The sequence below is a fragment of the Stegostoma tigrinum genome, chromosome 14 (assembly GCF_030684315.1).
Source record: "Stegostoma tigrinum isolate sSteTig4 chromosome 14, sSteTig4.hap1, whole genome shotgun sequence".
Lineage (NCBI taxonomy): Eukaryota > Metazoa > Chordata > Chondrichthyes > Orectolobiformes > Stegostomatidae > Stegostoma > Stegostoma tigrinum.
In genome coordinates, this window is record NC_081367.1 from 62389036 (window position 1) to 62461124 (window position 72089).

General features: G+C 42.7%; 1 protein-coding gene across 1 annotated transcript; it reads left to right on the forward strand.

Annotated features, from left to right (window-relative positions):
* Nucleotides 1-12708: 12708 nt before the first annotated feature.
* LOC125457447 (extracellular calcium-sensing receptor-like) lies at nt 12709-38123 on the forward strand. Its single transcript, XM_048541643.2, has 6 exons — nt 12709-12875; nt 17691-17982; nt 24305-25141; nt 26398-26625; nt 33743-33866; nt 37204-38123. The coding sequence occupies exons 2-6, from the start codon at nt 17725-17727 to the stop codon at nt 38121-38123; spliced, it is 2367 nt and encodes a 788-aa protein (XP_048397600.1). The 5' UTR covers nt 12709-12875; nt 17691-17724.
* The last annotated feature ends 33966 nt before the right edge of the window (nt 38124-72089 follow it).

Below are 72089 nucleotides of genomic sequence, written 5' to 3' on the forward strand. Positions count from 1 at the left end.
TGGTCACCATGCTACATGAAGGTTGCTGTGAAATTTGAAAGGGATCAGAAAAGATTTGCAGGGATATTGCCAGGGTTGGAGCGTTTGACTTACTGGAAGAGGCTGAATAGGCTGGGGCTATTTTCCCTAGAGCATTGGAGGCTGAGGGGTGACCTTACAGAGGTTTTAAAATCAATAAGGGCATGGATAGAGTAAACAGACAAGGGCTTTCCCCTGAGGTGGGGGGAATTAAAAACTGGAGGACATAGGTTTAAGGTGAGAGGGGCAAGATTTAAAAGAGACCTAAGGGGCAACATTTTCATGCAGAGGGTGATGTGTGTGTGTGTGTGGAATGAACTGCCAGAAAATATGATGGGGGCTGGTACAATTACAATATCTAAATGGCATGTGGATGGGTATACAAATAGGAAGGATTTAGAAGGATATGGACCAAATACTGGCAAATGGGACTAGATTTATCTGGAACATCTGGTTGGCATGGACAGGTTGGACCAAAGGGACTTTTTCCCTACTTTACGTCTCTATGACTCTAATTGTGCTCAAGAAAATGGATTACATTTGCTACATGTGCAGAAAATTATTACTGTCATTTGGACTGATGGAATAGTAATAGAATAGAAATAGGCAACCATTCCCTTCCAATTGTTCTCAGCCTATCTGCAGCCTTTGACAAAGTTTACCACAGGCCATTCACCTCACGCTGCTATTGTACATCTGGTTTGGACCACTTTCACTTGGGTTCCATTCCTACATACCTAGCCACAGCCAGAGAACCACTTTCATCTTCAATTCCTCCTCCTATAGCTTTATTGTTGGTGTTTCTCCAAAGATCTGGCTGTTGACCCTGGCTAGGTCTCATCTAGATGCTGCTCCTCAGTGACATAATCCAAAAACACAGCATTTGTTTTAACATATACTCTGTTAACATAGTCTTCTCTACCATCATTGCTCCCAATTCTTTAAATTCAGCTAGAATAACAGTCTGCTTATCGAACATCCAGTACGGGACAATCAAATGTCTTCAATTACTTTTGAGAAGCTTGAAGTTATTTGTTTTGCTCCCTAATTGTTCTGATGGCTATGCCTTTATGCTCTGTAGTTTCCTCTCTGTGTCTCCTCCCTCTCCTTGTTACTTCCCACCTTTCACACATTTCATAAAAGATCATTTCATGATCAATTTAATAGAATAGCTGCATTTGTGCATTAAATATCAAATATGCTTTCTTCAGAAAGTTAGGCTGGCACTCAAAAGCTTAAGGAAAGTTTTAAATATTAGACTTATGTTCATTCAATGATGGTCAATCTCACTGGCCAAGGATAGTATAAAATGCACCTATAAGATCTCATTGCTGCAGGTAGTGAATTATTGCTTGACAATTCTTCATTTTGAAATTTAGCCTTTTCTTCTTCCTTTTCCTTTCTATTTCTTTTTCTCTCTTTTTGAATCCAATTTTTGCTTCCTTAATTATTTTTCTTTCTCTGTCTAATTTAACACTAAATCACTCAATTTATTTCTCCTTAATTCTTCTTATTCTTTCTCAATGCTTTGGATCTTTGATCCTATCGCTCCTAGATACCTCATTGCCATCACTATAATCTGCTCCCATTCTCAGCTATTTGCAACACTGAATAATTTCAAATCGCAGGCTCAGAGAAAACATCTATTCAACAGGACACTCCAATAGATATCCTGCTCCAGTACATTCTGGACTTGGATGCAATTGTGCAGATTATGCATATCATATATGTTCCTACCCTCAGCATAGACCACTAGTGTTCATCAAATAAAGGTGTAGCTATGTGAACTATAGATCAGAACCCGACAGTGAAAAAACGCTTCTGGACTTTATTTGGCTCCTGCCATGTGGGAGGAGAAACCAGGTAAAAACAGGCTGCTAACCAATAAAGGAATCTGTTCAAACTAAGAACAAGATAAGGAATAAACAAAATGCGTAGTTTGATTAGTCAACAGTTCCATTAGTTTACCATGCAACTACCAGCAGAGGAGGAGACAAACACTAGATAGACTCTGTGCTCGTCCAAAAATTTCTCATGTTCCTATTATACCGGTATCATCTTTTCTGATCTGCATGAAACTGAAAGTGTCGCAATAACAACCTGATAAACAGTAATTGTGAACTGACTGTTCAGAGTTAAATTCAGATCGGAGGAAAAAATGGCATTAGAATTGAAAAGAATAACTTGATAGAGCAAGTATGGAACTGATATGTTTATGCATTATACCATCATAGAGACTCTATACTAAATTTATTGAATTAAGAAGATACTAATCCAGCGTAGTGGATTTTAAAAATGCTTTGAGATAGTGCAACCATAAGTAATAATTCATGTATGCAAGTAGGTTTCTCTGCTTTCATAAATTATGCCATGATCAAAAGACTGCTGCTGACAAGCACATCTGCAAATGTGAAATGAAAATTAAAAATCCTGTTGTCAAGTAAAGTGAGTTAATGGAACAAGTTTGTTTAATTTGACAGAGGAATTGTACTACATCCCACTCAGTCAAGCGCACTGGCTCTCGGTACAAATGTCCTGCTATTTCACTTATGTTTAATTTTAATGTAACCTCATCTCCTCCTTGCTGCCAAACAGTTGAGTGAGTACATCAGTGACAATAACGAATCATCAGGTGTCACTGCTGGTAATGTAGAACCTTTAAATAGCGATTGATTATTGCACACAGTCATTTAGCATCTGAGTCATGATGAGAGCAAAAGGGAATTCTAAAAACTGGTTTCCACTTTGATAATTGTCAAGATCTTTTCACTTTAGAAAGCATTTGACTTAAAGTGATGAAATATTTCCAAAAATTTACAGGATCGATCAGAAATGCTTTACATTTCCCAATATATTAAGTACAAATCACCAAGAAAGTAGAGGCAATACATTATTAATAAACACAATTGTTCTTTCTTTCCTAATGATAGAATATTAAAAACACCAGATTCTGAGCCTTTTATACAAATGCTTTCCCCCTTCTCTAATTCCTAGTATAGGTTTTATTTTAACATGGGATACATTTTTAAAATAACTTATTATTAACTGATTTAAAAGATAAATGCGAATCTTTTATTTTCATGTTACCAATTTATTTAAAATAAATTTGTAACCCTGTGAAAATAGTTTAAAAAATTGCAAAGATATACGATAATGGTTTCTACATTTCTTATACAATGATATACACCAAAAAAATTTTTTTGTAAAACTGCTTATATAAAAAAGATCAATCGGTATTTTAAGTATGTTGGTTACGAGAGTTAAAATAAAAACAAAAATATTTCACATTCAATGCATATTCAGTTAAGCATTGACAATTAGATTGATTAAGATTGAATAGTGCATCAGCAAATTAAAGCCAGACCACTGTCGTGAGTGTAATTAAAGTGAAACCTTCGTCCAAAATGAGTAAACAACAAACTTAGTTGATACACATAAATGGCATTTTATCAAAGAGCAGTCAATTCCTCATCTATTGCAAATTTTCAGTTAAGAGCTCAGCATCAGGCAGTTTTATTGTGATGATATGCAAGGAAGGAAGCCCATATGTTTGAAGATCTGCCAGTGGTAACGTTGGTACAAATACGGGATGCTGCTTGCCTGAATCATTCTCCAAACTAGGCAGGTACTGGGAGAATCACCTGCTGTCACCTTACTAAACAGACAATTTCACGACCACCCAAATTCTGCATCTGCTGGAGAAGGACAAACGCTGGATATTCAACAGGATAGAAACATGATGACAGTGAAGAGAAAGTCCAACTTACTTTTTGTATCTATTTAATCCTGCATTAATATACAAAGATGTATACCCAAACATGTTTACCAACGTGCTTATATAAAAATAGCAATATGTTAAATATGTTATGTGAGTTAACATAAAAGCATTACACAAAATTTATGTACAGTTAAGTATTGGTAAGTGGATTGAATAAGATTGAATAGTATATTAACTGGTTAAAACCAGACCACTTTCATGAGTGTAGTGCAAGTTAAAGCTTGATCAAAAAGGAGTAGACAACAATTCAAGCCAGGATGACCAACTACTGGAGAAATAAGGGACATACTGGCATAGTGAAAGTGTACCAGTGGCACTGGGGTTAACAATGCTTGGCCTGGATGCTGGAAAAATTATAAGAGTGGGGTTGTTGCTGACTGAGTTGTAATGACTGATGGGAGTTTTTAAGATCAGAGCGCAAGGAGAAAAATGTCAGTGCATACTGCATGTGCACAGGTTTTAAAGTCCAAAGTACAGAAGAGACTGTCACCTGGCAATAATCAGCCTAGGATGTGGGACAAACATGTTACATATGAAAATGTACATTAGACCTTGGCCTATTTCTACTCAGAAGCTTGAATATGTAGTATCAGCCTGTCCTGTGTCAATGTAATAACTCATCAAATTTATCATGATAAAAGCAGAAAATGCTGGAAATATTCAGCAGGTCATGTGGCATCTTTGGAAATAGGTGCAGAGTTGACATTTTTGGTCTCTGGCCTTGTATCAGGCTGGGCAAAATAGAAAATGTGATACGTTTTGAGCTAATGAAAGAAGGAGGAAAACTATGGAAGGGGCTAGGTGTCGAGATGGATAAAAACAAAAGAACAAGTCTAAGGTAGAGCACAATGTGGAAGGGATAAATTGTCAAAAATATTTGTGGTTTAGCGTTAAAGTGACTGGTAATAGGACAGGTTAAAAAAACAAAATCAACATTTCTTTACAAAATAAGTACTAGTATTAGACTGTTAATGCAGAGACTCAGATAAGGCTCTGGGGACCTGGGTTCGAATCCAAACAAGTGATGTTACCATTTCTGCACAATGTTCAATCCTCTATAACATTTTCAGGACACTTTCAATTACGTCTTTTTCTGGATAGTCTTGCTGCTCTCAGCAAATCACTTCAAGAGGTTCCAAAATGTCAACTTCACCAACATAATTTCTACTTAGCTACTTTACAAACTTTAATATCATGCTGTGGTCATCTCTAGTCAAAACAGAGAAGCTTATTCCCTGTGGCCTTATTGACAACACAGTCCTATACACTATCATGCATTTGTTCTGTGGTGATAACTGTCCCCAGAACTACAAGCATTTGCATCTGTGACAGGAATTGGAGAGAATATTCAAAGGTGGACAATGTCACTGTACAATTGGAGGATATGGGTTGTGAAATTGGATATGGGAAAGGGTTCAAACATTGGGGGAATTGCATTGTAAGCTCATAACATGCCCTTTTTAATATTCAGTCCTATTCACTCAATAGCACCAAACTGTTAGGCAAAATACCATGCAAACAAAAAACAATCACTGTGCTTACTGTCATAGGCCATGTTAAATATCAATGCTTCTTTTAAAATTTGCACTGCACCAGTTTAGAATTTAACCTTCAGTGTTTAATTTATCTTGTTGTTACTCTGCTGTTCATGTTAAATCAACTATTTTCATTGAAATATTTTATTTCACGTCATTCTTTTCATTCCATCTAGTCTGAGATGAAACAAAAATGCATGTTATAGTGCTCGATAGTGCTTTAAATACCGCATGGGCTGATTAATAAGCTTGTACTTACAACTGCCTCAGGCACCATGTAATGAATCATTTGTCTTTCCATTAACTGCAGATTGACAATAGCACTGTTTAATTGCTCAATAAATCAGTAACATTCTGTTTAATTGCCTTTATTACAAGTTTAAAACGTGAGTCTGCAGTTTTAAAAATATATAAACTTGAAAGAAACCAGTAAAATACCTGGTATCACTAGTCAAAAGCAGACCAAACACCATTTATAATTCACGCGGCTAGTCAATCAGCAACAAATAATTTGACAGGCACAGGAGAATCATGTCTGTTCAGCTAACGTTTATGATTAGATTAGATTAGATTCCTTACAGTGTGGAAACAGGACCTTCGGCCCAACAAGTCCACACCACCCCTTGTAGCATCCCACCCTACCCATCCCCCTATAACCCACACACTCCTGAACACTACGGGCAATTTAGCATGGCAGCTCCACCTAGCCTGCACATCTTTGGATTGTGGGAGGAATCCGGAGCGCCTGGAGAAAACCCACGCAGACACGGGGAGAATGTACAAAATCCACACAGACAGTTGCCCAAGGCTAGAATCGAACCCGGGTCCCTGGCACTGTAAGGCTGCAGTGGTAACCACTGAGCCACCATGCCACAGTTTCAGTGTGATTTGATACAGAAATTCGAGTTTTAACATTAAGGTCTTCAATTCTTTAATATGATTATTTTAATATTTAGCATAAGATGCACAGGAATAACATCATTTCACGTTTCACTCTAATTTGTAAACCATCTTGAATTGAAAATAAATTCCTATTCCTTTACAGTGACTAGGTCAAATTCTGGGAATTCTCTTCTGAGCATAAGAGTAGAATACTTCATCCCATGGAATGTAATATGTCACAAAGGCAGTGCATCACTGTCTTTGAGGGCCATCGTTGGCAAGATCAGCATTTGTTGCCCATTCCTACATGACCTTGTAAAGTTACAACTCTAAGCCTGGTGGCTGTGGCTGGCAGAACACCCACAAAAAGCTCAGAATCACCAAAGGATCCAGATCACAAGTGAATGAGAGAGGGATGCTACCCACGGTGAGGAGGTTACTGAGTCAAGAGCAGAAGGGCCATTGGAAGGAAGGTCGCTCAGAAGGCATTCCTTTCCAGTACTGTGTCCTTGATCAGGCAAAGTGGCTTTGAATGAGGGACCACTCCCACACTTCCAACTATAACCAAGCCCCAAAACCTGCCTCTGGGGAAAGGGTGTGTGTGTGTGGACTGTATGGGGAAGGGGCAATAAATTCTACTTAGTATTCATTGTGGTAGCAGTCCATTTGATCCTAACACTGTAAAGCACACATTAATGAGCAAAGGAGGGATTTCAGAGTTCACATGTGTTCACATGCATTCTCAAAGCAGTCAAACAATTTTGGCAGTATGGCAGGATGTATATAATAGTAAATTTAATGATATAGGATGGATTAAATCAAATCATCAACTGTAATGTGGACAGTCTGATTCCCTTCTTCAATTAAGGGAATGTAAAGCAGTATTGAACACATTGCACTCTAAGTCATCAATGTGATGTTGCAACTTTTACACCAGTATCTCCACTTAAATTACAGAGCAAGATTTACATTCTCAAGGCACTTCTATTTTTAAAGAAGTATTCTTAAGTGAAATAACTCCACAGAGGCTGGTGTCCCATCACCAAATCCCCCTCTACTTACACAAGAAATGTCCCTGACACTGATCCATCTTCTTCAGGCCAGCTCTCAGAGTGAGCAGAACCTTTGACACTCCTGTTTACATCTGTCAGACCAGATTAACAACCCCGATCAGGAACTTATACTCTATGAGGCCCATCTGGCTGACCTCGTTACATTCATTAAATGAGATGAAATGGTCTCTGGGTACTTTATCAATCTCGAGCAAAGATGCATCTTTACCACTTGGATAGTTATATGATGGATCAAATCCTCCACCAGTTTTAAACGGTGCCTGAATTTCATTCTATTTTCCTGCAATGTTCTATAGTGGACGGTTAATTTGCTCTGCAATATTCTTGTCTAGGCATTTAAGGTCAAAATGACACTTCTTTTAGAACGGGACCAGGAAGCTGCACATGGTCATGAAGGAGAGATCACATCCGGAGTGAGGTACAACTTGAGTGAATATACAGTTCAAGAAATTTGGTGACAGTGTGGGAATTTGGTGCAGAGGGCAGGAGGTGCTTTTTACTTGCTTTATTGGTTCATAATTTGTATTATTTTTAACAGGAGAAGTTGAAGTTCAGAATCAACATAAGGAAGAAGAAACATGCTGAGGGAGAATGAGATAACCATGGCTGACAAGGGAAGTCAGAGATAGGATAAAACAAAAAAAAGTACAATGTGGTGAAGATGAATGGGTACTGCAGCACAGGGGAGACTTTACAAACCAGCAGAGCAGAATTTAAAAAAGCAAAAGTGAGGAAATGAAATATGAGGGTGAGCTAGCCAATAATATAAAAGAAGATTGTAAGAGTTATTCTGATGGACAATGTAAGAGAGAGGCATGTTTGAATATTCGACTACTGGCAGCTGAGGCTGGAGAAGTAGTAATGGGGAACAAAGAAATAGCAGAGGAACTGAATAAGTACTTTGCATCAGTCTTCACAGTGGAATACACCAGCATACCACAATTTCACAATTTCAAATTGGTACTTTGGCAGTAAATTTATAGCACAGCACAACGTGTAGCTTTTCTGTAATTATGAATATAAACTTGCAGATTGGTGCAGTAATGGATAAGCTTTTGGATGTTAGCACAAATACAAAGCCTCTCTGTATCTAACCATGCCGGATGTCAGAAGTGCTGCAAAGAAAATAGAAAATGTTGCATTGATATGGCATCCCCCTGACCCTATGACAATAAAGCCAACAGTTAAAATAAAAATGCTGGAAACATTCAGGCTGTATCTGTGGAGAAGGGAACAGGCTTAATGTTTGATTGTGGTGATTCTTTGTGATTGGGTGCTTAGAGTTGTTACAGTTTCAATGCAGGACAAGAGGAGAAGAAAGAAGAGTAACAGAAGGAAGACTTGAGATAGAGTTGAAGGCAGGAGAGATTAAAAAGCAAAAAGGCCACAATTTCAAGAGAATCAGGGGCCAGATGTGAGTGTAGTAGCCAACACTAAGGACATGATGCCGTGGAAGCTGAAAAGTCTAAAGGTGGATAAACCATTTGGGCTGGACAGGTCTCCCAATGTTCTGATGCATATTGCTGATGAGATTGTGGAGGAATTCATAGTGATCTTTCAGGTATCTCTGGAGTCAGAGAGGGCACCGGAGGACTGGAAAATGGCTAATGTAAACCCCTTATTTAGAAGGAGGGAGGGAGGAGGTGGGAAACTTTAGCTGGTTAGATTAACCCTAATCATTATTAAGCATAAGATGGGCAGTACTTGGTTGTGCTTCGTAAAGTAGGGTTGAGTCAGCATTGCATCATCAAGAGGAGGTCATGTCTGACAAATCTGTTAGAATTCCTTGAGGAGATATTGATCAAATTAGACAAAGGAGAATCAACAAATGTAGTCTATTTAGATTCCTAGAAGGCATTTGCTGCACAGGAGTCTGTTAAATAAGATAAGGGCCCATGGTGTAGGGGCAAGGTACTGGCATGGATAGAGCTTTAGCTGACTGGAAGATGTCAGACAGTTGGGACAAAGAGGTCTTTTTGAAGCCAGCAGCCAGTGACTAGTGGAGTTTCACAGGGATCTATGTTGGGTAAATTATTTACGTGATACATTAACTTTCTAGACAAAGGAACTGAGGACATTATTGCCATGTTTGCACATAGCACAAAGATAGTGTTGAGGAAGTGGGGAAGTTGTAAGCGGACTTGGACAGGGGTTTTGGACAGTGAGCAACAAGTTGCAGATGGAATGCAATGTGGGAAAATGTGAGGTTATGTAATTTGGTAGGAAGAATAGAGATGTAGAATTTATTTTTCTAAATGGGGAGAGGCTTTGGACCTGTGACAATGGGACTCAGAAGTCCCAGTTCAGGATTATCTTAAGGTTAACATGTAGGTACAATTGGCAGGTAGGAAGGCAAATGCAATGTTAACATTCATTTCAAGAGGTCAAAAATAGAAGAGAGGAAGTGTACTGCTGATATTGTATAGGGCTCAAGTCAGTCTACATTTGAATATTGTGGGCAGTATTGGGCCCCATATTGAAGGAAGGATGTGCTGTCATTAGTGGGAGTCAAGGGGAGGTTCAGAAGAATGATCCAGGGGAAAAAAGCTTGTCATATGAGGAGCAGTTGTGAACTCAGGATCTGTACGCAATGAGGTTAAGGGGAATTTCATTGAACCTTACAGAATGCTGTGAGGCATGGATAGAGTGGACATAGAGAAGGGAATTTGACTAGGAGGAGAGACTAGGACCCAGAGTGAAGGGGCAACTCGTAAGAACTGATACAGGAAGGAATTCCTTTGGCCCGAGGGTGATGAATCGATGAAACCTATTGCCGCAGAAGGATGTGGAGGCCAAGCGATTGAGTATATTTAAGACAGAGATGGCTAGGTTCTTGGTTAGTAAGAGATCAAGAGTTATGGGGAGAAGGCAGGAAAATAGGGTTGAGAAACATATCAGCCATAACTGAATGGTGGAGCACACTTGATGGACTGGATGGCCTAATTCTGCTTCTATATCTTATGGTGTATGGATATCAGGTAATTCAGATTTGGGTGGGCACCTGACTCCAGGACCATAAGTGCCCATTCCCCAAAAACAGAAACCCCACCAAGAAATTTCACATACCTAGGTGCCTCTTCCTGATTACCATCAACATATCCTTTTTGGCAGCAGCTCCAACTATTTTTATTCATTCTCTGGAATTCACTACTTAAAATTTCCTGTCTCTGTATATCTCATAATTTAAGATAACAAAGTGTGGGGTTGGATGAGCACAGCAAGCCAAGCAGCATCTTAGGAGCACAAAAGCTGACTTTTCGGGCCTAGACCCTTCATCAGAAAAGGGGGATGGGGAGAAGGTTCTGAAATAAATAGGGAGAGAGGGGGAGGCAGACCGAAGATGGATAGAGGAGAAGGTAGGTGGAGAGGAGAGTATGGGTGGGGAGGTAGGGAGGGGATAGGTCAGTCCGGGGAGGACAGGCAGGTCAAGGGGGCGGGATGAGGTTAGTAGGTAGGAAATGGAGGTGCGGCTTGAGATGGGAGGAGGTGATAGGTGAGAGGAAGAACAGGTTAGGCAGGCGGGGACGAGCTGGGCTGGTTTTGGGATGCAGTGGCGGGTGGAGAGATTTTGAAGCTGGTGAAATCCACAGTGATACCATTGGGCTGCAGGGTTCCCAAGAGGAATATGAGTTGCTGTTCCTGCAACCTACGGGTGTCATCATTATGGCACTGCAGGAGGCTCAGGATGTGCATGTCGTGTAAGGAATGGGAGGGGGAGTTGAAATGGTTCGCAACTGGGAGATGCAGTTGTTTATTGCGAACCAAGCGTAGGTGTTCTGCAAAGTGGTCCCCAAGCCTCCGCTTGATTTTCCCAATGTAGAGGAAGCCACACCGTGTACAGCGGATGCAGTATACCACGTTGGCGGATGTGCAGGTGAACATCTGCTTGATGTGGAAAGTCATCTCGCGGCCTAGGATGGGGGTGAGGGAGGAGGTGTGGGGGCAAGTGTAGCACTTCTTGCGGTTGCAGGGGAAGGTGCCGGGTGTGGTGGGGTTGGAGGGGAGTGTGGAGCGAACAAGGGAGTCACGGAGAGAGTGGTCTCTCCGAAAGGCAGACAAGGGTGGGGTGGGAAAAAATGTCTTTGGTGGTGGGGTCAGATTGTAGATGGCGGAAGTGTCGGAGGATGATGCATTGTATCCGGAGGTTGGTGGGGTGGTATGTGAGGACTAGGGGGATTCTCTTTTGGCGGTTATTGCGAGGGTGGGATATGAAGGATGAGGTGCGCCAAATGCTGGAGACATGGTCGAGGGTGTTCTCGACCACTGTGAGGGGAGTGTTGTGGCCCTTGAAGAATGACGACATCTGGGTGTGCGGGAGTGGAATGCTTCATCCTGGGATCAGATGCGGCAGAGACATAGGAATTGGGAATAAGGGAGAGAATTTTTGCAGGAAGGTGCGGGGGAGGAGGTGTATTCCAGGTAGCTGTGGGAGTCGGTGGGCTTGAAATGGACATCGGTCTGTAGGTGGTTGCCGGAGATGGAGACAGAAAGGTCCAGGAAGGTAAGGGATGTGTTGGAGATGGTCCAGGTGAACTTGAGGTTGGGGTGGAAGGTGTTGGTGAAGTGGATGAATGGTTTGAGCTCTGATGGGAGCATGAGGCGGAGCCGATACAGTCATCAATGTAACGGAGGAAGTGGTGACGTTTTGGGCCAGTGTAGGTGCAAAAGAGGGACTATTCCACATAACCTACAAAGAGGCAGGCTTAGCTTGGGCCCATGCAGGTACCCATGGCCGCCCCCTTAGTCTGTAGGAAGTGGGAGGAATCAAAAGAGAAGTTGTTGAGGATGAGGACAAGTTCGGCTAGGCGGATGAGGGTGTTGGTGGGGGGGGACTGGTCGGGTCTGCGGGACAGGAAGAAGCGGGCTGTGAGGGATGAGGTGCGGGAAATGTAGGAGACACGGTTGAGGGTGTTCTCGACCACTGCGGGTTGGAAGTTGCGGCCCTTGAAGAATGAGGACATCTGGGATGTCTGGGGCCAAGCTATGCCTGCCTCTTTGTAGGTTATGTGGAACAGGAATGTGGAACATTTCAAAGTAGATACTAATTATCTTAACATTTCCAGTAGTGCTATACAACTTCACTAATGCACAAAAGGCTGCTCCAGGGAACCTCCTGTCCAGAAGGATAAAGTAAAATAAGCATCTAGTTTTTCCACATATATAGTTAATTCTGTCCGTCAATATAGATGACACCACAGCTTGAGATTAAGCCGACTTTAATTGCACTTTCTATACTGGCTGAATATTCTCAAGGGCAGTTAGGGTTATATTTCATTCCCCTGACTTTGGGGAAATGTCATGATTTCATTGTGTTTAGCTCAAATTGTTGCTCTGTATAAATAGGAAAGATCCCATTCTCTTACAGTCAAATGAAGGCAAGATGACTGTGTCTTTGTTTCCAGCCATGTGTTCTATACTGCTGTCAGCTCTTGTAGCAGAACCCAGCTGCAAACTTAGAGCAAACTTTAATGTCTCGACCACCTTTGAGGATGGTGATGTGATCCTGGCCGGTTTGTTTCCAATTCATTACCGAATAGTTCAACCAGATTCTTCCTTTCGACTGAAGGCAGTAACACCACAGTGTAAGGGGTAAGTCTGCATTTGACTGAACTGCCTGTGAACCAAAACATTTCCTAGGATTAGACAATTAATATCATTCCAAGTTCCTTTCCACTGCTCACAAGATTCAACAGTTAAATATGTTGAATAATTTTGTAAAATAATAATTTTTGCAAAAAGAAATTCCTCAGCAATGTGCTTTGAACTGATTATCCGATAAGTTTCGTTTGACATTTGCTATCATTTCATTTATTCTGAATGAAATGAATTTTAAAAATCCCATTGATACGGTTCTAAGTTCATTTATTACAACAGAATCCCTCAGTGAAGCTGTTTGACAGAACTTGTCTGTGTAAAACTTGCACGGGCTACATCTACATCAAATTAACAGTGAAAAAGTGAAGGAACATGTTAATCATTCCTCGACAGAAAAGGCTAACGGGATGTTTTCCTCTTAGGATAGTTTACTATGCTTCTCCCTGAAGCTACTTGTGTGTGTAATTGAATTGTTTACTAATAGTGACTGTTAGATAAAGCAGTACCTGATCAATAGTTAGAGATCACAGATTTAAAATGATTGACAAAAGGCTAGGAACGACATGAGAGAGCTATTTTTTAACACAGAAACCTGATTCGATCTGAGTGAGCAGAGGAAACAGATTGAATAATAGCATTGAAAGGAGAATTGGGATAAATTTGAAGGGAAATAATTATATTTCCAACAGAAAAAGTTAGGTATAAACTAAATTCCTTGCTTCTATATGCAGTATTATTCTGTGATGCTATGATTTTATGTCTGATAATACAATACCTATTGTTAGTGGAGATATGTACTGAATAATGGAAGGATTGATACACAACAGAATATCTGTTACAGTATTGAGCCACACACAGTGAGAAACTGTGAATCCTTATGACTTCACCACAGACAGCAATAAAATTGCTACCCTTGTCCTCATTGCTCTTAAGCAAGGGAAGCAAAAATAAACCAAGGCTGCTGGAAAGTGCGTATGTTACCATTGGCTGAGCCCAGATCTGGAGTAGGTCCTATACACATTCAGAATGCGTTGGCTCACACATGAAGGAATTTATTGTGTCAAGGTCAAGCAAGATTCAGCCAGTAGCTTGATCATTTCTGAGCAAGCAGTTGTTGAATCAGCACTCAGCCCAAATACATGAGCAGTTCTCAGCTGACTTTCAGGACCAGTATGAAAAGCGTGCTGCACTTCTGGAAGTATTAACTTAGGATATAAAACCCATGGCAACTTTTAAAAAAACAATGCCCTACAGTATCACAGCAAATAATTGCCCTCCCTCAAGCTCACTTCACCAAAAAATCAGATCAGTTGGTGATGCCATTCATGGGACTTAGCTGTGTGAAAATTATTATTTGTGGTCATACAACAATGATCATATTTTAAGAACACTTCCGGGAAATAAAGTGCTTTTTAAAAATATATTTGTTCATGGGATATGGGCTTTGCTGGTAATGACCGCACCTATTGCCCCAGCTTAACTGCCCTGGAGAAGGTAATGATCAGTCGCCTTCTTTAACTGAGGCAGCCCTTAGGGCCTGCATATACCTGTAGTACTGTTGTGATGAATATTTTAGGGTTTTGACCCATTGGCAGTGAACAAGCATTTTGATATAGTTCTGACATGGGATGGTCTTGTTGTTCAGAGCGGAAATTGCTTTGGATATCCTGAGATGGAAAATTTTCAGTGAGCTAGCAAAGGGAATCTTGACATATGCAATTATTAACTAAGAGTCAGAGCTTTATGGAATGGAAAGGATTTAATTAGGAGTGGAGTAATAAATTGGTACTTTGGCAGGAAGTTTATAGCACAGCACAACGTGTAGCTTTTCTGTAATTGTGAATATAAACTTGCAGATTGGTGCAGAAATGGATAAGCTTTTGGATGTTAGCAAAAGTACAAAGCTTCCCCGTATCTAACCATGCCGGATCTCAGAAGTGCTGCAAAGAAAGATAGAAAATGTTGCACTGATGTGGCAAACCCCTGATCCCATGACAATAAAGCCTACAGTTAAAATAAAAATGCTGGAAATATTCAAGCAGTATCTATGGAGAGAGGAACAGGCTTAATGTTTGATTGTGGTGATTCTTTGTGATTGGGTGCTTAGAGTTGTTACAGTTTCAATGCAGAACAAGAGGAGAAGAAAGAAGAGTACCAGAAGGAAGACTTGAGATAGAGTTGAAGGCAGGAGAGATTAAAAAGCAAAAAGGATGACAATGCACAGTAGAAAGCAACAGTAACACAACAATATGTAAAATAAATGTCTGAGGATGTACAAATGGGCAAAAAATGGAATTACCATGAACACCCGCTGCTCTGAAAGAAGGGAGCAGGGTCTATGATTTGTAAACTGTTAAACTCAATGCGATGTTTCAAAAGCTATAAAATTCCTGGTTGAAAAAAAGACTCAATGTGCCATCAGATTCTATTTTCGTTCTATTAGAAAGGTTACAGAGGCTGAGGACAGAGTGCAGTTAAGTCACAGCAAAAGACATTTGAAATGTAGCCATTGTTATAATGTAGAAAAATTAGCAGCAGATTTGTAAACACTAATCTCACTCAAACAGCAATGCGATATTTATCTAATAATTTTTTCTTGAATGATGATCTGTTGAGGGACAAATACCACATTATTTCGTGTTGGCTGTTTTATTCTTCTGTCAAGTTCATGGTTTATTGAATCTTTGTCTGATTTGCCAGGCTTCTCTAGTCACCCATCCCCCAATCCACTCTAGCTGTACAGAAGCTGGGAGAGAGATTTCAAGCAAAGTGAGCAAAGATTTGGTTTGGCTTTGGGTGTGGGTTGGTGGCTTAAAGCCCTAAAAATCAAACTTTTGACACAAATCTATGACTAAATAGCTAACTTCCAGATTTAGGCGAAGTGACAATATGATTGGAAAACTAACCAAATTCAAGGAGATGGGCTGGTATTTTAAATTTGATAAAGAAAATGTAAGCCTCATTAAAGTGTAGCTCTTTGAATTTAGCTTTGTCAATGAAGTTTACCAAGGCTCGAATACAAGACCACTCACCGACCGACAAGGCCCCAGATACCCTTCAGGCCTTTCATCCGACCTGAGGAAGCCTCTGCAATCCCATAGGCCAGGCGCCAACTCACAACGCATTTTATACTCCCCAGTTCTTGACAAAAAACTCGGAAGGTCTCTAATCTCTTTCTCTTCAGGCCTCTAAGCTCCCCCGCTGCTTCTAATTCATGCCTAAGCCTCAAATCACATAACCCAGATCACAATTAGCCCTCTATCTTGGTCTTTTATTTATTCTCTCATGCAACATGAGTTGTTGGTGGCTAACGGGTATTGCCTGTCCCTGGCTGTCTTTGAGAAGGTGGTAGTGAGCTGCCTTCCTGAAATGCTTGAAATCATACGCTGTCAGTGCACCTCTAATGCTCTTAGGGAGAGAATTCCAGGATGTGGATTTAGTGACAGTGATTGAACATCCAAATCAAGATGATGGGTGAAAAACAAATCCCTGCCTACCCAACCTCTCCTCAAAATTCAAATCTTCCAGTCCAGGTAGCATTCTAGTAATGTGTTTTTTTTGCACTGTTAGCTGTATGCTGAGCCTCGTTGAGTTTCTGGGCAATGGTAATCCCCAGGATGTTGATAGCTGGGGATTCAATGAAGGAATGCCATTGAATGTCAAGGGGCAGTGGTTAGATCGTGTCTTATTGCAAGTAGAATCTGTTAATTTAACTACCAGTCTTCAAGGCCCTGAGTAATCAGCACATCTGCACTCCTCCACTTTAGAGCACCCACCTCATTCACTGATTGACATGCTATGCCCTCACCAGAAATTGATACCCCAGCCTACAGCCTGAGATTATCATTCTTGACAAGGACTTTGCTGATCCTGCAGCATTCCTGATTCCCATTCCAACTGCAAACCAAGACAATCAATCAACTGCCTTCTGGGAAACGGACTGATTATTGATGAACCATGGACAGCATAAGAGGAAATGCCACCTTCTGTGTTCCCTGTGTTTTACTGACCCAACCACACTTGGTGGGCCAGCTGACTAAAAATCTAAGTCTGTATCTCATAGACGACTTTACCTTTTCCACTTTCTCTCATTCTGATTGGGTAGCTTGTGTGATTTGACCATTTTTCTTCACTTCAGCTTCTTGTAATGTATGTTATGGTGTACTCCCGCTGTTAATTCACTTCCACTGTTCTTTTATTCCTCAAATACTGTTCTTCTATAACACTCAGATTTTGATGTGGTGCCCACAGCCTATAACATTCTGTTGGCTTTCTTCACAGACATTGCATAACCTATTGTGTGCTTCTCCTGTTTTCTCTTTTTATTTCATTTCCAGCATTTTGCATTCTCTTATGTGGACCACATTTCCTATAGCATTAACTAAACACTTCAAAAGTACAACATTTACTATTGAGTATATTAAAACATCTGATAGTTGTAAAAAGTGCAATAAAAATATAATTCTTTCTGAATGGCCTCCTTCTGAACAATAACAATGGGATTCTGTGATTTTATTTAATTCTTCCATTTTGCAATGAATCTCAAAGTAAGTTAACTCTGCAGTGGATTTTCAGCTTGGAATAGAAATGAACTCAAGCAATTCTGATTTTTCTTTCTTCTTTTCATTACTGGCTGGCCAGTATTCCTCACCCTTCCCTAGTTGCCCTTGAGAAGGTGGTGGTGAGTTGCCTTCTTGAGCCATTGCAGTCCTATCCATGCTTTGAAAGAACATTAGAAACCCAACTCTTAATCTCAATTTGTTTAGCTAAACTTGGAATGCAAGTTAATCATTGAACCTTGATTCTCAGTTTTGATTTCAGATCTTTTCGTTGGGCCCAGACAATGATTTTTGCCATTCAAGAAATAAACAGGGATGAGATGCTTCTTCCGAATATAAAACTGGGTTTTCAGATTTACGACACCTGTGCAACACACACCCAGTCCCTCAGGTCAGCGTTAGCACTTACCAGCGGCAAGAATGAACAAATATCCGACCAAGACTGCAAGGGATTCTCTCCTATTCCTGTAATTGTTGGAGACTCGGGATCAACACAGTCCATGATTATACAAAGAACATTGGGCGCTTTCAGAATTCCGCTGGTATGTTTTGAGTTCAATGACTGCAGTTGGACATTCCCCCAGTAGTGAACAGAGTCTTTATCCAATTATATGAGGCCAAACCATACCGTACACAACCCTAATCATGCATCTGCACCATCACCAAGGCTACACCTCAGCTCAACTATTCCTAAGATCCTCTTCTAAGCTCTCACTTTTAAAATTGACAATTTTGATGATTGGCCCCCATCTTTTAACCTGCATAGCTTGAACTCATCTTACATTACAATGCCTGCATCCTGAATTGCACCTAATTTTCATTCACTCATCACCCTTGTACTCATTGCCCTACATTGGCTCCAAGTTAACAATACCATGATTTTTAAAATTTTCATCCTTGCTTCCAAATCCCTCTATATCTGGCCCTTCAACCCTGTGAAATATCTGCAAGCCTTAATTCAAGCACATCAAAATTCATCGTTCCATAGCTGCCATGGTCTTAGGTTTTGTCCTTCTCTTTCTACATGTCTCTGCCACATGACCTCTTTCATGTTCTTGCAGAGAAACTCCTCAAAACTTCCCTCTTTGACTGAGTTTTTCTAGTCCATTCCTGTCCCCTTAATTTAAGTTCACTTTCCTTTACTTTAAATATGTAGCTACAAACCCCTTAAGGTATCTTATTATTTTAAAAGATTTGTGTAAAAGGAGGCTGTGGTCACTGTTGCAAGCACTAATTTGACAGAAAGCATAACATTGGTACTGGATATGTGAGAGGGTGGCTGGCTGTCAATTTGCCTCACATGCCCAAATGATGAGTTGGCCAGGTTAGTAATAATGGAGAATGAGGACTGCTCCATAAGTTTGAATGTAAATTCAATACCAAGTCACTGTCTATTGTCTATTGTCTATTGGTTTTCCTTTTGTTTTCTTTTTATCTTCCTACCGATATTTGAGAAAGCACCTCCACTGTAATTGGTGATATTAACATAGCTGTAAGAACAGGAGTAGGCCAGTTTGCTTTCTGAGCCTGCTCCACCATTCAGTAAGATTATGGATGATCTAGTTGTTTCTCAGGCCCATTTTCCCTTTCAGTTAACTCAGCTGACTGGATGGCTGGTTTGCAATGCCGAGAGATGCCGAAGCACAGGTTGAATTCCTGCACTGGCTGAGGTTGTTATGAAGGACACTTCTTTTCAACATCTTACTCCACCTGATCATAGTGATCTGTGGGTTAAACCACCACCAATTACCTCTTTCTAATGAGAGAGCAGGACTATGATGACATTATGTTTATCTAGTATCTTGATAATCTTATGCACACTAATCAGATCATTCCTCAACCTAAACTTTAACTCTGGCATTATTCCTGATTTACTTTATACCTCCTCCAAGTCTCCTTCATTATAGAACATAGAACTGAGAACAATACAGAGCAGAACAGGCCCTTCAGCCCTTGATGTTGCGCCGACCTGTGAGCTGATCTAAGCCCTTCCCCCTACACTATCCCATCATCATCCATATTCTTATCCAAGGACTGTTTAAATGCCCCTATTGTGCCTGAGTTAACTACATTGGCAAGCAGGGCATTTCACACCCTTACCACTCTCTGAGTAAAGAACCTGTCTCTGACATCTGTCTTAAATCTATCACCCCTCAAATTGCAGCTATGCCCCCTTGTACAAGGCGACATCATCATCCAAGGAAAAAGGCTCTTACTGTCTACTCTATCTAATCCTCTAATCATCTTGTATGTCTCTATTAAAACCCCTCTTAGCCTTCTTCTCTCCAATGAGAGCAACCCAAGTCCCTCAGGCTTTCCGCATAAGACCTTTTCCCCATACCAGGCAACATCCTGGTAAATCTCCCCTGCACCATTTCCAATGCTTCCACATCCTTCCTATGATGGGGCAACCAGAACTGCACTCAATATTCCAAGTGAGGCTGCACTCACGTTTTGTACAGTTGCAGCATGACATCACGGCTCCGGAACTCAATCCCTCTACCAATAAAACCTAACACACCGTAAGCCTTCTTAACAGCACAAATCAACCTGGGTGGCAACTTTCAGGGATTTATGTACATGGACACCAAGATCCCTCTGCACATCTACACTACCAAGAATCTTTCCATTGACCTCATATTCTGCCTTCCTATTATTCTTCTCAAAGTGAATCACCTCACATTTACCTGCATTGAACTCCATTTGCCACCCTTCAGCCCAATTCTGCAGTTTATCCAAGTTTCCCTGCAACCTGCAACATTCTTCCACACTGTCCACCACTCCACCGACTTTAGTATCATCTCCAAACTTACTAACCCATCCACCTATGCCTGCGTCCAAGTCATTTATAAAAATGACAAATAGCAGTGGTCCCAAAACAGATCCTTGTGGCACACCACTAGTAACCGGACTCCAGGCTGAACATTTCCCATCAACCACCACTCGTTGACTTCTTACAGAAGGCCAGTTTCTAATCCAAACTGCTAAATCTCCCTCAATCCCATGCCTTCACATTTTCTCCAATAGCCTACCATGTGGAACCTTATCAAAGGCTTTACTGAAGTCCAAGTACACCACATCAACTGCCCTACACTCATCTACATGTTTGGTGACCTTCTCAAAAAACTCAATGAGGTTTGTGAGACACGACCTGCCCTTGACGAATCCATGTTGACTATCTCCAATCAAGTTGTTGCTTGCTAGATGATTATAAAACCTATCTCTTATAATCCTTTCCAAAACTTTTCCCACAACAGACGTAAGGCTCATGGGTTTATACTTACCTGGGTCATCTTTATTGCCCTTCTTGAACAAGGGCACAATATTTGCAATCCTCCAGTCCTCTATTACTAAACCTATAGACAATGAGGACTCAAAGTTCGAGGCCAAAGACTCCGCTATCTCCTCCTTAGCTTCCCAGAGAATCCTCAGAAAAATCCCAACCGGCCCAGGGGATTTATCTGCCTTCAAACTTTCTAGAATTGAGAACACCTCCTCCTTACTTACGTCATTCATTTCAAGTCTAATGGTCTGTGTCTCAGTCTTCTCCTCTGCAATATTCTCCTTTTCCTGAGTGAAAACAAATGAGAAATATTCATTTAGCTCCTCTCCAATCTCTATCGGGTCCACACACGACTTCCCACTTCTGTCTTTGACAGGCCCTATTCCTACCCTAGTCATCCTTTTATTCCTCAGATACCTATAGAAAGCTTTAGGGTTCTCCTTTATTCTACCTGCTAATGTCTGCTCACGTCTCCTCCTTGCTCTTCTAAACTTTCTCTTTAAATCCTTCCCAGCTAATCTGTAACTCTCCATCGCCTCATCTGAACCATCTCATCTCAATGTCACATAAGCCTCCCTCTTCTGCTTAACAGGAGATACAATTTCTTTAGTAAACCATGGTTCCCTTACCTTATCGCTTCCTCCCTGCCTGACAGGGACATACCTATCAAGGACATGCAATATCTGTTCCTTAAACCGGCTCCACATTTCGATTGTCCCCATCCCCTGCATTTTGCTACCCCATTCTATGCTTCCTAAGTCTTGCCTAATCGCATTAAAATTTTCCTTCCCCCATCTATAATTCTTGCCCTGTGGCATATTCCTATCCCTTTCTATTGCTAAAGTAAACGTAACCGAATTATGGTTAATTATGTGCGGGCTCAGGATTGAACACATTTGTCAATCTTTACGAAGCCTCTTACAACTGTAGAATAAAATTTTGTCCCAAGTCAATTTTATATACAGTGCAGAAACAAACAATTCCACCTAAACAGTCCACACCATTGCTTATGCCCCACTCAAGTTTCAACCTCACATTTTTTCATGTTCAAATTTCCATCATAACAAACATCACACTTTTTCACAGATGCTTATCTTATTTCCTCTCGAATACTTCTATAAGATTTGCTTCAATCACTCCCTGTGGTAGTGAGTTCCACATTCTTACTACTCGTTACCTAAACAAGCATCTTCTGAATTCCCTGTTGAATTTTGTTGCTGACTCTCTTATATTGATGATCTCTAGTTATGCTCTTTCCTGTGAAGAGGAATCATTTTCTCTTTATGCACTCTATCGAAAACTTCTATCATTTAAAAAACTTCAGTTACTTCATTCTGAACATATTACTAACGCCAACTACTTTTCATCTGTGAATAAATCCCTCATTATGTTACAAAACTTGTAGAATTTTGAGGAATGAAAGGTGATGTCACTGAAATATCTCAAATTCAGTTAGGACTGGACAGACTGGATGCAGAAATAATGCTCCATAATGTTCACATAACAAATGATGTTCATCCAGCTCCACACCTTGTTATCCCGGATTCTCCAGCATCTGCAGTTCCTATTATCACTGAAATAATGCTACTTGTCTGGGATTAGTTGTTGGAGGGGAGTGATGTGGTGGTGGTGTTAGTGGGGGGAGGGAGGTGGGAAGGGAGTTGCAGTGCTTCTCGAACATGGGGTCATGGTCCCTGGATAGGGATATACCATTTCGGGCTAAGTTAAAGAAAACTTTCTTCACTGGGGAGGGTGGTAGCAGCTTAATGGTATTATCCAGAAGCTATTCTGTGGTCCTGTGTCCAAATCCTACAATAGTGGATGGTGGATTTTGAATTCAACAAAAATCTGGGATTAAGAGTCTAATGGTGACCATGAATCCATTGTCAGGAAAAAAAACCTGGTTTACTAATACCCTTGAGGAAAGGGAACTGCCACCCTAACCTGGCCTGACCTACAAGTGACACCAGACCCACAACTATAAATAAATTTTGGCCGAGCCCTAATCCTGTGAAGGAATAAAAAAAATTCAGAGTGTGGTGAACATGTACTCTTTTGCCACATAAGTCTGTGGAGGCCAAGTTACTGAATATAATCATGAAAGAAATAGTCAGATTTCTAGAAACTACGGGATATGTGGAGAAAGTGGGTGTATGGCATTGATATAGAGGATCAACCGTCATAAAATTAAATGGTGGGAAAGGTTCAATAAACTGAATGGCCTTTTTGTGCTCCTATTTTCAATGTTTCTAAATCAGACAGACATAACTTGATCCCAAATTCATTCCTTAGTCTGTGGTTTGCCAATTCAGTTCAGGGAGGATAGTGACATTGTGGTAATGTTACTGGTATTAAATCCAGACCCTCGCATTAATGTCTGGGGGCCATAGTCTGGATTCCAAAATGACAGATGATGAAATTTGAATTTGATGAAGGCCTGGAATAAAACACTCACTTAATGGTAACTGCGTAGCCACTGTCAATTGTCATAAAAGCACATCTGGTTCACTAATATTCTCAAGGAAAACTTTAGCTGGTATGGCCTATACTTGACTCCAGACCCACAGGAATGTGGTTGTCTCTTAACTGCCCTCTGGGCAGTCAGAGTTGGGTAATAAATGTTAGCCTGGGTAGTAATGTGGAACTGGTTTCGCTCCTTTGGACTTTAGGTATGAAGGTACCTCTGCGAGAAAGTAAGTTTGTCAATATTGGGCGAGGATTGGGATTTGATTTGTTTGTAACTGCCCCTTGACTGAAAAGAATCTCAACAATGCACATGAAGAGGAAGTATTTGGGGGCATCAAAGATTTAGCTTTCAGGAAATGAAAGATGGTTGCATTGTTTTGCTGATCCTTAATAAAATAATGTTTCGTGGACAGCTGGAGTATTATGTCCAAATCTGGGCATTATGTTTTTGGGAGGATAGCTAGGAGATATTTTAGAACAAGAAAACATTTAACGGCAATGAGACTCTTCAGTTTTTTGGAATGGCTCAGAGCAAAAAGATTCAGGAGAAGACAATTTAGGAGGGGCATGCAAAATGAAGAGGGGTTTTAGTAAAATAAAAATGGAGAAACTGTTTCCACTGGCAATGTGGTCATTAATCAGAAGGCACAGATTTAAGATAGTGACAAAAAACTGCAGATGCCAGAATCCAAGGTAGACAAACAGGAGGCTGGAAGAATACAGCAATCCAGGCAGCATCTGGAGTAAAGGAGCAGTCAATGATTCAGATGTTACCATTCTTCAGTAGTCCAGATTTAAGATAATTGACAAAAGGACCAGAGATAACATGAGGAAATAAAATAAGCAGTGAGTTGTAAGGATCTGGGTTACATTGCCCAAAAAAGGTATTGGAAGCTGATTCAATAATAATATCCAAAATGACATTGGAAACTGGAAAAAGAAGAGCAAAGTTACGACTATGGGGAAATAGCAGAGAAACAGGGTCAACTGAATTATTTTATCATGGAGCAACACAGACATTATGTGCTAAATGGTCTTTCAATTGTAGTACACAGTGATTCTATGAATAGGTTAATCTATGCTGCATTGCTAAATCCATTCTTGGTTTCCTCTAGGTCAGCTATTTCGCATCCTGTGCCTGTCTGAGTCACAGAAATGAGTTCCCAGCCTTTTTCAGAACGATGCCAAGTGATGCACATCAGGCTCAAGGTGTTGCTCAACTGGTGAAGCGATTTGGCTGGACTTGGGTTGGATCGATCGCAGGTGATGATGACTATGGCCATAATGGAATTCAAGCATTCAGTGATGCAGTCAGAAGGCTTGGTGTTTGCATTGCTTTCACTGAAGTAATTCCAAAAGTATTGTCGAGACAAAAGATACTTCAAATAACGGAGACCATTAAGACATCTACTGCAAAGGTCATTGTCATGTTTGCCATTGAGGGAGATGCATACCCGTTAATCAGAGAAGTTGTGAGGCAAAATCTCACTGGTCGACAATGGATAGCGAGTGAGGCCTGGGTTACATCTGCTTTGATTGCAACAAAAGAAAATTTCCTGACTTTGAGTGGCACAATTGGGTTTGCAATTCACAAAGCTGAAATTCCAGGCCTGAGGAATTTCCTTCTACAAGTCCATCCTTTCAAATCCCCAAATAATCTCTTTGTGCGAGAATTATGGGAGACATTATTTAAATGTTCCTTTGAAACATCAGGTACCAGCAAAGGAATTGACACATCAAAGGTCCCTCATGGACAGTGTACAGGCTTAGAGGATTTAAACAATACCTACAGCATCTATTCAGATGTGTCTGAGCTGAGGGTTTCTTACAATGTGTATAAGGCAATATATACAATAGCACATGCTCTCCATAATCTGAACTCTTGTAAAAATGGCACAGGTCCCCTGCCAAATAACACCTGCGCCAATATTTTTAACTTCAAACCATGGCAGGTAAGAGCTATAGGACTCTGAAAAAATTGACATTTTAATGTGAGGATATTAATATCCATCTGATATTTTCTTGACTCCCCGTTATGTTGTTGTTTTTCTCACAACTATGTTTTACTGATGATTTACTGCATCCCTTTTGGTAAGCCTGCGTCACAGAGCAAGTCAAGCCCAATATTATCTAAGTTGGCTAAGTTGGTCTCTCCTGAGTAGTAGCGATGTTAAAACAAGTCACTGGTCTTTTGGGTTGGTGAGGTGAAAAATAATGAACCAGGATTTCTTACTGCATTTCTCAAGGGAAATAAACTTCATCTGTGAACATTAGATGAGATTAGAATAGCCTTATCCTTAAGGATTCACACCTCCAGCTGAAAATATCCAGTGGGTTCAAAAGTGACATATGGAGGTCAATTTTTAGCCATATTTTTAAAAGACAAAGGGAGAAAAAGCAACAAATGACCCATCTGTGATTTCTATCTGGTAAAAGCAAAATATTGCAGATGCTGGAAATCTAAAATAAACACAGAACATGCTGGGTAAACTCAGCTGGCCTGGCAGTGTTTGTGGGGAGAGGAATAGAGTTAACCTTTCAAGTCCAATATGATTCTTCTTCAGAACTGCTGACTATCTGCTTGCTGCTAGTCAGCCAATCTTCTATCCATTCAAGTATATCACTTGATACACTGTGAGCCATTATTTTTATCAATAACTTTTGGTATGGCCTCTTAATAAATGCCTTCTGGAAATCTAATACATCCTCTTTCATTCACAATACATAATACTTCCTCAAATAACTCTAATAGATTGTCAAAATATGATTTTCCTTTCATAAAACCGTGTTGATTCCTCCTGATTATGCTGAACTTTTCAAAGTGCCTGGCTATACTGCTATGACAGATGTTAAGCTAAATGGCCTGTAGTTTCCTGCTTTCTATCTCTCTCTCCTTTCTAGATAAAGGTGTTAAATTTGCTACTTGCCAATCTATTTGAATCGTCCCCCATTCTAAGGAATTTTGGATAAGAATGGGAGAGATTTTCATTTTTACCACTTGGGCAGAGAAAGTCAAGCTACAGGATGAAATTCTTAACATACCTTTGGCTTTGTCAATGTATAACAGCTGATTTATATTTTGATCAGGTACAGTATCTTAGACATGGTGCTTCTTCTATTAATGTTACTGTATTTGTGAATATATCATAAATGCTGATGCCTAAATACTGAAACATGGCTGTTAATCTGTTCTCTAATCTTTCCATAGCTCCTCCATTACCTGAAAGAGGTGAGATACACCACTAAGCTAGGGGAAGAAATCTATTTTGATGAGAATGGGGATCCACTTGCATCATATGATATAATCAACTGGCACAAAAATGCAGATGGTTCTGTTAAGTATGTTCAAGTTGGCAGCTTTCATGCCACTCCAAGTTTGGGACATGAGCTTTTGATAAATGAAGAAAATATTATTTGGCACAACAATCAAATTACAGTAAGTTGAGACAATTGTTGTTTGGCTGTACAGTAACCAGTATGATTAATTGATGGATATTGCTTTCATTACCTGTGATAGCCATCTGAATCTTCCCAACCTTGACTGCTTCATTAATGCCTTTAGCTGGTATGGCCTTTACATAATTCCAGTATCCCTTTGAATAAAAAAAGACACAGAAGAACAGTGGATGCTGGAAATCAGAAACAAAAGCAAATCTTACTGGAAAATCTCAACAGGCCTGGCAACATCTCTCCACATATGCTGCCAGACATGCTAAGCTTTCCCAGCAATTTTTTGTTTTCATTCCAGTGTAACATCAATGTGATTGGTCCCCATTTATTACCTTGAAATGGTCCAACCAGATCCTTATCGAATTTTTAAAGCAACTAAAGATGGAAAATAATTATAACATTAACCTGCATGTGAACACCACCTGAAACACAAGCATGACCAAAGAAGACCATAAGACCAGAAGATACAGGATCAGAATTAGGCCATTCAGACCACCAGCTCTGCTTCACTATTCATTCATAGCTAACACGTTTCCCTCAATCTCATTTTCTGCCTTCTTCCTATAAGCCTTAATCCTTTGACTAGTTGAGAACTTATCCATCTCTATTTTAAATGTACTTAATGACTTGGCCTCCACAGCCCTCTTAGGCAATGAGTTCCACAGCCTCACCACCCTTTGGCTGAATTCAACCTCATGTCAGTTCCAAATGAGCATCCCTTCACTCTGAGGATTTACCCTCAGGTCTTAGACTCCCCCACTAGTGGAAGCAACTTCTCCACATCCACTCTATTTGGGCCTCTCATCATCTTTCTAAACTCCATCAAGTGCCGACGCAGAGTGCACAACCGTTCTTCATATGACAAGCTCTTTGTCCCCAAAATCATTCTTGTAAACTTCCTCGGGATGTCGTCTACAGCCAGCACATCTTTCCTTAGATGCAGGACCCAAAACTATGAACAATATTCCAAATGCAGTCTGATCAGAGCCTTAGACAGCCTCTGCAATACACCCCTGTTCTTGTGACCTGAACCTCCTGAAGTGAATTCTAATATTATATTTGTCTTCCAAATTTTCAACTGAACCTGCATATTAATCTTAAGAGAACCCTGAACCAGGACTACCAAGATTGTTTGTGCTTCAGATTTAGAGGCTTTCTTCTATCACAGTCTATGGCCCTATTCTTCCAACCAAAGTGCTGAATGAGGTTGTTGACTTGCTTGCCGAGCTGGCTGGTTATCATACAGATGTGTCAGCACCATGCTAGGTAACATCATCCATGTGGCAATGATGAAGCAATGTTGTTCTACTCCAATTGATATGTACATGATCCGGTCTGTTAAGTTTCTGGTTCTGTTCTGCATGAGTTTGTATTGGGGTCAAATTCCACAAGTTTGTTGATTGCATTTTGGGGTGAAAACCCAGGCCTCTAAGAATTCCTGTGTGTGTGTCTGTGGTTGGTTTGAGCTAAGATAGTCATGTTGTCCAAGCTAATTGTGGCCTTGATTCTCTGAGCACACTGAGATAAGGGAAAGTTTGTTGTGCCATTTTGTTGCTAGCTGGTGCTCATGTATCCAGATAACTAGTTTCCTTCTGTTCTGGCTGATGTAATGTTTGCTACAGTCATTGCAAGGTAATTTGTAAACTATGTTGGCCCTGCATGTCATGGTAATGGGGTCTTTGGTCTTTGTGAATGTACATTGTAGTTTGGCTGTGGATTTATGTGCGACCGTGATTCCGAGTGGTTGCAGGGGTCTTGTTGTCAGTTCTGATATGTTCTTGATATGGGGTAGTGTGGCCAGTGTATCATCATAGAATCTTTACAGTGTGGAAACAGGCCCTTAAGCCCAAAAAGTCCACAACGACCTTCCAAGCATCCCACCCAGACCCATCCCCCTATAAGCTACCTAATTTATACATTCCTGGACGCTACAGGCAATTTAGCATGGTCAACCCACCCAGCGTGCACATCTTTGGACTGTGGGAGGAAACCGGAGCACCCAGAGGAAACCCACGCAGATACGGGGAGAATGTGCAAACTCCACACAGGCAGTTATCTGAGAGTGGAATCAAACCCAGGTTCCTGGCAATGTGAGGCAGCAGTGTTAACGAATGAGCCACCGTGATGCTCTTATTGGGGCGCACTGTGTCCTCTTGACATTGTCTATCCAGTTGGCACCTGTAGATGAAGTTGTTGGGCTATCTGTTGTTATCAAAGATCTTGTATAAGTGTTCTTCCTTCTTGCTGCATAGTTCCAGCTTCTTTGCAAGAACCTCAAAGAGCATAGCCTCACGCCTTCCCACATTGTATTCCACCTGCCACTGTGTTGCTCACTCTCTAAGCCTACCCAAGTCCTCCAGCAGCCTCCCAGCTTCCTCAACACTACCTGTCCCTCCACCTATCTTTATGTCATCTGCAAACTTATTGGCAATGCCATTAGTTCCTTTATCCAGATAATGAATGTCAAATGTGAATAGCAGGGGCCTCAACATGGACCCTTGCCGGACCCCACTAGTCACTGGCTGCTATCCCAAAAAGCCCCCTTTTTTCTCTACTCTGTGCTTTCTGTCAATCAATCAACACTCTATCCATGTCTGTACCTTGCCCTGAACACCTTGGACTCTTATATTTAGTAGCTTCCTGTGCGGCCGTTTTGTCAAAGCTGCTACGGGAAGCCAAACAGATCATGCTCGCTGGCTCACCTTTGTCTATAATGCTTATTAACTCCTCAATGAATTCTAACAGATTTGTCAAGCATGACCTCCACTTGACAAAGCTATGCTGACTTAGCCCTATTTTGCCATATGTTTACAAGATATCTGCAAATTCATCCTCAATAATGGACTCTTGAATCTTATAAACAGCCAAGGTCAGGTTAAACAGCCTATAGTTTCTTGCCTTCTGTCTCCTGCTCTTCTTAAACAGGGATGTGTTTTCCATTCCTCTGGGGCCTTCCCTGACTCCAGTGTTTCCTGAAACATCACCACCATTTGAAATGTCCTGAGCTATCTCCTTCGGAACTTTGAAGGGTAGTCCATCTTGCCTGGGTGATTTATTCACCTTCACAACTTTCAGCTTTCCCAGAGCCTTCTCCTTAGTGATAGCTATTGCACTCACCTTTGCTCCTACTCTCTTGAAGTCCTGGTATTCTGCTGGTGCCTTCCATCATGAAAACTGATACAAAGTGCCTATTCAGTTCCTCCACTATTTCTTTGTTAGCCATTACTACTTCTTTACACTCAGCTGCTAACGGTCCAAAGTTTGTCATTGCCTCAATCTTACCTTTTAATATATAAAAACACTGTTGCAGTCTTCCCTTGTATTATTAATTAGCTTACACTCATAGTTCATCCTCTGCTCCTTTATTGTTTTTTTTTAAGTTACCCTCTGCTGGTTTGGAAAGGCTGCCCAATCCTTTAGCTTCTAGAACATAGAACATAGAACATAGAACATTACAGCAGAGTACAGGCCCTTCGGCCCTCGATGTTGTGCCGATCTGTCATACTGATCTCAAGCCCATCTAACCTACACTATTACATGTATGTCCATATGCTTATCCAATGACGACTTAAATGTTCCTAAAGTTGGCGAATCTACTACCGTTGCAGGCAAAGCGTTCCATTCCCTTACTACTCTCTGAGTAAAGAAACTATCTCTGGCATCTGTCCTATATCTTTCACCCCTCAATTTAAAGCTATGCCCCCTCGTGCTCGCCGTCACCATCCTAGGAAAAAGGCTCTCCCTATCCACCCTATCTAACCCTCTGATTATTTTATATGTTTCAATAAAGTCACCTTTCAACCTTCTTCTCTCTAATGAAAACAGCCTCAAGTCCTTCAGCCTTTCCTCGTATGACCTTCCCTCCATACCAGGCAACATCCTAGTAAATCTCCTCTGCGCCCTTTCCAAAGCCTCCACATCCTTCTTATAATGCGGTGACCAGAACTGTACGCAATACTCCAAGTGCAGCCGCACCAGAGTTTTGTACAGCTTCACCATAACATTTTGGTTCGGGAACTTGATCCCTCTATTAATAAAAGCTAAAACATTGTATGCCTTCTTAACAGCCCTGTCAACCTGGGTGGCAACTTTCAAGGATCTGTGTACATAGACACCGAGATCTCTCTGCTCATCTCATTAATCTTCACCATATCGTGTGCTTTTTTTGTTTTGTTTTTATGCTGTCACTGACTTTCCTTGTCAGCCATGGATACGTCAGCCTCCCCTTGTACCTTTCTTCTTCCTTGGGATGAATTTCTACTGTGCCTCCTGAATTACTCCCAGAAACTCCTACTACTGCTTCTCCACTGTCTTCCCCGCTAGGCTCCCCTTCCAATCAACTTTGGCCAGTGACTCCCTCATGTTTTTATAGTTACGGTTACTCAACTGTTACAACTTTATATTAGTTTCTAGCTTCTCCCTCTGAGACTACATGGTGAATTCCATCATTTTATGGTCATTGCCCTGAAGGGTTCCTTCACCTTAAACTCTGTCATCAAACCTGCCTCATCACATATCACCAATCCAGAATTTTCTGTTCCCTAGTGGGCCATACTGCAAGCTGCTCCAAAAGGCTATCTCATGGATATTTTATGAATTCCTTTTCTTAAGATCCATCACCAATCTGATTTTCCCAGTCCACCTGCATATTGAAGTTCCACACTTTTCACTTTACCTTGGTGCACATGGCAGTAATAAATCAAATGAAATTGAATTAAACCAAGGAGGTTTTTGTAATAACGCTTTTCTTACATGCATTTTCTATCTCCCTACTTACTTTCTTTCCATCATCCTGAATACCTCTAGGAGACCAATACATAACTTCCAGCCGAGTTTTTTTTCCCTTGTGCTCCATCAACTCAATCCACACAGATTCTGACTTTATATCACTTCTTGCTTTTGATTTAACTGCATTTCTTACCAACAAGGCAGTACCATTCCCCCTGCCCATCTGCCTGTCCTTTTGACAGGATGTGTATGGGATATTTAGTTCCCAGCCCTGATTCCTCTTGCAGCTATGTCTCTGTGATACCCACAGCATTGCACCTGCCAGTTTGAATCTGTGCTACAAGTTTATTTACCTTTTTCATATATTGTGTGCATTTAAGTAAAACACCCTCAATCCTGCATTTACGGCCCCTTTTCTCATAGTTGTCTCTTTATCTGCTGCGCCTGAAGTTAGATTCCTGACTGTCTCCATGTTGTCCATCCTTTAACTTGCTCTGGAAGCTTTAATAACCACTGCTGAGCCTTCCTACCCTTTACCTTTTGCTCTAATACGCCATGCAACTGAACCTACGCTCCCACCATTTAGTTTAAAGTCCTATCTATAGTCATAGTTTTACATTTCACCAAGTCTCTGGCTCCAGCATGGTTCAGATCCAGCTTGTTCCATCAGAACAGTTCCCTCTTTACCCAGTCTTGGTGCCAATGTCCCATGAATTTGAACCTGTTTCTCCCGTATCAATCTTTAAGCCACATGATTGCCTCTTTAATCTTGTTGACCCAGTGCCAATTTGTTCGTGGCTCAGATTATTACCATTATGGTTCTGCTTTGCAATTTAGCCCCTAGCTGCTCATATTCCCTCAGCAGAATGTTTTTTCCTCTTTCTACCTGTATTGTTGGTACTTCTGTGGGTCATGACAACTGATTTTTTTCCTTCCCACTGCAAATTCTTCTACAGCCAAATGAAGTATCCTAAGCCTCAGCACCAGGCAGACGCCACAGCCTTCAGGACTTTCAATCCTGGCCATAGAGTAGTGTCTCTTCCTCTGACTCTACTATCCCTGATTTCAACAACATTTCTCTTTTCTCCTCCCATCTTGAATGGTTCCCTGTACCATGGGGCTATGGTCAGTTTGCTCATCCTCACTACAGCCCCCACTCTAATCCACACAGAGATCAGGAATCTTAAACTTGTTGGATAGGCTGAAGGGCTGAGTCTCCTTCAGCACTACCTCCTGGGTCCCTCTACGTGCCTCAGTCCTGGTCACAGCCTCCTGTTAGTGAACACTGACCAAATTCAAGGGTTTTAATCTAAGGGCTGCGACTGCCTCATGAAACATAGTATCCAGGTAACTCTCACCCTCCCTGATGTATCATAGTGTTTGGAGCTCAGACTCCAGCTCATCAACTCTGAGTCAAAGTTCCTTAAGCAACCAACAGTTGATACAGATATGGTCACTATGAATCACAATAGGTTCCACTTCATGCAGTTGCAACACATCATCTGGCTCTGAATCTCTCTTTTAATTACTTAGTTCTTAATTTGATTTTAAACAAAAAAAAATTGTACTGGTCTTTTTTCTATGTCATCTTATATTTCCCCTATTTTCCTACAATTTGAAAGTTACCTAAAACAAATAGTAAAACTACTGGCCATCACCAACGAATGAACTTACGGCTTACCTATGATGTCTCTCTTTTGTGCTGGGCCCCTGATCCTGAGCTTTAATTATCCTGTTGAAAAAAACTTTGTAAATTTGGAGCAAAAAACATCGAGCAAAATGCATCTCTTGGCCTCTACACTATATTCCTACTTTACCTCAAAATTCTTCAAATGATATACTCAATCAGGCTCTGTCTCACTTTCGGTGTGATCTCTCCTTCCTGATCATGGTAAGCTTAAAGATTTAACATTTACTGATACTCACATGTGATATTGAGATTCATAATCAGATTATAGGCCAAAACAGCTGGTGAAAGGCATAGGCTATAAGGAGCAACTTAAAGGCGGAGAGAGAGAGATGGGAAAAGTTCATGGATGAAATTCCAAAGATTTCTGTCTTGACAATTGAAGATATAGCAACCAATATTTGGGGGAATAAAAGTTAGGAATAAGGAAATGACCATAAATGAGCTGTGACAAGATCTCACAGGGTTGAGCGGCTGAAACAGGTTACAAAAGGAGCAAAGACATGTGTTAGTGCATACATTTGAACAAAAGGGTGGGAAATTCAACATCTAAGGGTAGCTGGACCGATAACCATTGTAAGTTAGTGAGCAGATAGGGTATGGGTGAATGGGTATTATTTATTCACATTATGTAAAAATGGATTAAAGACCTAGTTTGTGTGCATGTTTCTTGTTTTTTATCATTTAGTCGCCCCCGTCAGTATGCGCAGATAGTTGCCCTCGTGGCACAAGGAAAGCAATTCGACGCGGACAGCCACTTTGCTGTTTTGATTGTTTGCCTTGCTCTGATGGTGAAATCAGTAATGACACAGGTAAATATAATACCTCTCCATAAAGCCTTCCCATATCCATCAGTGATGTGAATTCTCCTCCAAGCCCATTATTGATCTTACATTCAGGAGAAGAATGGAAATCTGAGATTGATAAAAAGCATCTTTGGCCTGTATCCTGCAGTCTCTTTATCTTCATATTTTCATCTGTTTTGGTACACTTTGTTCAATATTCCTCTGAAATTTCTTCTGTCAATCTTTCCAAAAACCAAGATGACTTCATAGTCATTCTTTCTCTTCCCTATATTTGCCACTGGCTAATTAAAATATGCAGCACTTGTTCCCAATATTAACCCATTGATAGAACAACCCAGTTAGCTCCACTCCAAAGCTCCTTTTCCAACCTTGTAAATGTATCTTTTTCTGAATGCACCTCCAATCCCCTTTTTGAAAATCATTTTTGGAGTTATTTCATCTTCCTTTCATACAATGCAATCAAAATCACAACAAATCACTCTTTGTATAAGTTCATCCGTTTAGTCTTTGGTTCTTGTACCAATTAGCTCAGAGTATACTCATTAGTGGATGCAATTTACCCCTCTCTATATTGTTAAGACATCATTTTATGTTGAACATTTCAATTAAATCTTATTTTTCACTGTTGATTGTAAGTAGAACAATCACACATTCACTGGTGTCTCAATGTAACTTACGTAATTTCTCAACTGTTTTCCGTTACTGTTTGGTTTCCTTTGTAATAGGTTCGGCCTTTTACTTCTCTAGAAAAGTTGTGTGGAAGATGCTGTATTCAAGATTCACACCCCTTTGAGTTGCCAGAATTTGGCACAAAGAAACACATTATTGTAGGAATATATATCTGAATGTTCAAAAGGTTTAACTGTCGTATTATTTTTTGTTGAATAATGATCTGCCAATGAATAAACTTTGAGACGATTGGTTATACCATAGGACTATACAGTCAAAGAGCACAGAGGAAGAGCATTCTGCCGATCAAATGTGTCCTTATTCTTTTGAGTTGCTATCCAAATTAGTTCTACTGAGCTGCTCTTTCCAAGTCAACCAAAAAAAAATTTTTGCCTTCAATTAATCATCCAATTTCTTTGGTTGTTTATTGTTGAATCTGCTTCTACCATCCTTACAGGCAGCACTGTTTAAATTGAAGTAACATTGTCTGTGCATTTTCATGAGTCACCCTCCTTGAACACTGCTGTATTTGGCTTGGCCTATGTTCATACATCATCCACCAACTCCTTTACTCCATTGTCGAACTCAGCACGATTCCTCTCACTTGGTTCAAATTTTTCCAGCGGATCTACATCAAATGTAGCACTTCTTGCCAGTACATCATTATTCCTCAATTCTTCAGGAATCCATTCTTGACAGTCTCCTCTTCTATGCCAGTGCAGCATTCCTTGGTGACATTATCTCTAGATAAGGCATCAGCTTCCATTAGTGCGTAAATGACAATGAATTCTGGTTGGGATTTTCTTATCCTGAGAAGTGGTGGCAAATGAGACAGTGAGGGCAGTTAATGGGGTGGAATACAAATGGAAAGAATTACAGATGCTGTAAATCAGGAATGAAAACAAAAGTTTCTGGAAAAGCTCAGCAGGTCTGGCAGCATCTGTGAAGAAAAAAATCAGTGGTAACGTTTTGGGCCCAGTGACTTCCTGAGGAAAGGTCACGAGACCTGAAGCATTAACTCTGATTTTTCACTTACAGACGCTGCCAGACCTGCTGAGCTTTTCCAGTTAATGGGGTGGCCTGGCAGTGATAAGGTACCATATCCTTACTGCCACCAATAAATTAAGTTGCGGTCAGAAACCCCACAATTGACCTTGCAGACACCCTACTCTTTAAGGCCTTTAAGCTATCAAGCAATGGCTGATTTAAGAACCTCTTCACCCCAGCACCTGGATTAAATGTATTCCTGAGCAGCGAGAAAATTGGCAGCCCTCTTGGCAAGGACATGGATGGGGTTGAAAGGAGTGACCATTGAAAGCCACATGCAAGTCCATGCTTTCGATCTTCCTGACCCCCTTCTCTTTATGACAGACACTCTGTGAAAATGCCCCAATCTTACCATCTTGGTTGTTGATTGAGGACTTTGTTCTTCAGAAGCAGTGCTGCTACTTGCCTTATCTGCCACTCTCTGAATGGCTGGCAGCTTCAACAGTACAGACTTTGCTGAAATTCTCTGAGAAGCCACATGAGTCACCATTTCAAAGCCTGATAGGTATTGATCCAACGAGCTTTCCAACTGATGGTGTCCCATACAATATGACACATGCCCTCACTTTTTAACTCAAAAATGGAACATCCAAGCCTCCAACCCTCCAAAGCTCTCCCAGTTCATCCATCCAGTTAACATTTAGTTGTGCTAATATCTAATTGTGCTGAGCTGTGATCTCCTTTGGCTGAACAATAGGAAGAGCTCAGCCAATGTCTTACCCCATTACCACAAACTCTGATTCCAATTCTAATTTTAGTCACTCTTTCAAGCTAAAGTAGATAGTTCACCAAAACAACAAAAAGAGCAGTTGCTGGATAAGCTCAACAGGTCTGGTAGCATCTGTGGACAGAAATTGGAGTTAATGTTTTGAGTTGAGTGACTCTTCCTCAGGCCGGACTGTTCACCATGCTATTGATGCACAACTACTCTTGACCAAATACACTCTCCAAAGTAGAGATCCATTTTGCCAGCCTCCATCTGTACCTCAATCCCTCTACTGCTAAAGCACATTACATGCTTTTTATCACTTCAAAAATTTACTGCTCCAATGAAACCCCAAGCAGTATCCACTCTAAGCTGCAGCTCATTCAAATCTTTTACGCTCATTCTGACCAAGTCTAAATTCAAGAAATCCCTTTCCTCTCCAAGATACATTTGCTCTAGACCTCCTAAAACCTTCAATGTAATGCTGTGATTCTTAAGTTTAGATCTTTTTGTCATCTTAGCCTTCCTTTTGTTCCTCTGAAATATTTTCCCACTATTGTCCCTTACAGCACACATTCCCAGTCACAATACTCTTATGCTCTAACCTCTTGTGCAAACAACTCCATTACTTTTTCCACCAAAGGAAGACTGGCCACAAAGAGTATAAGCTTCACTTTGAGGAATTCCCTTCTTCAAACCCTTCTGGCTCTTTTGCTCTCTCACTTTTCTTTAAGAACTGCCAGAAGGAACGTGTGTGTGTGTGTGTGTGTGTGTGTGTGTGTGTGTGTGTGTGTGTGTGTGTGTGTGTGTTTCTGTGTGTGTGTGTGTGTGTGTGTGTGTGTGTGTGTGTGTGTGTGTGTGTGTGTGTGCACTTGTGTGTTATATCAACTACATCAATGTAAGTACTTGTATTGTTTTCAGATTCACTGAACTGTATTCCTTGTGCATTGGAAGACTGGTCCAACCTACACAGAAATCAATGCATCTCAAAAGACATTGAGTTCCTCTCATTTGAAGAGGCAATGGGAATCACGCTGACAAGCATGTCCATGCTTGGAACAGCCAGCACAGTGTCCGTTGCAGGCGTCCTTTGGTATTACAGGAAAACTCCCATCGTTCGAGCAAACAACTCTGAACTTAGTTTCCTTCTCCTTTTCTCATTGATGTTGTGTTTCCTGTGCTCACTGAATTTTATTGGCCAACCATCAGTCTGGTCCTGCAAGCTGAGGCACACACTGTTTGGGGTCAGTTTTGTTCTCTGCATTTCATGTGTACTGGCCAAAACCCTGGTTGTACTGATGGCTTTTAGAGCTACCCTTCCCAACAATAACATACTGAAATGGTTTGGAACTGTGCAGCAACTCCTCAGTGTCCTGGCCTGCACAATTGTCCAAGGTGTAATCTGTGTTGCGTGGCTCCTCATGTCCTCACCATTTCCTGTAAAGCAGACCAAATATTACAATGAGAAGATTATTTTTGAGTGTGATTTAGGCTCAGTGACAGCATTTTGCTGTGTGCTGGGTTACATCGGTTTGTTATCCTTTGTGAGTTTCGTCCTTGCATTCTTAGCTCGAAGGCTGCCAGATAACTTCAACGAGGCTAAATTCATCACCTTCAGCATGCTGATTTTCTGTGCGGTTTGGTTGACTTTTATCCCAGCCTATATCAGTTCTCCTGGAAAATACTCTGTCGCTGTTGAAATCTTTGCTATTTTGGCATCGAGCTTTGGTCTGCTTATCTGCATTTTTGCTCCAAAATGTTACATAATCCTGTTTAAACCAGAAACAAATACAAAAAAGCATCTCATGAATAAATCAGGCCAGTTCAAAACATATCAGTGATCTTAATACAATTTTGATTCCAAAATTAGCATTAGGTCTCTTTCAATGTCAAGATCACATTTGCATTCACTTAAAAGCAAAATATTGTGCACTCTGGAAATCTGAAATAAAAATATTGAAGCGTTGGAGAAACTTTGCAGGCCTGGCAATGTCTGTGGAAAGAGAAACAGAATTAATGTTTCATGCCCAGTATCACTTTTCTTTGGCAGAGTTCCTAAGAAGTGCCAAATTGGTTGCAAAACACTAACACTGTTTGTCTTTCCACAGATATTACCAGACTCCTGAGGTTCTAAAGCACCCTCTACTCTTAGACCAAATTTGAATATTGAGAGCAGTTGGTAATCTGATCACATATGGCATTCCAAAGCTTGTTAATTTTCTTCATTGGACTCTGAGCAAACTACTGCTCAAATTTGCAAATTGCCACACATAAATTTTTTAACTGAACCAATGCAATGAGCAATGTTTTTTGAAATGTACATTGCTTCTTTATTTCAAAATATCCCTTGATATAATTAAGAATGGTAATCCGGTGCAGTTTTATTCATAAATGAAAATAGGAAGAGTTGGAAAATTCAACAAGTCTGGCAGCATCTGTGGAGAGAGAAACAGAGTTAACGTTTCGAGTCTGAAATGACTTCTTCAGCAGTTTTATTCTTCTTGAGTTCTCTGCTCGACTGCAGGCCCCAAACACAGCAGCATGACTTCCACCATTAGGAGGCAGATCCTGAATCCATCCCAGCTGGAATTGGGATCAAATGCCATGCTTTTGGCATCAATCTGATCTAGTACAGCCAACCAGCCAAGTGAGCAACATGGTCCTCAAAAGAGGCTTTGTTGTAGTGGCATCACACACATGTTGCATCTGCGAGATAGCAATGGTAATTGCGGAGTCTCTGAAGTGCTTCCCACCACACAGCTGACCGGGAATCTTTCCTGTTCATTACGCCTGCCATTGGAGTGTGTTGAAAGGGTAATCACACAGTATGACTGCATTGTAAATGTACCTTCCATGGCCATCCAGTGGGATTTAAGCCCAATAAGGCAGGCAGCCATCCAATACTCCAGAAAAACTAATGCAGTTTTATTAACGGGACTGAAAACAAGCTTATTACAAAAATTAAGTTGTCATTTCAGAATGCCTAGTCTGTTGCCTGTCAGCTACCTGATTTGACCGTAACAGCTACAGAAGATGGTTTTCCACTTTTATTGCTATGCTTGTGTCAGTTTTTTAGTAATGTAATCAAAAGAAGTTTCCAAGGGGCCAATTGGTATCTTTGTGCTGGGGGTAAATTCATTTGAAGAGCTCAAAGAAGGGCCAGACAGAGGGGCAATTAATGAAAGAAAAATCATACTAGTGAGTGGTTCACTTTGGATGCCTGAACACTAGGAAAAACCACCTGGGTATGTTGTAAAGCAGTGATACATTACATACAAAACCTGGAAGAACAGCGGATGCTGTAAATCAGGGGCAGAAACAGAAGTTGCTGAAAAGGCTCAGCACATCTGTCAGCATCTGTGAAGTAAAAGACCAGAGTTAAAGTTTCACGTATGGTGACCCTTCCTCCACATAACAGATAGGCTGGAGTACATTTTGAACTTCTCACTTCAGTGTATAGTAAGGTAATGGAGATGCTGCTTGCTACAGATATCAAACAATTTTCAATTGTTGTCATAGCAGCAAAAGACCATTCGGCCTGTTGACCCCACTGTGACATTTAATAAGAATAAGATCTGATGTTACCTTAATTCCACTTTGCTGCCATCGTTCTTGACTCCCATGACAATTAAAGTCTAACTCAGCATTGAATGTATTCAAAGACAAGTCTCCACTCCTTGCTGGTGACAGCTCCAAAGAGTCTTGATCCACGGAGAGAAGAAATCCTTCATCTCCATCTTAAATGTCTTACTGTTAAACTGTCCCCGAGTTCTAGATTTACCCCCATGGCAAAATCACCTCTCAGTGCCCATCCTACAAAGTTTATGTAGTAGCTACATGTTTCAATAAGATTACCTCTTAATCTTCTAAACTCAAATAGAATGATTTTCAATCAGGAAGGGAATCAAGGGTTACATGGAACATGAAGTTGAGGATTATCAGATCCACCATTATCCCATTGAAGGGTGGAGTGCACATCTTTGGCTGAATCACCTACTTCTGCTCCCATGCCTTATGATCTAATGAGTATAGGTCCAATTTGCTCAGCTTTTCCTCATAAGACAGCTGGACTTCAAGCATCAGAGGGTTCTATATCCGAAGGTTATCTACCACATACCTCGGAGGGAATTTAAAACCTCCAGTCATGCAGCCCTTGGGCTGGATCCTACCGGGAAAAATAAAATTGGTTTGTATTTACGTAGTGTTTTCCATGACCAACAAACTCTCCAAATTTCTTTCAGCCAATATTGTACTATACCTTCTTAAAAGAACATGAATGAGTCAAAATATTATTTTTTTCACAAAGTTCAACCAGTTTCCTGGTCACCATTACTGATATGTGTCTTTTATTCTTGGTTTTATTTTAGTCCAGCTTCATTAATTTAATTTAAATTCTCCACCTTCTATGGTGATGTTGCTGTATCATTAGTTCCTATCTCTAAATCACTGACATTCTCAAATGCATTCTGATCATTTCCTGTTTGGGAACAGGAGAATGTTTTGGAACTGACAGAGTTCATTTTACCCAACATGTCCAACACAGATCAATCTCAGATCATCCCTCAATTCCTTCTGTTATCCATAATCACATTTGATCGTACCTTGGAACTATTCATGTTACCTGTTAATATTAACTTTAATGTATTGTCTCAATCTGTATATTCGACATACTCATTATAGAGTATTCACAGCAATATTGAAGTGCAAGCCATTGTACTCAATAAATACTATCCTGCTGAGGTAACTTTGTCTTATGTTTCAATTGTCAGGAAAATCTCATTCAGAATCATAGGCAAACAGTAGGCTCATTATTCTGTTAGATAATATATTCTGATCTGTACATATGTAAATGATGTTTCCCATAGTAGACCAGTTTCATTACTGAAATACTTTTAGAATTGCTCATGGGTTCAAACTGAAGTTTTTTATTTCACTGTTTGAATTGGAAATATTTCTGGTCCCTTTGGCGTGGTGAAATCTCCATTTTTACTACTGCCTGCAACGATAGCATCTGGAAACCTGCCAACTTGTGTTGCAACATAAGATGGAAGTGTGAAAAACAGATGCATAGAAAGATCATGATACACTAGGTGACAGTTGTACAAAACTTTGGTGAGGTTAATTTAGAGTATTGTGTTCAGTTCTGATTTCCATACTATAAGAAGGATGTGGAGGTTTTAGAGAGGATGCAAAAGGTGTTAACCGGGATATTATGTGGATCGGAGTGCATTGCATATAAAGAGAGGTTGAACAAAGTTGGATTGTTTTTGCTAGCGCATTGGAAGCTGAAGGGCGACCTTCTGGGAGTACATAAAATTATGAGAGGCGTGGATAGTTGGAGCCTTTTTTCACAGAGTAGAAATGTCAAATAGTGGGGGACATAGGTTGAAGGTGAGAGGAGAAAATTTGAAAGGAGGTGCTCGAGGTGGGTTGTTATGCAAAGGGTAGCAATTGCCAAGGGAGATGGTAGAAGCAATAACAATAGCAATGTTTAAGATGCATTTAGAAAGACATGTGAACAGGGAGGGAATAGAGAGATGAGGACTATGTGCAGATAGATGAGATTTAATTACAATGACATCATTGTCAGATCAGATGGGGTGGGCCAAAGGGCCTGTTTCTGTGCTGTACTGTTGCATGTATTAAGGAGGTTGAGCAGCCTATTGTGTCAGTGCTGGCTCCTTGGAGGAGAAATTTACCAGTCCCTGGCCCTCTCCCAGTAATCCTGCAGTTTCTTCCTTTTCAAATAATAATCCATTTCCCTCATTAATGCCTCAACTGAATGCTGTCTGCCACATTTAGAGGAAGTGCATTCCAAATCCCAACCACTTGCTGCATTAAAAAAAATTCAGTATCCCTGTGTAGAACAGATGCTACATCAACCGTCCCTTGGGTAGGTCAGGCAGTGGGCGAAACAGATGATATATAAATTAAGTGGAATGTAAAACAATCAGTATGTACTGCACCATGTTTAAAGTGAACGCCCACCACCCCTTGTTTCAGTAAAACAGATTGTTCTCTTCACTATCGACCTCTCAGTGGATTGACGGCGAGAGAGCGTCATCTTCCTCAGTGATAGAAACTGGAACTCATCCAGCTACCAGTTTCTTAACAGCTCTGCACTCAACTCAGTGCAAAAACTGAGGAATAGGTCCTGGATGTTTCTCACATTATTGTCTGTAACTATTCTGGATTAACTACCCGATAATATGTAGGGTTTTATTAACATTATTTACGTACATAAAGTATATACATAAATATGTCGATTTGTATGAGGAGGTAAATCCCTGCGCTGTAGTAATATTGTTTTATTGACGTTCCTGTGCCAATGCAAAGTGGTTTGGACTGTGCCAGAGAAATCCAGAGTCATATCACACATGAAGCATTCACCCATTCCACCACTGACATGTGGTAACTGTTTCATCGACATGGCGTAGAGAAAGCAACTCACCGAAACTCCTTCAACAGCACCTTCCAAATGCACAACCTCAATTGCCTTGAAGGACAAGGGCAGTAGATGCACAGACATACTACCACTTGGGGTGGCACGGTGGCTCCGTGGTTAGCACTGCTGCCTCACAGCGCCAGGGACCTGGGTTTCACCCTTGGGCGATTGTCTGTGTGGGGTTTTCACATTCTCCCCGTGTTGACCTGGATACCCTCTGGGTGCTCCTGAGTTCTAAAGTCTATCTTTGGCAATAGTCTCGACTCCTTTACAGGATGTAAATATCACTGGCTGAGCCAGGATTGATTACCCTTGAGAAGGTAGTGGTAAGCCACCACAGCCTATTGGATGCAGTGCTGTGGGGAAGGAAGTTCCAGGAGTTTGAACCCAGTGACACTGTATTTCCAAGTCAGGATGGTGAGCAGCTTTGGGGGCAACTTGCAAGATCATAGAATCCCTACAGTGTGGAAAAATGGCCTTTGGCCCAACAAGTCCATACTGACCCTCAGCGCAAACCCATTCCCCTATAATCCACCTAATCTATACATTCCTGAGCGCTGCATGCAATTTAGAATGGCCAATTCACCCTGCACATCTTTGGACTTGGGAGGAGGCCATAGCACCCAGAGGGTACCCAGGTCAACACAGGGAGAATGTGCAAACCCCACACAGACAATCGCCCAAGGGTGGAATCAAACCCGGATCCCTGGCACTGTGTGGCAGCAGTGCTAACCACGGAGCCACCGTGCCACCCCAAGTGGTAGTATGTCTGTGCATCTACTGCCCTTGTCCTTCAAGGCAATTGAGGTTGTGTATTTAGAAGATGCTGTTGAAGGAGTCTCGGTGAGTTGCTTCCTCTGCGCCTTGTCGATGAAACAGTTACCACATGTCAGTGGTGGAATGGGTGAATGCTTCATGTGTGATATGACTCTGGATTTCTCTGGCACAGTCCAAACCACTTTGCATTGGCACAGGAATGTCAATAAAACTATATTACTACAGCGCAGGGATTTACTTCCTCATATGAATTGATATATTTACGTACATACTGCAGGTGGGACTGGATTTTCCCACGATTTCTCTGGGACCCTGGTGTCAGTATTCTGTACTCTCCAGGATGAGGCAGCCTCACAATGTTGCTGGAGGCGGCCTCTTATTTGACTGCTTTTGAACTTGTTGTCTCATTAAGGACAGAGGAATGGATGTAGACAACTGACAGCCCCAAGGTGCAGAGAAGGATGCTGCTAGAGTGACTCACACAATGTTACGGTGATCTCAAAGGAGTCAGGATATTTAAAAGAGATGGCCATTGGTGGGCCTTTCGATCAGAGGAGAATGCCTGCCAAGGCCATAGGGCTGATGTTCCCTTGTGCAGTCATCCCCAACCCCATCCCAACTCCTCAATTTTGCTATGTAACCACTGGTCTCAGTAGTTCCCATTCCCCTCTGCACTGCTGCTAGGAGGTGTCCATCCATGAAACTGACATCCAAAGGCATCATCCTTGATAGGGGCCTTCATGATTTAAATTGGCTGTCTTCCCCTGTACCAGTGGAAGCTGATCTACGTGCGCTCTTGCCACTGGTAAACAACTCCCATCCCACTTCCCCAGCCCAAAGTGACTGCTACATCTCAGTCCCCTCTTACTTCCCAGCCCACATTCCCAGGTCAAGGAAAATCCTGCCCTCAAATATCTGAAGCTGACTTCAGGCACACACAAATGCTGCTCTATAGGATGTAATGATTGGTATTAAGTACCTCTACATTGTTAGGTCATGGGAACATGCAATTACACTGAGAGTAACTGTTGGTAATAATGGTGATCTTTTCTGGCATGCTAAGTAATTGTTAAGCAAGTGTGGGACTGCATTGGCAAACCATGCTATTGGGCCCCAGGCTCTGGAATACACTCCTTAAACATCTGCACTTTTTCACATTTAAGAAGCTCCTTGGTACTTAACTTTTTGAGAAGGCTTTTGGTCAATTGTCCTAATTTCTCCTTATGAGCTCAGTGTGAATTTTTGCTGGAAAACATTCCCGTCCATTGATTTGTGATTTTTGAATGCATTAAATGTGTACACAATTGGAAATTGTCGCCTACAAACATATGAATTAGAGGTAGAGATAGGCCATTTAGCCCTATGGGACTGTTCCACCATATAATAAGATCATGGCTGAGCTTCTTTTGATCTCAACTCCACTTTCTCACCAACTCTAATAGCCTTTGACTCCCTTGTTCATCAAAGACTTATGACCACTGTTCTTTTTTTTACTTTGAGAAGCATGGTACTTTACTCAGTTCGTGCTTATTGTCTTTAAAAAAAAGACTGAAGCACAAATGTTTAAAAATGTGTGATAACATCGACATTATGAGGCAAAAGTGGATTTCAGGGTTTGCTTTGCCATCTAGTGGCTGACTTGAGAAATAACGCCTTCCATGTCACCATATAAACAGTGCAACTTGCAGATGGAATTACTATATTGTGGGTCTGTTCTGCTGTCTACTGTCAATGTAAAGTGCCTTTGTTTAGCAGGCTGTTAAAAGGTCCCACATATGCAAAATTGAAGTACGTAGGATTAAGAGTACTGTGCTAACAGGGATAGAGTACAGGTTGGCAGACCAGAAATGAGCAGTAGGAATAAACTGCCAATTGGGGTATTGCAGGGATCAGTGCTTGGACAACAGGTTTTCACAACACATATTAGAGGTTTAGGTGAGCGAATTAAATGTAATCTTCGACATCTGTAGACAACACAAACGTGGGTCAGAGGGTGAACTGAGAGGAGGGTAAAGAGATGCTTCAGTATGATTTGGACAAGTTGAGTGAAAGGGTAAATGCATTGTAGATGAAACATAAGGTGGATATATGCAAGGTTATTTATTTTGGTAGCAAAAACTAGAAGGCAGATTATTATTTGAATGGCAATTAGTTGGCAAGTAGGGAGGTGCAATGAGACCTAGGTGGCCTCATGCACCAGCCACTGAAAGTAAGAATGTAAGTGCAGCAGGCATTGTAGAAGGCAAATAGCAAACCTGTTCTGATGAAGGGTCTAGGCCCGAAACGTCAGCTTTTGTGCTCCTAAGATGCTGCTCGGCCTGCTGTGTTCATCCAGCTTCACACTTTGTTATCAAGGCAAATGGTATGTTGGCTGTCAGAGTGAGAGAATTCAAGGACATGAGCATGGATGTCCTTCTGCAAAGAACAGGGCCTTATCAGCCACAATTGAATGGTGAAGTAGGTGTGATGAGCTGAATGACCTAATTTTGCCCTGATATCTCACGGATCTTATGGTCTTAGTGAGACTACAACTGAAGCATTTGTGGCATTTTTGATCTCCTTTTCTGAGAAAGGATGTTCATACCATGGAAGGAGTGCAACAAAGGTCTACCAGCCAGATTCCTGGTGGACAGGCCTGATGAGAGACTGGATCAGAATTAGAGTTAGACTTAGAATCAGCTTTACTGTCACATGTACTCAAACCACTTAGAGTGCCATTTTAGGTGCAAAGGAACTAAGGTGCAGATTCTTAAGTCCAAATTCTTACGGAAAAAGACAATTAGAAAAATAAAGAAATAAAAAGTTTAGAATAACAGTTCTTCCACTAGTCCACTCTGGGTCTTGACTCTAGACCATACCGAGATTCACCTCAGGGACCTTGAGGCCAGGGGACTGCTCTGCAATCATCTTGTGGCATGAGATCCATGCTGAGGCCACAATGGATTATTAAGAGATTGTCATGCCAGGCAGGGAGACTGCAATGCCAGTTCACGGAGTGACCACCACACCAGGCAGGGAGATAACCACGATGAGCTGAGAGATCACTACACTACGCTGAGGGTAAGAATTCAGGACATCACCTAGAAAAAAGAAAGGGAAACAAAGAAAAGAAATGGAAGAAGTGGACCAGTTCCAGCTGAGGACTCCTACTCCAGTGCCATCTTGGATCGAATGGGAATATATTTACTGGAGTTTGGAAGAGTTAGAAGGGGGGCATGGGGAGTCCCATAGAAATGGGCGGCACGGTGGCTCAGTGGTTAGCACTGCAGACTGACAGCGCCAGGGACTCGTGTTCGATTCTAGCCTCGGACAACTGTCTGTACAGAGTTTGCACATTCTCTCCGTGTCTGCGTAGGTTTCCTTCGGGTGCTCCGGTTTCCTCCCATAGTCCAAAGATGTGCAGGCTAGGTGGATTGGCCAAGCTAAATTGCCTGTAGTGTGCAGGGGTGTGTGGGTTATGGGGGATGGGTGTGGGTGGAATGCTCCAAGAGGCGGTGTGGACTTGTTGGGCCAAAGGGCCTGTTTCCACACTGTAGGGAATCTAATCTAATCATAGAAATTTATAAAGTTCTAACAGGATTCAACAGACTAAATGCATAAATGGTGCTTCCAAAGACCAGAACGCCCAACCAGGTCGCAGAGTTTAAGAATACAATTTCAAGGTAGGGAATTTAAATCTGATGTGAGGAGAAATTTCTTCACCATGAGAGTGGTGAATCTATGACATTCTCTGCCATAGAAATCAGTTGAGCCAAAACATTGAATCTTTTCAAGAAGGGGTGTGATATAGTTCTTAAGGTGAAGAGAATCAAAGGATATGGGGTGAAAGTGTGAACAGGATACTGAGTTGGATGATCAACCATAATCACGTTGAATAGTGGAGCAGACTAGAACGGCCAAATAGCCTTTTCCTGTTCCTGTTTTCTATGTTTCCAGGCTTCATTAATTAACTTTCATAGCTAAACAATTATATCTCACCCAACAACTCTAATAATTATAACTCAAATATTGCTGCTGTTGAAAATCTGAAATAAAAACAGAAAATACTGGCTCAGCATGTCTAGCAGTATCTGTAGCAGGAAACAGAATTAAAATTCTTGTTGAATATGGCTCTATGAGGAAGTACTTTGTATCTCTATGTGTTATTCCAGCATTTTGGTCTATAAAATTATGTGATTTAAACTAATACCTAATTATTTCTTCTTAAGTTAATAATTCAAAGAAACAACTTGCATTGATATTGTGGCTTTTGGATGGTACTATGCCTCAAAGCACTTTACTGCCGCTGATGTACCTTTGAGGTATAGCCACTGATGTAATGTAGCAAACATTCCGTCAATGATACAAGTGCTTGGGAAGTAATTTGTTCACAGCAAGATCCCACAAACAGCCATATAATACACTTGAAAACCCTGTTACTTGATCAACCAGCATCCCCTGTCTGATTGTATCCGAACTCACATTCAGGGATGGCTTTAAATTTCCATCTACCCTATCTAAACCATTAAATCCTTTAAAAGTGAAGCATTGAGCTGCAAGAGAAGGAAAATTTGTACAGGTGTGGGCCATTCACCTTTTTGAATGTCTTTATCCAGTTAACTAGGTTTTGGGAAATCCACATATTTCCTCTGATTAAGTGCTATCATTCCATTTCCTTGATATAAAAGCCTATAAATCCAAAATTGACTGGCAGTCTCAACACCATTTTGGGTGAGTGCTCTGTTTTATGCGAAGGAGTGTTTCTGTACATCATTGTTGAATGGCTTGGGTCAAATCTTAACATTTTGTTTCCATTTTTTGGACTCCCCCAGAAACTCCTTTAATTATTTCGCAGATAGTAGGAAATGCAGATGCTGGAGAATCTGAGACAACAAGGTGTAGAGTTGGATGAACACAGCAGGCCAAACATTATCAGAGAAACAGGAAAGCCGATGTTTCAGGTCCACACCCTCCTTTTCACTCAATACTCAAGGGAATGGGAGACTGGTTAATTCATAAATTCACCATCTAATCACAGGTGGCATTCTTTGAGTCTTACTGCTGAAATTGAGAACTGCAATGAGTTGTTAGCAGTGTTTCAAAGCATATAGGGTCCCAACTGGTCCATGCTGTTGTTTATGCTTCACATAACCTTTTACCTATCTTTAACACCTAACATGACAATAAAGACAGCAACCTCTCAAAGGTGGCAGGGGCATAGGGGAAGCTGTCCTTCAACAACAATCGGGTGAATGGTGAATTGATTCGGGAATGGCGAAAGGTAAGATAGGCCTAGTATCGATGTGAAATGCCACAGGAGTGAGCTTGGTTGTCAATCTTTGGTCAGATGTGGTAAGAAATTTTGTTGGGCCCTGAGGTGAGAATCCCTCCAAAAAAGCTTGATGCAATGCACACTTAACCAAACAAAAAGTAAGATTCAGCCCCATAATTCTGTGTTGGACTGAGCAAGATCCCACAGAATGCAACTCTCTGTTTACAGGGAAGAGGCCATCTGACATTTTTTTGCAGAGAAAGTTGGCATTGATTTGGAAGGGCCAGAAATACAAGAAAATAAATGGAGAAAGGGCCCACTGTTTACAAAGTGGATGTTTGACACACACAGATCATTGTATTTTTAGAAGTCAATTATCTTCTGATTAGCTAAACTTCATGCAGATATTCACTCATTTCTAATTTATCACTGTACATAAAAGAAATCAACTCAGGATATATTTGGCTCAAAGAAATATTAATGCACCAGATGTCTCTGTGAACCCACTCTATTATTTTCAATCATGTGGAATCATCAGCAGGCAAGTAGCGTTGTCACATTTTGGCCTAGCCTAAAGGGACTTGCGGAAATTGAGAGGGACATGGCTTTGTGGAAGCTATGAATCATAATAATACTCTTCAGCAAATCTCAGGAGCTGCCAACTCGGCCACCTGTTCCCTTTGATATGGATCCAAATTGTTGATCCACTAACACTTTCTTAACAAAGTATGGCAATAGCTAGCATGGGCTGTTGGGCAAATATTCACCCTGAAAGACAGCTTCAGTACCTGGAGAGATATTTCATCAGTCCTGCAAAAATGCTGCTTGGGAGCAAGTGTTGAAACAGCTCCAAAGTTATTACTTTCATTGTTAGGATGTGACTATCAGTTACAAACCTGACATTTATTCCACCTATCTTTGTGATATAACTGAGTGACTTTGATAGATCACTTATAGGGCAGTTGAGAAGCAACAACATTTAACTTACCGTAAAGTGTCTACTTTCCCTAAAGGGCAATAGTAAACCAGTTGATGATTTTATTATCATAAAGAATTTCATTATCAGAGAAGAGTTTTACTGAGACTTTAAAAATCCATAAATGATTCATTGGGAATTTGAAATCAAAATGATTAGATTATCAAGCTTGATCCCTGCAATTTTAGTCAAAACATAATAATCATACTCAAATTAAAACAAAGAATTGTGGGTGTTGGAGATCTAAAATAAAAGCAGAAAATTCTAGAAAGCTGAGCAATCTCTCAGCATCTGTGAAGGGAGAAACAGAATTTGTGTCCTGAAGGCGAGTTATATTGGGCTTCAAACACTAACTCTATTTTTCTTCTCACAGATGCTGCCAGATCTGCTGGGATTCTGCCACATCTGATCCCAGGATGAGGCATTCCACGTCCCTACATCTCAGATGCCCTCAGCTTTCAAGGACCGCAACTTCCCCCCTTCAGTGGTCGAGAACGCTCTCAACGATGTCTCCTGCATTTCCCCCAACTCATCCATCACACCCCCTTTCCACAATAACAACCAAAACAGAATCCCCCTCGTCCTGACATCCCACCCCACCAACCTCCGGATCCAACGCATCATCCTCTGACACTTCTGCCACCTGCAATCCGACCCCACTACTAAAGACAGTTTCCCTCCCCACCCTTATCTACCTTCCGGAGGGACCATTCTCTCCATGACTCGCTTGTCCCTCCGCACTCCCCTCCAGCCCCACCACACCTGGCACTTTTCCCTGCAACTGCAGAAAGTGCTACACCTGCCCCTACACCTCGTCCCTCACACCCATCCCCGGTCACAAGAAGACGTTCCACATCAAGCAGATGTTCACCTGCACAATAGCTAATGTAGTATACTGCATCCACTGTGCCCGTTGTGGCCTCCTCTACATCGGGGAAACCAAGCGGAGGCTTGGGAACCTACTTTCCATGATTGTTTTCAACTAATGATATTTGAATCCGTTTAAAAATTCAGTGTAAAAATCTTGTATGGATCTCGTTTCCTGCATAATCATTATTTCAGCTAAATAAAACAGATGTGGCATTGATATTAATGACAGTAAAGCATCGTAGAATGACACAAAGACTGACATTATAACCTGGCATTACAGCAAAAGAACAGCAGATCCTGGGATTGTATTTATTAGAGTTTAGAACGTTGAGGGGAGATCCAATAGAAACTTACAAGATAATGATCAGAGATAATGGGAACTGCAGATGCTGGAGAAACCAAGATAACAAATTGTGGGATAATAAAATGTGAGGCTGGATGAACACAGCAGGCCAAGCAGCATCTCAGGAGCACAAAAGCTGACGTTTCGGGCCTAGACCCTTCATCAGAGAGGGGGATGGGGGGAGGGAACTGGAATAAATAGGGAGAGAGGGGGAGGCGGACCGAAGATGGAGAGTAAAGAAGATAGGTGGAGAGAGTGTAGGTGGGGAGGTAGGGAGGGGATAGGTCAGTCCAGGGAAGACGGACAGGTCAAGGAGGTGGGATGAGGTTAGTAGGTAGCGGGGGGTGCGGCTTGGCGTGGGAGGAAGGGATGGGTGAGAGGAAGAACAGGTTAGGGAGGCAGAGACAGGTTGGACTGGTTTTGGGATGCAGTGGGTGGGGGGGAAGAGCTGGGCTGGTTGTGTGGTGCAGTGGGGGGAGGGGATGAACTGGGCTGGTTTAGGGATGCAGTAGGGGAAGGGGAGATTTTGAAACTGGTGAAGTCCACATTGATACCATATGGCTGCAGGGTTCCCAGGCGGAATATGAGTTGCTGTTCCTGCAACCTTCGGGTGGCATCATTGTGGCAATGCAGGAGGCCCATGATGGACATGTCATCAAAAGAATGGGAGGGGGAGTGGAAATGGTTTGCGACTGGGAGGTGCAGTTGTTTGTTGCGAACTGAGCGGAGGTGTTCTGCAAAGCGGTCCCCAAGCCTCCGCTTGGTTTCCCCAATGTAGAGGAAGCCACACCGGGTACAGTGGATGCAGTATACCACATTGGCGGATGTGCAGGTGAACCTCTGCTTGATGTGGAATGTCATCTTGGGGCCTGGGATGGGGGTGAGGGAGGAGGTGTGGGGACAAGTGTAGCATTTCCTGCGGTTGCAGGGGAAGGTGCCGGGTGTGGTGGGGTTGGAGGGCAGTGTGGAGCGAACAAGGGAGTCACGGAGAGAGTGGTCTCTCCGGAAAGCAGACAGGGGAGGGGATGGAAAAATGTCTTGGGTGGTGGGGTCGGATTGTAAATGGCGGAAGTGTCCGAGGATAATGCGTTGTATCCGGAGGTTGGTAGGGTGCTGTGTGAGAACGAGGGGGATCCTCTTTGGGTGGTTGTGGCGGGGGCGGGGTGTGAGGGATGTGTCGCGGGAAATGCGGGAGACGCGGTCAAGGGCGTTCTCGATCACCGTGGGGGGAAAGTTGCGGTCCTTAAAGAACTTGGACATCTGGGATGTGTGGGAGTGGAATGTCTTATCGTGGGAGCAGATGCGGCGGAGGCGGAGGAATTGGGAATAGGGGATGGAATTTTAGCAGGAGGGTGGGTGGGAGGAGGTGTATTCTAGGTAGCTGTGGGAGTCGGTGGGTTTGAAATGGACATCAGTTACAAGCTGGTTGCCTGAGATGGAGACTGAGAGGTCCAGGAAGGTGAGGGATGTGCTGGAGATGGTCCAGGAAGGTGAGGGATGTGCTGGAGATGGTCCAGGAAGGTGAGGGATCCGCCGCATCTGCTATATGGAAAGTCATCTTGGGGCCTGGGATAGGGGTGAGGGAGGAGGTGTGGGGGCAAGTGTAGCATTTCCTACGGTTGCAGGGGAAGGTGTCGGGTGTGGTGGGGCTGGAGGGCAGCGTGGAGCGAACAAGGGAGTCACGGAGAGAGTGCTCTCTCCGGAAAGCAGACAGGGGTGGGGATGGAAAAATGTCTTGCGTGGTGGGGTCGGATTGTAGATGGCGGAAGTGTCGGAGGATGATGCATTGTATCCGGAGGTTGGTGAGGTGGTATGCAAGGACGAGGGGGATTCTCTTTGGGCGGTTATTGCGAGTGTGGGGTGTGAGGGATGAGGTGTAGGGAATGCAGGAGACATGGTCAAGGGCGTTCCCGACCACTGCGGGGGGGGGAGCTGCGGCCCTTGAAGAACTTGGACATCTGGGATGTGCGGGAGTGGAATGCCTCATCCTGGGAGCGGATGTGGCGGAGGCGAAGGAATTGGGAAAAGGGGATGGAATTTTGGCAGGGAAGTGGGTGGGAGGAGGTGTATTCCAGGTAGCTGAGGGAGTCAGTGGGCTTGAAATGGACATCGGTTTGTAGGTGGCTGCCTGAGATGGAGACAGAAAGATCCAGGAAGGTAAGGGATGTGTTGGAGATGGTCCAGGTGAACTTGAGATTGGGGTGGAAGGTGAATTGGATGAACTGTTCAAGCTCCTCTTGGGAGCATGAGGCAGCGTCGATACAACCATCAATGTAACGGAGGAACCTCGCAACTCAAACCGCACCTCCATTTCCGAACTACAAACTCATCCCGCCCCCTTGACCTGTCTGTCCTCCCCAGACTGACCTATCCCCTCCCTACCTCCCCACCCATACTCTCCTCTGCATCTATCTTCTCTTCGATCTATCTTCAGTCCGCCTCCCCCTCTTTTCCTATTTATTTCAGAATCGTCTCCCCATCCCCCTTTTCTGATGAAGGTCGAGGTACGAAACGTCAGCTTTTGTGCTCCTAAGATGCTGCCTGGCCTGCTGTGTTCATCCAGCCCCACACTTTGTTATCTTACAAGATAATGTATGGCTTAGAAAGGGTGGATGCTGGGAGGTTATTTCCGTTAGGCGGGGAGACTGGGACCCGATGAGACAGCCTTAGAATTAGAGGGGGTAATTTTAGAACAGAAATGAGGAGACATTTCTTCAGCCAGAGAGTGGTGGGCCTGTGGAATTCATTGCCATAGAGCGCAGTGGAGGCCGGGACTTTAAATGTCTTCAAGGCAGAGATTGATAAATTCTTGATCTCACAAGGAATTAATGGCTATGGGGAGAGTGTGGGTAAGTGGAGTTGAAATGCTCATCGGCCATGATTAAATGGCGGAGTGGATTTGATGGGCTGAATGGCCTTATTTCCACTCCTGCGTCTTATAGTCTTATGGCCTTATGGGACCCAAAATAGACAAACAGAAGGTTGGAAGAACACAGCAGGCCAGGCAGCATCTGGAGGAAAGGGGCAGTCAACATTTTGGATTTTGCCTTTCTTCAGGACTGGATGTGAGGGTAAAGGGAGCTGCAGATAAAGAGGTGGGGGTTAGGGTTGGAGGCGGAATGGTGGTGTAAGGTGGACACTGGTGGTAGGTATGACCTGGTCGGTCAACGGGAGGGATGAATCTGGTTGGTGGCAGAAAGAGAGGGTCAGAAGGGAAGGTAAGAGGTGTATCTAGAAGGGAAGCTGGGGAAAGGGTAGGAAAGTAATTTGAAATTGGAGAACTCAACATTGAGTACTCCAGTTGTAGTGTGCCCAGCTGGAAGATAAGGTGTTGTTCTTCAAATTTGTGTTGCAAGTCGCTGCAACACTGGAGGAGGCCAAGGACAGTCTTGTCAGAGGGGGAATGGGGCGTGGAGTTGAAATGGGCAGTGACCAAGAGGTTTGCCTCGCGGAGATGATCGGTGAAACGGTCACATACTCTATGTTTGTTCTCACCGACGTCTCTGAGATTAAATGTAGGCTAGGTCACTGTTTCACTGAGATTTAAAGGGGACCTGAGTGGCAACACCATCACACAGAGGGTGATGCATATATAGAACAGGCGTCCAGAGGAAGTGGTAAAGTTAGGTACAATTAAATCATTTAAAAGGCATACTTCGGCAAGGTATATGGATAGGAGGGGTTTAGAGGGACATGGGCCAAATGCAGGCAAATGTTTCAATTTAGGAAACCTCATCAGCACGGAGGAGTTGGGTTGAAGAGTCTGATTTTGTGCTGTATGACTCTATGATTCAGCGGGGTCTGTAATTCTCCAATTCAGGTTTCTTTGTGGCCCTAATTTCCTTTAGTTCCACATTGGCAGCCGTGCATTCAGCTAAACCTCTGCATCGTCTCTGTCTTAATTCTTTCATGACACTCCTTAAAGCCTGTCTATCTTTCTGTGGCCTGATGTTGAATTTTGTTCACTAACTACTTAAAATACCTTCAGATATTTTATTAGTTTATAGGTGCTATTAGATGCAAGCTGTTGTAACTGGAATCTGTGAATTTGCAAAGATTAACAGAGCTACATTAAATGGCCCTGACAAACATAGTGTTCTCTGAGGAGATACCAGCTGCAAGTCTGTCACCAGAAAAGTCTCTGGTGAAATGAGCAGAAATTTCAGCTAACAGTAACACCTGTGTCCATATCGTGACCCAGACCTCAAATCATCAGCACAGTTTACAGGAGTTTACAGCTATGGACTGGATTAATTTCATGATGAGGTATTGATTTAAGTTTTAATTTGAGTTCTGCTGAAAATAGCAATATCCAATTAATTAGCAAGGCTCAAGCTTTGTGCCACCAAATGACTGTAGGTATTAATTATGCAAATAATCCTAGTAATATCAGTGCTTACCAAAAGGGATTATAACAATCCTAGCTGTAATGTTCTGCTACATTTAACTCTGATTTTATTGTGCTTTCTGTGGCATGAGATGTGGATTAATGGAATAAACTGGAACTGAAGGCAATTAACAATTAAAGTATCCATCATTGAAAGAAAAGCTACTCACCTGAGTGAACTATAGCACCATCATTTGGAACAATCCGTAGAATCTTAGAATATTTCAGGACACAGTAGGAAATTGCCCCATCAGGCCATGCTGGCTCTTTGAAAGTGCAATCAATTAGCCCCATTCCTCTGCCCTCTCACCTAAGCACAGCAATATTTTTTCTGTGTGGAATTTGCTCACAGAAGCTTTTTCAAAAACATGTTTCAGATTGTGATGACTCACTCTGAAAAAAAACTTTTCCTTGTGTTGCTTTTGGTGATGATTTTGCTTTTTTTGCTGGGATGTCAGTGTCACCGTCAAGTCTGATAGTTGTTTCCCGTCCCAAATTGACCTTGAACTGAATGGCTTGCTCAGCCATCTGAGAGTGCAGTTAACAGTCAGCCACATTGCTGTGGGTCTGGAGTCACATACAGGCCAGATCATTACTGGGGTTGTTGATTTGTTTGCTGAGCTGGTGGGTTAGTTTGCAGACATATGGTCACCATATTAGGTAAAATTTTCAGTCAGCCTCCAATGATGCGTTTTTGGTCTGTCCTGCTTGTTATTTTTGTGATCCGGTCTAATGTGATGGTAGGCCTCATTTCTGGTTCTGCTTCTTAGTGGTTGCTTTATGGAGTCTATTTCAACATGTTTATTGATGGGGTTCCAGGCCTCTAGGAATTTCTGTGCCTGTCTAAATAACAAAAGGGATAGGCCAATAAGGCTTCATCAGAGGTACACTGATGATGTTCCCTAGTATCGTGACAAAACGCCTGCAAATCAACCCACTGGCTGGCCAAACAAATAAACAACCCTATCCACAACCCAAGCTACAAGCCTTCTCAATAATGTAAAGATTACTGTCAGTATTTCACCTTTCAGCCATCTTCTTGAAGCAATTATGTTGCAATTAAATATCTTCAGAATGGCATCAAGTGCTAACCTGAACCTGGAGAAACAATCATGCTACATTGGACAGTCGAAGGTATTAATGAATCAAAATGTGTGACGTGTTAACTCTGTTTCTCTGGTCATTGAGGCTGCTTGACCTTCTGAAATGTTCATCTCCCTCCTGTTTTGCTTCAGAATTCTAGCAACTGCAATATTTTAATTTGTGCCGGTTTGGGTTTTTTGCAACAATAGATCTGTTTGTGAAAAAACGATCTGCCAATTAAATTGTACAAAAATAATTAGTTATGGAATGCTAAGTCCTTTCATTTTTTAACTGATCTTTGTGGATTTTGAATTTATGCATTGCTCACTCAGTACCATAGTTACAATGCCATGACTAGAGTGATGTTGTGCTCATATGGTATTGGTTCCAACATGAGACCCTAACAGTAAGAATTCAAATGTTCATTTTAAGTGTCTGTATTACCAACAGTGAGGATTTGTGATCCATCAATTCTGATCTTAGTCCACGGGCAGTGTATGAGAATTTCAGATATGTCTTTCTGGTGGGTATAGTTCCAAGTGGTAAGACATGCTTGTAAAATGATCAGTTCAGCTCCTTTGTTACATCAGGATTTTTTGGAACAATGCCCTTCTGTTCTAACCAGCCACAGTTATGCAAAACTAGGCCAGACACAAAGACACAGTCAGATATTGGGAAATGCGACTCACCGTCCAAGATCATGCAGATTCAAGGAGTTGAATCAATTCCAGTTCCTAATGTTTCTAAACCCTAGTATTAATTCCAGATAACTTCACTGCCTCTGGAACTATAACTTAATTGACACCAAACAGGCAGGACAATGGAAAATGAAATGTCTTCCATACTGCTGACCCTAAGAAAAAGTGTCTGTGTCTTGTAATCACTCATGGGATTTGAGCAACGTTGGTAAGACCAGTACTTAATGTCTATCCCTAATTCAGAAAACAATGGAGCCATTTCCTGCTGTAGTCATCTTTTATTTTTATTCAAAAAACCTATACTTATTCTCCAGTCTTAAATGTGATGAAATACTCTTTGACTGCATCAGAGTGTTTTTGTTATGATGTTGGCCCAGTGGTGAACTCTGGAACTTAGTCTGAGTTCAAGTTTTGGTGGGGGTTGTCTCCCAGTGGAACAAAGGTATTATGCACCATGAACACTTACATTGCTTTATTCTTATTTGAGTGGAATAGCCGCACATACAAAATTTGCTGAGCAGAAGCTATGAACTGGTCAACAATCCCGAGGTGTAGTTTCAAGGCTTTGCCTCCACGCCTACTTCTTCAACCGGGAGCCTAACCCTCCCTCCACTGACCCCTTCACCCGCTTCCAACACAAGTCCTCCTCCTGGACACCACCCCCAGGCCTCCTACCCTCCCTCGACCTCTTCATCTCTAACTGCCGTCGAGACATTAACCGCCTCAACCTCTCCCCCCTCTCACCCACTCCAACCTCTCCCCCGCAGAACGGGCAGCCCTCCGCTCCCTCCGCTCCAACCCCAAACTCACCATCAAACCCGCAGACAAGGGTGGCGCAGTGGTAGTATGGCGCACTGACCTCTACATCGCCGAGGCCAAACGCCAACTCTCTGACACCACCTCCTACCGCCCCCTCGATCATGACCCCACCCCCGAGCAGCAAACCATCATCTCCAACACCATTCATGACCTCATCACCTCAGGGGACCTCCCACCCACAGCCTCCAACCTCATTGTTCCCCAACCCCGCACGGCCCGTTTCTATCTCCTTCCCAAAATCCACAAACCTGCCTGCCCTGGTCGACCCATCGCCTCAGCTTGCTCCTGCCCCACCAAACTCATCTCCACCTATCTGGACTCCATTTTCTCCCCTTTGGTCCAGGAACTCCCTACCTACGTCGGTGACTCCACCCACGCCCTCCACCTCCTCCAGGACTTCCAATTCCCTGGCCCCCAACACCTCATTTTCACCATGGACGTCCAGCCCCTATACACATGTATTCCGCATGCAGATAGCCTCAAGGCCCTCCGCTTCTTCCTGTCCCGCAGGCCAGACCAGTCCCCCTCCACCGACACCCTCATCCGCCTAGCCAAACTCGTCCTCACCCTCAACAACTTCTCTTTCGATTCCTCCCACTTCCTACAGACTAAGGGGGTGGCCATGGGCACCCGCATGGGTCCCAGCTATGCCTGCCTCTTTGTAGGTTACATGGAACAGTCCGTCTTCCGCACCTACACAGGCCCCAAACCCCACCTCTTCCTCCGTTACATTGATGACTGTATCGGCGCCGCCTCTTGCTCCCCAGAGGAGCTCGAATAGTTCATCCACTTCACCAACACCTTCCACCCCAACCTTCAGTTCACCTGGGCCATCTCCAGTACATCCCTCACCTTCCTGGACCACTCAGTCTCCATCTCAGGCAACCAGCTTGTAACTGATGTCCATTTCAAGCCCACCGACTCCCACATCTACCTAGAATACACCTCCTCCCACCCACCCTCCTGCTAAAATTCCATCCCCTATTCCCAATTCCTCCGCCTCCGCCGCATCTGCTCCCATGATGAGGCATTCCACTCCCGCACATCCCAGATGTCCAAGTTCTTCAAGGACCGCAACTTTCCCCCCACAGTGTTCGAGAACGCCCTTGACCGCGTCTCCCGCATTTCCCGTAACATATTCCTCACACCCCGCCCCTGCCACAACCGCCTAAAGAGGATCCCCCTCGTTCTCACACACCACCCCACCGACCTCCGGATACAACGCATCATCCTCCGACACTTCCGCCATCTACAATCCGACCCCACCACGCAAGACATTTTTCCATCCCCACCCCTGTCTGCTTTCCGGAGAGAGCACTCTCTCCGTGACTCCCTTGTTCACTCCACGCTGCCCTCCAACCCCACCACACCCGACACCTTCCCCTGCAACCGTAGGAAATGCTACACTTGCCCCCACACCTCCTCCCTCACCCCTATCCCAGGCCCCAAGATGACTTTCCATATTAAGCAGAGGTTCACCTGCACATCTGCCAATGTGGTATACTGCATCCACTGTACCCGGTGTGGCTTCCTCTACATTGGGGAAACCAAGCAGAGGCTTAGGGGCTGCTTTGCAGAACACCGCCGCTCGGTTCGCAATAAACAACTGCACCTCCCAGTTGCAAACCATTTCCACTCCCCCTCCCATTCTTTAGATGACATGTCGATCATGGGCCTCCTGCAGTGCCACAATGATGCCAATCAAAGGTTGCAGGAACAGCAACTCATATTCTGTTTGGGAACCCTGCAGCCCAATGGTATCAATATGGATTTCACCAGCTTCAAAATCTCCCCTTCCCCCACTGCATCCCAAAACCAGCCCAGTTCGCCCCCTCCCCCCACTGCATGACACAACCAGCCCAGCTCTTCCCTTCCACCCACTGCATCCCAAAACCAGTCCAACCTGTCTCTGCCTCCCTAACCTGTTCTTCCTCTCACCCATCCCTTCCTCCCACCCCAAGCCACACCTCCATCTCCTACCTACTAACCTCATCCCACCTCCTTGACCTGTCCATCTTCCCTGGACTGACCTATCCCCTCCCTACCTCCCCACCTATACTCTCCTCTCCATCTATCTTCTTTTCTTTCCATCTTCGGTCCGCCTCCCCCTCTCTCCCTATTTTTTGCAGAACCCTCACCCCATCCCCCTCTCTGATGAAGGGTCTAGGCCTGAAAGGTCAGCTTTTGTGCTCCTGAGATGCTGCTGGGCCTGCTGTGTTCATCCAGCCTCACATTTCATAATCCCGAGCTGTACATTCTTATGCTGCGCATCATTGGCTGAACATTTCTTTCTTTCTTATTTGATTATCTTCTGCCCCATCCCATCACTGACCTCTGACCTCCATCTCTTCCACTTCCCTTACAGCCTTACTGTCCATTCAGTCTCCTGAGATAAATGAGGAACAAAAACAAATCCAATGAGGAAAGACATTAAATTAAAAGTAAAATACCATAGATGTTGGAAATCTGGAACAAACACAGGAAATGCTGGAGCAACTCAGCAGGACTGGTAGCATCCATGGAGAGAAAAGCAGAATTAACTGAAGAAGTTGTGCTGATCTTGAAATGTTAAATCTGTTTCTCTCTCCATAGAAAGACAAAACTTAGTCTATAAAATTCCTCTCTGACGCTATGCGATTAAGTTCAGGTCATGGGATATGTTGATGTTAAAGATGTTTGGATTCACTGAGAGTTGGAGGGAAGGGCAAAATTGAATACATTGTGCAAATTAAAAGATCATGATCAGCCCTTCACTGTGTGTGTTATCTCTTAAGTAGCTGGAATATTAAATATTTCATTGCATTTATAGTACAGAAACAGGCCATTTAGACCATTGGGGCCCTGCTTGTACAATGCCAAAATACTGGAAATATGACATCAACCAGAAGATTCTGGAAATGCATAATAGTTCAAGCAGCATCTCTGTGGAGAGAGAAAGAAGGTATCCGAGAATGAGTCAGTGATACAAACCAATAACTTTACTCTGACCCCCAAATTTGCAGCAAGATCTGCCATATTGCTTCCCGGCCTTTTGACTAAGATCAAATGTAGTGCCTGCTTTTATCGATTTAATTATTTTCAGTATTCTCTCTTTCTACATTATACAAAGTTTCACATCCCATGCAAATGGCACTGCGGTAGCTCAGTGGTTAGCGCTTCTGTTTCACATCTCCAGGCAGTGTCAGGTGACTGTCTGTGTGGGGTTTGTGCCTTTTCCCTGCGTTTGCATGTGTTTCCTCTGCGTGCTCCAAATATGTGCAGGCTAGTTAAATTAGCCACGGGTAAAGCAGGGCTATAGGGATAGTGTAGGGTGTGGGTCTGGGTGGGGTGCCCTTCGGACTCAGTGTGCTGAATAGCCTCTTTCCACACTGAAGAGATTTTATGATTCAAATCTCTCACCCAGAAGAGGCCTCACTGTAATTTGACCTCAGATTGCTAAAGCCCAGAATACTCATCATTACACCATGGGCCCAATCGTATTATGGTCGTATTACGGAAGAAAGTTTGTGCTGTACTCAGAAAATATTCCACAACTTTTAAGTCTCGCGGTGAATCATGCTCTTGGAGATTAAGTTGCTGTATAGGAACAAAAGAATGTGAAATGAGGAAATATGTGTAGAATCATTGCAAATTAAGACAGGATATTACAGCTATATTACAGATATTACATACAGCTGGGTGAAAAATATGACAGACCCCAACTACTCACTTACAGCACATTACACACTACCTAGCAATAGTCTGTTAAAGTCCCCATTAACAACTATTCACCCTCCTAGCCAGATTGTTATCACGTCCTTTGTCTAGCTAACTGTTCTTCTCTACTTTCAGGCTCTAGTCTATCATATACTGTCTAGCCCCTCCCTATTTTCTACATATGAACTGATATTTTCCTCGCCCATCCCCTTCCCTATTTTCTACAAATAAACTGATGTTTTCCTAGCTACCATCAGTTCTGCGGAAGGGTCGCCAGATCCAAAACATTAATTCTGACTTTTTTCTTCATAGATACTGCCAGACATGCTTTCTTCTTCAACTGCCCATTCCTACACCTATCAATCCAATTCCCACTTTGCTTCAGAATATCTGCGTGTAGAAACCAGCCTGGGTAGCCCATGCTTTAATTTTTTAAAATTTTCTACTTTAGAACAAGAGAGAAGTACTAACGAGTTTTGAGAAGATTTGTAGCTGAGGTTGAGGTTCTGGATATAAGTTTGCTCGCTGAGCTGGAAGGTTCATGAAAGAGCGAAGTACAGCACAGAACAGGCCCTTCAGCCCTTCAAGGTTGTACCAATGATCATGCCCTCACTAAAGTGAAAAAAAAATCCTTCTGCCCGTTTTCGGTCCATATCCCTCTCTTCCCTCCCTTTTCACGTAACCATTCAGATCCCACTTAAACGAAGCCAACGTGCCTGCATCCAACACCTTTTTGGCAGTGCATTCCAGGCTCCTACCATTTCCCTCTCACATCTCCTTTAAATATTCCCCTCTCTCCTTGAACCCATGCCTCCTTGCAATTGAAACTTCATCCCTGGGAAAAAGCCTCCTACTATCCACCCTATTTTTGTAGGCCTCTATCAGGTCTCCTCTCAGCCGCCGTCTTTCCAGTGAAAGTGTTCCTAGTCTTTTTAACCTTTCCTCATAGGCAATGGCCTCCAGGCTAGTCAACATCCTGGTGAACCTCCTCTGCACTCTGTCCAAAGCTTCCACATCCTTCTGGTCGTGTGGCGGCCAAAACTGCACACAACACTCCAAATGCTGCCTAACAAGGGTTTTAATTCAGATAGCAAGAACTGCAGATCCTGGAGACAGAGGTAACATTATGGAGCTAGAGGAACACAGCAGGCCAGGCAGCATCAGAGGAGCAGGAGAGCTGATGCCTCAGTTTGGGACCCTTCTTGGTCCTGACCCAAAATGTCAACCCTTCCATTCCTTGGATGCTGCCCGGCCCACTGCACTCCTCCAACTCCACACTGTGTTATGTCTAAATTGGGTTTTATTTAGCTGCAACATGGTTTGCCAACTCTTGTACTCCATGCTCAACTCAAAGGCAAGCATGCCATATGCCTTCTTAATCAATTTGGCCGCGTGTGTTGCCACGTTCAGGCAACTGTGGACTTGCATGTCCAGATCTGTCTATATATTAATGGTCTAAGAGTTCTGCCATTTACTAATTGCTGGACAAGATCAAAGTAAAACCAATATGTGTAAAGACACTTGTGAAAATGTTGGATAACGGATCAAGTAATTGTACTAATAATCAGTTCAATTGGGATGTATACACAAATCAACAACTCTTCGTATATCCAGGCACACTAGGAGACTTAAATTATCTAAAATCTTAGTTTTTGATGAAACTTATCAAACATGATGCAGCCCAAGAGAAAATGGATTAGTTTTTGGCAAACTTTTGAACCTGGACCCAGAGGGCACTAACTTTGTGTCAAGAATTATTTTTAGGCTGAATTTCTAACATCTTAAATCTTTAAGAAGATGATGTACAGTAAAGCCAAAGGTTAAATGCTAGCATACAAGCAGTCATGCTAATTCCATATATTGTTCCAACAAGCATAATAAACTGCAATTAAAAACACTTGAATTTTACTGCAGATTCCAAGACAGCCAAACAAATATTGTGCATTAAAAATTTATTTCAGGCGTAAAATGATTTTGGTAAATTAAAGAAACTGAATATTTAGCTGACTGAAAAATGTTGCAAAGTTTAGAAATTTGATTTTTGAAAATTACCCAAAAAGTTAACAAGCTCAAATGGATTTAAAATCCGATATAGCCCCAAGTAATTGCAATATTATGGTTACACGAGGTGACAGTTGTCAGCACGAGAATTTGAACAAACATTTACTGGACACCACGATAAAACATTGCCTTTTCTAAAAAAAAATCTGAACATCAATTTATTAGCCACCTTACCATATTATGCTTATTCCTCACATGCTCATTCCTGGGCGTGAGCTGATTAAATTTATCCTCTTTCGTTAAGACTGTAAGATCATATAGCAGTAGAACTAGGCCCATAATGTCAGTTCCACCATTCAATGAGATCATGACTGATCTAATAACCGTCAACTCTATTTTGTTGCCATTTCTCCATAATGCCTGATTCCTGACTAATTAAAAATCTGTCTATTTCATGCCTGAATATAACTAATAATCCAGTTTCAATAGTCACCTGTGGGAAAGAATTCCATGGATTCACTACCGTCTGAGAGAAGAAATTCCCCCTCATCTTTGTCTTAACTGGGCAACAACCTACACCAAGCTTGTGCCCTTTGGTCTTATCCTATCCCACAGGGTGAGATGATCTTCTCCACATCAACCTTGTCAAGTCCTCTAAGAATCTTGTAGGCTTCAATGAGGCCATTTCTCATTCTTCTAAACACCAAACAGCACAGGCCCGATCAACTTGAACTCTCCTCATAAGGCAATCTTTCCACACCCAGGGTCAACCTGGTAAACTTTCTTTCAGCTGCCTCCAACGCCATTCCACATTTCCTTATAGAAGAAGACCAATACCATCCACAGAATTCCAACTTCACTCTGACAAGAGCCTTGTATGGTTTCAACAAGAGTTCCCTATTTTTATGAGTTAACACGGTGTAGAGCTGGATGAACTCAGCAGGTCAAGCAGCATCAGAGGAGCAGGAAAGCTGATGTTTCAGGCCTAGACCCTTCTTCAGAAGTGTACAGCCCTCTGCTCCCTCTGCTGCAATCCCAACCTCACCATAAAATCCGTGGACAATGGAGGCATAGTTGTAGTATGGCGCACTGACCTCTACATCGCCGAGGCCAGACACTAGCCATCTGACACCTCCTCCTACCGCCCCCTTGATTATGACCCCATCCCCGAATACCAAATCATCATCTCCCAAACCATCCACAACCTCATCACCTCAGGTGACATCTCACCCACAGTTTCCAACCTCATCGTTTCCCAACCCCGCACCGCCCGCTTCTATCTCCTTCCCAAAATCCACAAACCTGACTGCCCTGGTCGACCCTTTGTCTCCACCTGCTCCTGCACCACTGAACTTATCTCCACTTATCTCAACTCCATTTTCTCCCCACCTACGTCCGTGACACCACCCACGACCTCCACCTCCTCCAAAACTTCCGATACTCTGGTCGCCAACACTTCATTTTCACCATACACATCCAGTCCCTGTCCACCTGCATTCCCTATGCGGATGGCCGAAAGATTTCCGCTTCTCCCTGTCCCGCAGGCCTGACCAGTCCACCTCCGCCAACACCCTCATCCACTTAACTGAACTTGTCCTCATCCTTAACAGCTTCTCTTACAATTCATCCCACTTCCTACAGACAAACAGTGTGGCCATGGGTACCCACATGGGCCCAAGCTATGCCTGCCTCTTTGTAGGTTAGGTGGAACAATCCTTCTTCCTTACCTACACTAGCCCTAAACCCCACCTCTTCCTCCATTACATTGATGACTGTATCGGCCCTGCCTCATGCTCCCACGAGGAGCTTGAACAGTTCATCCATTTCACCAACACCTTCCACCCCAACTTTAAGTTCACCTGGACTATTGCTGACACTTCTATCCCTTTCCTAGATGTCTCTGTTTCCATTTCTGGAAACCAATATCCATTTCAAGCCTACCGACTCCCACAGCTACCTAGAATACACCTTCTCCCACCCACCTTCTGGCAAAAAAATGACATCCCCTATTCTCAATTCCTTTGCCTCAGCCACATCTGCTTCCAGGATGAGACATTCCACTCCCGTACATCTCAGCTGTCCTCATTTTTCAAGGACCGTAACTTTCCACCTTCAGTGGTCGAGAACGCTCTCGACCATGTCTCCCGCATTTCCTCCAACTCATCACTCAAACCCCCTTTCCACAATAACATCCAAAACAGAATCCCCCTCGTCCTGACGTACCACCCCACCAACCTCCAGGTCCAAAGCATCATCCTCCAACACTCCCACCATCTGCGATCCAACCTCACCACCAAAGACATTTCTCCTCACCCACCCTTATCTACCTTCTGGAAGGACCAGTCTCTCCATGATTCCGTTGTCAGCTCCACTCTTGCCACCAGCCCTGGCATTTTCCCTGCAACCGCAGGAAGTGCTACACCTGCCCCTACACCTCACACCTCACCCCTTTTCCAGGCCCCAAGGAAACTTTCCACATCAAACAGATGTTCACCTGCATGTCTGCGAATGTGGTATACTGTATCTGATGTTCTAGATGTCGCCTGCTCTACATTGGGGAAACCAAGCGGATGCTTGGAACCGCTTTGCAGAACACCTATGCTTGGTTCACACTAAACAACTGCACCTCCCAGTCGCGAACCATTTCAACTCTCCTTCCCATTCCTCGGGCGACATGTCCATCTTGGGCCTCCTACAGTGCCACAACGATGCCACCCATCGGTTGCAGGAACAGCACCTCATATTTCGCTTGGGAACCCTGCAGCCCAATGGTATCAATGTGGACTTCACAATCTTCAAAATCTCCCATCCCTCAACTGCATCCCAAAACCAGTCCAGTTTGTCCCCACCTCCCTACCCTGTCCTTCCTCCCACCTATCCACTCCTCCCACTTCAAGCACCACCCTCATCTCCTACCTACTAACTTCATCCCACCCCTTTGACCTGCCCGTCCTCCCTGGACTGACCTATCTCCTCCCTACCTCCCTACCTACACTCGCCTTTACTGGCTCCATCCCCACCTCTTTGACCTGTCTTCCTCCTCTCCACCTATCTTCTCCACTATCCACCTTCTATCCGCCTCCCCCTCTCTCCCTATTTATTTCAGAGCCCCCCTTCCCCTCCCCCATTTCTGAAGAATGGTCTTGGCCCGAATTCGTCAGCCTTCTTGCTCCTCTGAAGCTGCTTGCCCTGCTGTGTTCATCCAGCTCTACACCTTGTTATCTCAGATTCTCCAGCATCTGCAGTTCCTACTTTTACTGAAAAAGCTCAGCAGGCCTGCCAGCTTCTCTGAATAAAAAATGAGAGTGAATGTTTTGGTTCTGGTGAGCTTTCCTCAGAACTGATAGTAGCTAGGAAAATGTTGGTTTATGTGCAAAGATATGGAGGGGGAGTGGGTAGGGAGTAAATGATACGTGGGGACAGAGGCCAAAGACAGAGAAGAGCGGTTGGATAGACAAAGGAGTTGATAATGATCTAGCTAGGTGGGTGACTAGCTATTAAGTCAAAATGTTAGTGACTAACAATAGGTGGTGTGTAATGGCAGACCATGTGATAGCAAGGCCTGGTGAGTGGGTTAGGGGGCTAGGACACGGGAGGGTTTACAGCCTTAAATTATTGAACTCAATATTGAGCACGGAGGGCTGCAGTGTCCCCAGGTGGAAAATGATATGTTGTTCTTCCAACTTGCGCTGATCTTCACTGGAGCTTTGCAGCAAGCCTGAGGTGGAGATGTTGGCCAGGGAACCAGGTGGTGTGTTAAAGTGGCAGGTAGCTGGTAGTTCAGGGTCTTTTTAGCAAACAGAACATAAATGCACTGCGAAGCGGTCACCCGGTCTATGCTTTGTTTCCCAAATGTGGACGAGGCCACATTTTGAGAAGCTAATGCACTAGATTAGATTCTGGGAAGTGCAGGTGATGTGTTGCTTTACCTGGACAGTATGTTTGGGCCCTTAGATACTGGGGAGGGAGGAATAAATGAGCAGGTTTTATAGTTTGAGACAACAAGTTCTAGAGCTGGATGAACACAGCAGGCCACGCAGCATCAGAGGAGCAGGAAGGCTGACGTTTCGGGCCTAGATCCTTTTTCAGAAATTTCTGTAGGCCCTGTTGACAACGATGTTGCAGGTAATACAGATCAGGGAGGCATAATCTTAAAATTAGAACTAGTTTACTCAAGGGTGATGATAGGAAGCAATGCCTTGCACAAAGATTAGTAGAAATCGGGAAGTTTATTTCTCTCCACGAAGGCTATGAGCCCGGGGGCCAATTGAAAATTTAAAAACTGCAATTGATGGAAATGCAGCTGAGGTCCAAATCAATTATAATCTAGAGTATGGCACAAGGAGTTTGCAAAGACAAAAGGCCTGCTCCTGTTCTTATGATCCAGTGAGATTGCCTTGTCATATTCAATTAATAAAGGCTAGTTTTGAAGTTTGAAACGATTGTGGTTAAGGGAGTGAACAAGAATAAAATTCACCATATCAGTACTGAATCTTTGTTCTAATTATTCTAACTATAGAGACTGTCCATTAATGCAACAGCATAGAATGGTGACGGCATTGTATTTTCCCTCCATTTAAAATTGCAAAGGATGTTAAATATGCTGTTGAGTTGCTTTCACTTGTTTCTTTCTCTCTCTCATTCGCTTGTGGGACATGGACAACTCTGGCTGGGCCAGCGTTGATTGCTCATCCCTAGTTGTCCTTGAGAAGGTGGTGATCAGCTGCAGTCCAACTGCTGTTGGTTAACCAATAATGTCTTTAAGGAGGGAATTCCAAGATTTTGACACAGCAACAGAGAAGGAACAGCCATATACTTCCAAGTCAAGGTGGTGAATGGCTCTGAGGGGAACTTGCAGATGGTAGTGTTGCCACGTATTGAAAAAGGTCAAGTTCTACTTAAATTTAAGCAAGGCACAAATTGGTTTAGTGCCAAAGCAATGCCTCTGAACTGCTGTCTTCTGCTTTAGTGGTCAAGGCTTGCCTCCTTAGATTCAATGGGAACTAATTTTGGATCAAGCAATTTAAGGAAGTCTCTGTGCAGAGTGCCACCATGTACAGTTGTGAGCTATGTGGGTGTTATTAGACTGAATAGCTCAAATGCACAAAAACATCAAAATCAATGTCTTAAGGGCAAGTAAATTAATAAATATGAGCTAAGTCGAATTGACCTTAATGTTTTGCTGTTTAAAAGCAAGACGGCTGGACTTAGGCTAAGGGTAGGGTACAGCAACGCAATACCTCAGGAACAAGCATTAATATTCAGCATCAGTCTGTATTATAACAGTCATTTCTACGTGGAATTGTTACACTTATTTTTGGATGCAATTTCTGACTGTTTTTGATATATTATACAGAGCTCTGTCACTATTTAGATGATTCAGACTATGAATTTGACAAACTGGAATTTCTATTTAGTGAGCCAAGGATTCCAGACAGTGCTGTCTGAAACAGAATGGCAAAATGTATTTCTGGATTGACAGCTTTTTGTCTCTGCAACTTTGGGAATAGCGTTGAAGGTCATGATTGGAATATATTGGTGAACAATTGAATAGTTTCCATGTGCTGTTGGAAAATGTCACCTGAATTGAACTGCCTCATGCATGCAGCCTTGTCCAGTAAATGGAGTGAGTAGTAATCACAGCTTGTTTTCTGGAACTCAGGCTACAGCTCTAGAGGCATTGGTTCAGATCCCATTGTGGTCGCTGGTGAAAGTTGAAGTAAATAAAAGATGGTGACCACATAGTCATCTCCTTTACTTGTGAAAAAAAGAACTACCTAATTCACTAATGTCCTTCAGGGAAGGAAATCTGATGTTCGTACCTTGTCTGGCCTACATGTGACTCCAGTAGCAATGTGGTTGACTCTTAATTGCCCACTGGAAAATTCATATGACCGGTGTTGATACCTCAGAGAGTTGTATGACTGACAGAGGTTACAGTGATGGGAGGCTTAAGAATGATTTATAATCAAGGATGATACGAATTTTATAATCAGGATGTTAACTGACTAACAGCCAATCTAGGTTGGCAAGTACAGAATCATTAGGTAAACAGGGCTGGCTGTGAGTCAAGACAGGACAGCAGAGTTTTAGAAGGCCTGAAGTTTACACAGCGTTAAATATGGGAGCCAGCCAGGAGTGAGTTGAGTCTGAAGGTAGTGAAGATATGAATCATGTGGCAGATGAGCTGAGACAGGACCAAAGTTGGGTAATGTTATGGAGGAGGAAATAGGTGTTCTCACGAATGGTGTGAATATTGAGTTGGAAGGCCATTTCGTGGTCCAGTGAAATAGCAAGGTTGTGAATAAACTGAGTTAATCTCTAGTAAGAGAGATAATGGGAACTGCAGATGCTGGAGAATCCGAGATAACAAAGTGTGGAGCTGGATGAACACAGCAGGCCAAGCAGCATCTTAGGAGCACAAAAGCTCGAGTTTCGGGCCTCGACCCTTCTTTCTGATGAAGGGTCTAGGCCCGAAATGTCAGCTTTTGTGCTCTTAAGATGCAGCTTGGCCTGCTGTGTTCGTCCAGCTCCACACTTTGTTATCTCGAGATAATCTCTGGTGGTTATCAAGGTGAGGAATGGACGCAGTTACTATGGAGCAGAACTCAGAAAAGTCACTACCAACTATGCACTTGGAAGAAATTTATGTTCATCCTGTGCTGGATGTAAGAGCAGAAGAAATGAGAGAGATAATGCTGAGACAGAGTTGCATGTTCTCAATGTAAGAATGAAATCCAGCAAAAAAACTGGATATTGTGCTCTTGTGCTCCTGGATGATGCTACTGAGGGGCACCGACTATGATGATAAATATGAGTGGCCCAAACATTGATCCTTGGGGAGGGATCATAGAACATAGAACATAGAACATAGAACAGTACAGCACAGAACAGGCCCTTCAGCCCACAATGTTGTGCCGACCATTGATCCTCATGGATGCACCCTCAAATTTCTGTGACCATATGCATGTCCAGCAGTCTCTTAAATGACCCCAATGACCTTGCTTCCACAACTGCTGCTGGCAACGCATTCCATGCTCTCACAACTCTCTGCGTAAAGAACCTGCCTCTGACATCCCCTCTATACTTTCCACCAACCAGCTTAAAACTATGACCCCTCGTGCTAGCCATTTCTGCCCTGGGAAATAGTCTCTGGCTATCGACTCTATCTATGCCTCTCATTATCTTGTATACCTCAATTAGGTCCCCTCTCCTCCTCCTTTTCTCCAATGAAAAGAGACCGAGCTCAGTCAACCTCTCTTCATAAGATAAGCCCTCCAGTCCAGGCAGCATCCTGGTAAACCTCCTCTGAACCCTCTCCAAAGCATCCACATCTTTCCTATAATAGGGCGCCCAGAACTGGACGCAGTATTCCAAGTGCGGTCTAACCAAAGTTTTATAGAGCTGCAACAAGATCTCACGACTCTTAAACTCAATCCCCCTGTTAATGAAAGCCAAAACACCATATGCTTTCTTAACAACCCTGTCCACTTGGGTGGCCATTTTAAGGGATCTATGTATCTGCACACCAAGATCCCTCTGTTCCTCCACGCTGCCAAGAATCCTATCCTTAATCCTGTACTCAGTTTTCAAATTCGACCTTCCAAAATGCATCACCTCGCATTTATCCAGGTTGAACTCCATCTGCCACCTCTCAGCCCATCTCTGCATCCTGTCAATGTCCCGCTGCAGCCTACAACAGCCCTCTACACTGTCAACGACACCTCCGACCTTTGTGTCGTCTGCAAACTTGCTGACCCATCCTTCAATTCCCTCGTCCAAGTCATTAATAAAAATTACAAACAGTAGAGGCCCAAGGACAGAGCCCTGTGGAACCCCACTCACCACTGACTTCCAGGCAGAATATTTTCCTTCTACTACCACTCGCTGTCTTCTGTTGGCCAGCCAATTCTGTATCCAAGCAGCTAAGTTCCCCTGTATCCCATTCCTCCTGACCTTCTGAATGAGCCTTCCATGGGGAACCTTATCAAATGCCTTACTGAAGTCCAGAGGTGGGAACAGAAAGAATAGTAGTTGCAAATGATTGCAAATGATTTTCTGGCTCTGATTAGATAGGTTCGAATGCAACCATCTGATAGCAGTCTCACTCACTAGACAACATACCAATAGAAATGGCAATTCAGGAGGACTCAATAACAGGTACCTGATTGATATTAAGAGGTGCAGAGCTGGATGAACAGAGCAGGCCATGCAGCATCAAAGGAGCAGGAAAGCTGACGTTTTGGGGCCTAGAACTTCCAGTTTCTGCAGTTCCTACTATACCTGATTGATATTGTTGGTTGAGGAAATCTCCACAAAAACTAATACTCCTACACAATGATATGGTACATTCTGCTCAATGTCAATAGGGAAGACAAGAGGAAAGTTCAAACCACAGAAAAGATGCAGAAAAGAACCATAAGGCAGGTTGAACCATGGTATGAAGGGACTGGCAGCTTTA

What these genes read in the sequence shown, in the direction of transcription:
- LOC125457447 (XM_048541643.2), top strand. Translation starts at nt 17,725, where the DNA reads ATGATTTTTGCCATTCAAGAAATAAACAGGGATGAGATGCTTCTTCCG. An exon ending in GGCACAACAATCAAATTACA is followed by an intron (nt 26,626 to 33,742) that starts GTAAGTTGAGAC and finishes TTTATCATTTAG; the next exon opens with TCGCCCCCGTCAGTATGCGC. An exon ending in TGAAATCAGTAATGACACAG is followed by an intron (nt 33,867 to 37,203) that starts GTAAATATAATA and finishes TATTGTTTTCAG; the next exon opens with ATTCACTGAACTGTATTCCT.